Raw genomic sequence first — 55,124 nt, 5'->3', positions numbered from 1 at the left:
GGCAAAGGGGAGGGAGGGGAAGGAAGGGGAGAAGGGGGTAGGATTGATGGTGGAATAGTTAGCATCATTACCCAAAGTACATGTATGAAGACAAATGGTGTGAAAATACTTTGTGTACAATCAATAACTTGAAAAATTGTGCTCTATGTGTGTAATATGAAATGAATTGCATTCTGCCATCGTGTATAATTAATTATAATAAATAAATAATTTAATTTAAAAATAGAATAAAATACAAAAAGAAAATAAGTGAACACAACCTTCTCTGGTTCCATCCGAGTCCTAAAGACTTTCCAAGAGTAAGTAAACTATGAAGCGAGATTACACTTAGGGACTGCAAATTGGTGCCACCAATATGGAAAGTATGGAGATTCCTTGGAAAACTTACTTCCATTCATCCAGCTCAGCATAGTTATTTTAAGTTTCCACCAAAAGTCATGAAGACAATGATTTGTTCAATCATTTCTGGGGGAATAAAGTTAAAATTTGTGTCATAGAATAAATTATAGGGCTAGGGCTGCAGCTCATTGGTAAAGCATTTGCCTAGCATGCGTGAGGCACTGGGTTCTGTCCTTAGCATCACATAAAAATAAACAAATCAAATAAAGGTATTCTGTCCATCTTGACACACCACGGGGACTCACCTGAAAACCCCCACCTCACCTCCCAGGCTTTCAGAAGCGCTGAGTGGTGTTGCTCAGTCACATTGTGTGTCATGAGGCAGACCGCGGGCTGCAGCCCTGTCTGCGTCTCTTTCCTTCCTGTCTGTCCCCACCTCTTTCCCTTGGTAGCCAGCACTGGAGATTTCAGTCCTGCTGGATTCCACCATTCATGGGACACGCTCCTTTAACAAATGAATTTCTAGTTTTCAAGTGTCAGGAAGTCAGTCTATCTCCTCACTGAAGTTGAAGCAAAAAAAGGGCCTTAGCCAAAACAGGGCTTCGAAGTTTGAAGTTTGAAGTTTGAAGCCATCAAATTGTTGACTTATTGGAATTTCTTCATAGTTGCTATGTAGTTGCTATCGGGAGCTTCTGGAACTAGATAGGACTGTAAGAACAGGGTGGTTCTGCCCGGGATGTCAGTGTGGGGGCCAATTACCAAGGGCCACCAATCAACATAACCTCCAGGGAGCTGGATTCCAAAGGGCAGGAGCCCTCCTGCTAAATAAAGGAGGAGAAAGGTCCCTCTAGTGAACAGAGAGAGTTCCTGGAGTCAGGCTTGGTGGCACAAACCTGTGATCCCAGCCCCCAGGACTCTGAGGCAGAAGATTCAAAGCCAGCCTCAGCAACTTAGTGAGGCCCTAAGTAACTCAGTTAGATCCTATCTCTAAATAAAATATTAAAAGGGTTGTGAATGTGGCTCAGCGGTGAAGCACCTCTGGGTTTAATATCTGAAACAAGGCAAAAAAAAAAAAAAAAAAAAACGTTCCTGGGCTGGGATGCAGCTCTGAGGAGGAGCAGACGCCCAGCATGTGTGGGTCCTAGGCTTGGCCCACAGTCCAGGGTGAGGGTCCCTTTGCTGCACATTTTAGCTTGCGTGGCAGGGGCTGCAGGGCCAGCAGCTACAGCACAGCAGTACTGGAGGACAGTCGGCAGGTGCAGGCCTCCTAACAAAGACTGAAGCATGCAGAAGCAGTGACCCCAAAATTTATTCCAAGGTTATTTATAACCAGATGAATGAGGCTTGCAAGAGAATATTTATGATATTGTTTTTAATAATGAAAGGTTTGTTAGCATAGGATTAAGTCAATTATGATAAATCCATTGTAGTAGACAGTGTCTTTCTTTTAAAAAGCGGATCTTCATGTGTTGACATGGATGGGGCCTACTAGGCAGCAGACAGCAAGATGTTAGTTACCTCCATGGGACAAATATGAGAATATGTCCATCTTCTCTGTGTTAAGCTAGGTCTTTAAAAAAAAAAAGCCATGGATTGGGCTGGGGCTGGGGCTCAGTGATGGAGCACTTGCCTAGCCTGTGTGAGGCACTGGGTTCAATTCTCAGCACCACATATAAATAAACAAAATAAAGGTCCATTGGGGGGGGGGAAATATATATATATATATATATTTTTTTTTTTTTTAAACCATGGATTATGAGGAAGGCAATAATGATGTTTTTAGTCTGGAAAAAAAATCCTCCACATTTTTAACTTGCTTCCATCAGTGCCACAGGAAACAGCAGGACCCTGGGCTGAAGAGATCTATGCTGTTGCAGGATGCAGATGAGAAGTCACTACATCTCTCTAAGAGATCTATGCTGTTGCAGGATGCAGATGAGAAGTCACTACATGACTCCACATCTAGTGGCAGCTCCTTTGTCCAAAGTCTGAGGGCAAGAACTGTGATACAAAGTAATTTATATGTTTCCAGGGAAATAATGTAACAGTCTGTGTCAATATTAAAAGCATTCTAGAAGTTGCCAGAATCATGTCATAAATTCAGAAAGTCATACAACATGAAAAACATGTAATGCAACAGAGTCCTAAGTTGAATTTCTGAGCTCACAGAATTATCATATGCAGTACGGTCACAATTTAAGAACACGTTTGTTGACTTATTGGAATTTTGATGGACTTAGGAAATTATTTGTATGCATCAAGTAACGTGTACACTTGTCTATCATAATTTTAAAAGATACCTTCTTTTTATTGATTTTATGTAGCAAATAGACACATTTTTAAATATTCCATTAATACCAAGCTAGAAACAAACCTGGGACCCCATAAATGCTAGGCATATGCTCCATCACTGAGCTATGCTGCCAGCTGTTTTGTTCACTAATTTTATTTTGAGACAGGGTCTAACTAAAGTCCTGAAGTTGGCCTTGAACTTGGAATCCTCCTGCCTGAGCCTCCCCGGTAGCTGGGATGAGAGGTGTGCACACTGCACCTGGCTCTTGCCATCATCTTTCATTCCTATCTCCCCTTTCTCAATCTCTCCTTTCTGAGAGAAATCTCTGGATTAATAGCTCATTTATGGTTACTGAAAAGACTGTTCAAACTTGGCCTTGAGTTATATTTTCCAATCTTATCTTCATTAACAAGCTCTGTTCACAGTAAAATATCTCTAACCTCATTGGGATTTGTATATGTATCTTTCTCCGGGATTTTACAGAACTTCCTCCTTATCTGTGGTTTTACTCTCTGAGGTTTAAGTTACCTGAAGTCAAAAAGAAGGGCAAGTGCATCACAGTAAAATATTTTGAAAGTGAAGAGAGCAGGGTGGAAGGGGTGGGTGAGAGAGAGGGAGAGAGAAGCTACATGAACATAACTTTGATTACTGTATGTTGTAGTACTAATTCTATTTTATTGTTAGTTATATTTGTTAATCTCTTACTGTGCCCAATTTATAAGCTAAACTTTTATCACAGGTATGTATGCACAGAGAAAAAACATACAGTGGTCATAGGTTTAGGTGCTACCCCATTATGAAGATATTCTTTTGTTTTGCCCTAAAGATTATGGTTTTGGTTTTTCAGTCTAGGTCTCTGATACATTTCAAATTATTTCTTAGGTAAGAATGATGCACACATCAAAGTTCTTTTTTTTTCCTTTATAAACATTCAAGTCATTCTAGTACCATTTATGAAAGCTTTTCTTTTCCTCATTAGAGAGCTTTTTTAAAAAAATATTTTTAGTTGTAGGTGGACACAATAATTTTATTAGTCTATTCTTTTTTCATGTGGTGCTGAAGATGGAACCCAGTGTCTCATATGTGCTAAGCAAGCACTCTACCACTGAGCTACAGCCCAATGTCTCATTGGAGAGTTGTGATCAAAAATTAAATGACTCAGCCAGACATGGTGGAGCAGGCCTGTAATTCCAGCAACCTGGGAGGCTGAGGTAGGAGGACTGTAAGTTCAAAGCCAGCTTTACCAACTTGGTGAGGCTCTGTCTCAAAATAAAAAATAAAAAGGGATGGAGATGTGGTTCAGTGGTTAAGCACCTTTGGGTTCAGTCCATAGTAGTCCCCCCCAAAATCAAATGACTGAGCTGGAGATACAGCTCAGTGGCAGGGTTTGCCTGGCCCATAGGAGGTCCTGGGATCTGTCCTCAGCACCACAAATATAGAAATCAAAACCAACTGACCAAATGTCTGTGTGATTCTAGGCTCTCTGTCTGTTGAACCAATTCATCTACTGTTCTACCAGTGCCCTACTCATGACGACAGCATGATAGTGCTCTTTAAGTCATTATTATAACAGCTTATGTTTTGTTCTTTTTCAAGATACCTTTGGATATTCTAGATGCTTTCATTTCATATAAATTTTAGAATCAGTCCTTATGCACCAGGCCCCAGGTTTGATTCCCTACAACCTACAAACACTCAGTACAGGAACCAAAGTTGCATTATTTCAAGTTACAAAGACTAACAAATAGAATAAGTAAAACTAAATTAGCTATAAAAATCAAGGGTAATCATGTGGTTTACATTGTCATCTTTTTGAGCAAGTCGTTGTTAGATGGTATCTATTTAGTCTAAAAGTAGTGGTACAATTCACAACAGCCAAACTATGGAACCAGCCTAGGTTTCCTTCCACAAATGAACGGACAAAGAAAAGTGGTAGAGATACACAATGGAGTTTTATTTCGCCATAAAGAAAATTGAAATTATGTCATTTGTAGGAAAAAGGAAGGAACTGGGGAACATTATTTTAAGTGAAATAAGCCAAAATCAGAAGGTCAGGGGTTGTATGTTTTCTCTCAAATGTGGAAGCTAGCGAGGGAAAAAGGAAAAGAAGGGTGATCTCATGAAAAATCCAAGGGAGATGAGTAGAGGAAAGGAGTGGTGTAGGGGAGAATGCTGGGGAGCGCACTGGCCCAGTGGTGTGGTTAGATTGTGTGCATGTGTGTTTGTATAACAGCAAACCCCACCATGATGTACAACTACAAGGCACCAACCAAAATGGGGACAAAGGAAAGTAGTGCCACCTAACTGCGTCTGTGGAATCATGGAGGATCCGCAGGAGTGAAGCACAGGAGAAGGCCGGCCTCAGGGAGCAGGCCTGGGGGTGGGGGAGGCAGCCTAAGTGGGCTTTCGTCATCCCAAGTCTGCTCTGTTCAGAGTGTTTAAAAAGAAAGTCACATGTATCATAGTGCTAAAAATTAGTTGAAATGAGAAAAAAATTAAATGGAGGCGTATCTTGCATTATGCCATCAAAAATAGACCAAGCAGCTGTTTCCAATGCTTGCAATTTTGGGCTACAAAAGACCCAGTTTATTTTTATAAAATTTCTCTTTTGTTTCTAAATGAAGAGATGGGAAAAATTTCAACCACTCTTCATTGCCTTTGTTCAGAAATCACACATTGTTAGTAGAGGTCTTCCATCAGTGAAAAACCAGACTGATTGTTTAAAATTCTGTTTTCTCTTCAATTATTCGTTTTTAGAGAACCAATGACAGTTTGATGTGCTGTGTGAGAATCGTGATCACAGGGTATGGATCTAGAGAAAAATGTCTTGACAGGAATTTAAAACATGATTTTTTAAACTTCTCCTTGTTAACTCTTACAAAGTAACTACCTAATTGAACCACATCTTCCTTATTCTTCTTCCTTTTTTAACTTCAATAAAATACACGTAGCCTAGAATTTGCCCTTTTTTTTGGGTGGGGGCAAGGAGCCAGTACCAGGGCTTGAACCCAGGGGCACTTAACCACCAAGCTACATCCCCTTTTTTTACATTTTATTTAGAGACAGGGTCTCTCCGAGTTGCTTAGGTCCTCACTAAGTTGCTGAGGATGGCTTTGAACTCACCATCCTCCTGACTCAGCCTCCTGAGCTGCTGGGACTACAGGCCTGGGCCCCCTTCCTGGCAGGCAGGCTTCTCAGGCCCTGCCTCCGCCATCTTGGTGTCCCTGGACTCCTACTTAAGGGAATGAGGGCTGGGGTGTGGCTCAGTAGTAGAGCATTCCCTAGCATGTGTCAGGCCCTGGGTTCCATCACTAGCACTGAAGAACAAACAAGTTGGAAACAGACATAACAGCCAAATTTAGAGTAGGAACATTGCTAGAGATGATGAGGGATATTCCATTATGGTAGAGGGCAATGGTAAAAGGGTAGGGAAATACAAGTTAAAAATCATGCCATACATTTGAAAGTGGGAACCCCCAAAATAATGCAAAAATTGCAAGAAATCAAAACAAACTTGAAATATTGGCTATATGTAGAAAACGCCACCCAGAATAGCAAAATATGCACCCTTTCTTAAAAAAGGAAAGAAAAAAAGTTATTTTTTTTTTTTTTTTTGGCACCAGGGATTGAACCCAGGAGCACTGGACCACTGAGCCACATCCCTAGCCCTGTTGTGTGTTTTATTTAGAGGCAGGGTCTCCCTAAGTTGCTGAGGCTGGCTCCAGAGGCCGTTTGAGCCCCTGGGCCTCTGACCTGCACCCACCCCGGGGGTGGAAGGGTGCTGGCCCAGTCTTTTTGTGTCTCCATGAGGCCTTGGGGATCAGCCCCGTGCCCACAGACAGGTTTGCCACCCCTTGTGTGTCTACACCATGCTTTGCTAAGGTGTGTATTTGCCCTTGGACATTTTGGATATTTCTACCTTTTGACTATTGTGAATAACACTGCTGTGAACATTGGTATAGATATATTTAAATATTTGTTTGAGTCCTTGCTTTTGACTTTTGGGGAAAGGGCCAGAAGTAGAACTGCTGGTTCATTATGATTAGTCTATGTTTTTTAATGTTTTTTTTTTTTTTAATGATAAGTCTAGTTTTTTCAGTGTTCCAATTTGCCACACCCTCACCAATGCTTATAATTTTGTTATTCTGTAATAAACATCCTGATTAGTGTGACATGGTGCCTCATTGTGGCTTTGATTTGCACTTCCTTGGTGATGAGTGATGCTGAACATCTCCCTAGGCTGTTTTGAATCTTTTTTGGAGGAGTACCTCCTGTGTGAGCCCTGTGCCCTTCCCTCACTGGGGGGCTTGCTCTTGCATGTGGTAGGACTGCAGGCCTTCTCATGTACTCTGGAGGCTCAACTTTTAGCAGATAATTGACTTGCAAATATTTTCTCTCATTCCATTCCCTCTGCTTCCCCACCTTGAGCAGTAGTTTTATATGCAGCAAATTAGACTGAATGTATGAGGGTTAAAGAACGAAAACTGCTCAGTGTGCCAGCCCCCTGCCATACAGTGTGGGTCTGGACTGGTCCCCAACAGCCACTTGTCAGAGGCCCACAGTGTCACTGGGAGGTGGTGGAGCTCTCACAAGGTGGGACCTAGCAGGAGGTGTCCAGGTCACTGGGGGGCATGCCCTCGAAGGTGACAGAGAAACCTGGCCCCTTCCTTCTCCTTCCTGGTCATGAGGTGAGAGGCTCTGCCCCACCCCATGCTCCACCGTGACATGCTGCCCCACCAGAGGTCCAAAGCAAGGGGCCAACATAGCATGACATCAAGGCCTGAGGCCTCCGGAACCATGAGCCAGAATAAGCCTTTTCTCTCTCTCTCTCTCCCTCTTCTTTCTCTCAATGAAAGGATTAGATTGATTTTTGGAAAAATAATTCTGGTAATTCATTTAAGGAAGGATGGGTATGGGTTGAGATTAGATTTGAAATGCACATTAAACACATTTCAACTCACTTTCCCCCTTAGCTTTCTCTCTTTCTAAGTTGATTATTACAGGTATTATGTAATAGTAACAGAAAGCTAATACCACCCAACTAGCCAGTTGCATCTGCTGAGTGATAAATTCCCTAGTGACTAACACATGAGCTGATTCATCTCATCTGATCCTTGAATAACCTTTTAGTGGCTTGTAAACAATCTGTTTAAGGCTGAAAATTTAAAGAAGTAATTGCTGCATTATTTTTTTTTTAAATCGAAGTAAAAACATTGACCTCTTTTAGCCATCAGTTGAGAAGAGCTGCCCTGCTCCAATACACCTGATCTATGGGGACTGGGGATGTAGCTTGGTGATAGAGCACTTGCCTAGCATCCACGAAGCTTCGGGTTCACCCCCAACACCACACACACACACACACACACACACACCCCAACCCCTGATTTATGAGGCCATTGCTTTGAACCTATTCCAGGACTCACCAGGAGATGCTGCTTCCAGGAGTGGGAAACGTGGAGCCCCTGCTCCCCCAGGCCTCCCTCCAACCTTTCTGGATGAGACTCACAGTGGGTTGTCACCCCACACTGGGAGCAGGAATGGAGATCCAGTTGTACAGTTTTTAAAAGACCTGGACTTGTATTTATGAAACCTTCTCCACGCTGACTTTAGGATGAGCCCAGTTCCCCTCGGTCTCTGCTGGAAGGTCCCCCGACGAGGCCGGGCAGCGCGTTTTCCCTGGGGGTGAGGAGAGCAGAGTCAGCCGGGCAGATGCCCCCGGAGGAGCTGAAACTACTGAAGACACGCCTGCTTGGCTCGGTGCCTGCAGTCCTGCCCAGGCCCTCACCTGTCGTCCATTTTTATACATCTATAAGAGCCAGTTCAGGGTGGAGGGTGAGGTCAGTGTCAAAGCACTTGCCTGGGTTTGATCCCTAGCCCCACCCATAACCCACTAATTCACTACTAAGGAGATTTGGTTTCATTCTTAGGGGGAAAATTACCAGTTGATATGACATTTGAGGTTGTTTGAAAGCTCTGTGAAAGAAAAGCCCCACTGTGATCTGGAGGCAATTAATTTAGAGAAGCGTGATTTCCAAAGGTGAGTATTATATTTCAAGAGCTGATGAATGACATTTGAAACAAAGTTTTGCCCCTCCTTTTGCAAAGACTGCTTTGACATGACTGCTTCTGGGAATTTTGTGGCAGCACATATAAAAGCATTGAACTGGATGAAGTTGACATGCAAAACGTTTGAAGTTTGTCTTTGATTCTTAAAAAAAAAAAAAGAGTTAAAGAAATAAAAGGGGAAGGAGATTTAACATCACTAAAACATTCTGAAAGTTTTCTAGGCTCATGCTACAGCACTATGGAAACCAAAAACAAATAGAAACATTTTCAAAAGGATGGAATTTGGGGACTTCCCCCAACTTTCCCTGACCTCCCCTCCACAGCAGGGCAGAGGCTGAGGCAGAGGCTGATCCCCCAGGATTAGGCTGGTGAATAGCAAGGGGGCTTCCAAAAGGCAGTGCGTGGACAAGGTAGGGCAAGCCCAGGGGAGTGGCCAGTGGGTCCCCTGCCTGCCCAGAGCAGCCCTCATTTCCTGCTCCCTGACCTAATCAGCGGCAGGAGAGAAGGGAGGGCCAGCAGCAGCCTGCTAACGTTGAAGATGCACAGTGTGTGCCTGGAAGAATCGGTGTTCCCCGTGAGCTGACAGGGAATGCTCTAGAATATTAAGGGGAAAGCAAGTCACAGAAAAATAAGTTAGTAGGATTCCACTCGTGCTTTTTATAAGGGTGTGCATGTGTACCTGACCTGGAGGACAAATGCAGCCAAGTCCCCCACAAGAGGCAAGCCCGTCTTAAGAGCCCATCTTAAGGCAGGCCAGGCCCTCTCACTGTTCCTGCTTGGGGACATGCTCCTCACTGTGAGGTCTCCCTGTTGCCCCGAGGTGTGGTGGAGCTGCCTGTGCAGCCTGCAGTGGCCTCCTTCCCTCTGTACCATGCCAGCCCAGTGGGCCCCCCAAGCCCACCCAAGAACCAAACAAAGGCTTAGATCACCTGACCCTCCAAAGATAGCAAGCCCCTAAAGACAGAGGCTGCTGCCTGTGAGAACGCTACCTGTGGGTGCCCCAGCTTTGCCTGGTGGCTTCACCTGCCCCCTCTCCCTCTTGCAGCCCAGCCATACTCCCTGCCCCTGCCCACTCTGAGCGCTTCTGTCTTCCAGGCTCCATGGCCTGGGCTTTCCTCTCCTTTTCCAGAGGGATCTATGGAACCCCTTTGCTTTGCAAAATGGCATCGCTTTCTGCTCTTGAAAATGCTCCAACAGGGGCTGGGGCTTGGTGGTGGAGTGCTTGTCTAGCACGTGTGAGGCTCTGGGTTTGATCCTCAGCACTGCATAAAAATGAAAGGATAAATATAAAGGTATTATGTCCATCTACAACTAAAAAAAATTAAAAATGCCCCCAAACAGAGTCTGTAATGGGGATTGAGGCGGGGAGGGGCAGCAGTTTTGCTAGCTGTGCTGGGTGGAGCAGAGCAAGGGGGGGTCTATCCGTCCACGGAACCATGCGTCTGATCTCCTGAGGGGAACCTGGAAGGGGAGCAGGAGGGAATGGTTGGAAGGGCTGCCCTGTTCGGCTCCACACACTTCCTTCCCTATTGCTGCCGTTGTCTCAGTGAGCATGAATTCGTGGTTCACTGTCAGTATAAAAAGGAAACAGAGGTGACTCTATTTGGATCTACATGTCCCTGGAGGCCCATGAGGTAGAGACTGGGTGACCAGCCTGTGGTGCTACTGGGAGGTGCTGGGGCCTAGGAGCCAGGCCTGATAGGAGGAGCTGGGTCCTGGGCGTGTCTGCAGGGGTACTGGGACCCTAGCTCCTTCCCGTCTCTTTCCTTGCCTTCCACGCGCCATGAGGTGGACAGGGCTTACTAATCATACGTTCTCGCCCTACCGTGCTGTGCTTCCAGAGGCCCAAACCAATGGCGTCATGTGACCATGGGCTGGAACCTCTGCTACATGAGCCCAACAAGCCTTTCTTCCTCCTAAATAGGCTTTTCAGGTATTCTGTCACAGTGACAGGAAGCCAGCTACCACAGCTGGCTCACACCAGATGGAGTTGTGCATGTGTTGGTCCATGTGCCTTCTGCTTTTCAGGGGCCAGGGACAGTCTCTGAAGTGAAGCCACCAGAAGAAGCCATGCCAAGCAATAGAAAAGGAGCTGCGATTGACACATGGCCTTTTAAACCTGGTGTTGGTGCTCTGGATGGCCCTGGCGCGACAGCTCCGCTTCCCACCACCAGTGTATACATATGAAGGGAGAGTCCCAGGCCAACTTGCTCTAACACCGTGACTTGCTCCAAAGCTCTGTAGGTAACACTTGGAAAGTACCCTGAGGGATAGGCTGCTTCAAACACCTGTCTTTGCTTTGCCACATCTGAAAGAGCATCGTGCAGGTAACAGGGCACTTCAGCTGTAACCTGCTCGAGGCACTTTTCACAGATGAGTGAATCTGCAGTAACTCTAATAGAGTTCTCAGAAAGTTGGGAGTGGCAGACCTGGAGGAAAAACAGGCCTGGCGGGTCAGTCGGGTCATGGGCGTTTAGATGTGGGGTGGAGGTCTCTTTCCTTCCCTCTGTCTCCTTTCTACCTATCTTTACTCTATCACACCTCAATAAAAGGGAGAGCAGAACAGCCAGGGCTGAGCAGAGGTGACCGGGCCGAGGATGAGAGAGGAACAGTGTGCTGTGAAGACAGGAGGGACCAAGCCCTGGCTGCCCGCGAGCGGCAAGCTGGGAAAGGTGGGGGTGATTCCCTCCTCGGAACTCCAGAGGAGCTGAGCTCTCTGATCTGACCCAGATGGAACTGAATCCAGGCTTCTGACATCCAGCCTGCAAGAGATCAAGCTCGTGCTATTTTTGACTGCCAGGTCAGTGGAGGTGATTTGTTATAGCAGCAACAGGAAGCCCATACATCAGTTGAAGCCTAGCATATTTCAGCAACTGGCCCAATGCCAGAAACACTTATTCATAAACTATTTTAAAAAATGCATTGCTAAAAAAATCAGAGACACTACAGCAACTTTTGGCTGAGCATATGGATATCAAAGGCCATTTGCCCTTCGGAGAGACATATTTGAAGCCCACTCTTACTGGTGGTCTACCACTTTGCTTTTTTTCCTAAAGGAAAAGCCAGTGAGACAAGAAAAGTGCCCTTCAAGTGCCCTTCAAGGAAAGTGCTTGTTCAGTGGTGCACCCAGGAAGCTCTGCTTTGTGTCTGGCTTGGCTCCAACTCGCCAAGGAAGAACAGAAGATGGTGTCCCCAAGCGACATCTGCTGCTGTCCTTGCTGGCCGCTGGCACTGCACTCCAGGTTCCTCTCTGGTTTTCTTCCCTAATTCTTGGAAAAATGTAACTGATTCGTCATAAGGAATTTGGTTTTGTTTTCATTATACCAACACAGTTTTCAGGGGAAAGGTGGGATAAAGCAAAAATTTGCAGTGTGTGAGTAATTAAGTGTGCGTTTAACAAATGAGAATGTTTACTATTTAATATTTTCATTTTGGAACATTCCAGACATATCCAAAAGTAGAACAGGAACCCCCAGGTCCTCATTGCCCAGCTGTGGCAACAGTCACTACCTGGCTGACCCCAGCCTGGAGAACTTGAAAACAAGTCCCAGACACTGTATCATTTCATAAGAAAATACGTGATTATTTTATTTTAATTTTTATTTAATTTATTATTATTATTTTTTGTGGTGCTGGGGATTGAACCCAATATACATGATTATTTTAAAGAACAGGCAATACAAACAGGAAGCATGAAATTCGAAAGTTGGGAAACAAAGTCAGCAAGAAGTGAGTCACAGGGCTTCACTCTGGGTGCCCAGAGGCAGCGACAATGAGCCTTTCCTAATTAGTTTTTCCAATGGAGTACAACTTTGTTTCTTAAAAAAGAAATTTATCCTAAAAAAATCAGCATCCAAATAGACAGAGCTTTCACTCAGTGTTTGTCATGGATGGTGCCTTTCGTGAGAGTGATCTGATTGGACTATAGACCACTCCTGGGGTAGATCGATTAATATTTGTGGACTGAGTGATTCCAGAGCTACTTAAAGGTGGAAGTTATGCGAAGCTTAGTCTTTAAGGAACCCACTCAGTGCCAGTCTTATCTGGACCATACATATCCAGGCCATACGTATCCATGGACTGCAAGCCCTGGAAGGGACCTTAGCACTGACTTAATCAAGCCAAGGGGTCAGAGAAGTGACGCAGGAGGCTCAGGCTGGCAGCAGAGGCCAGGTCAGACTGAAGTCCCCTGCACCCGGTGCCTCTGCCCACGGTCTGCTGAGTTCCCCCGGAAGCCTTTCCACCCTGAGCACACATGCCACATGGAGGCATTGTCATACCCACAACTGAGGGCAGGGGCTGTGCGTGCCTAAATTGCCTTGGGGGAAGGAATGCTGTGGCCTTTGATGGAGCAGCCGATAGTATGTTTTCCATGCCATAGTCGGCCAGGGAATTCTCCCCAGGACTCAAGACAGCTGAACAGAACCCACAAAATGTTGCCAAGAGCCAACCATGGTCTCTGCTCTGATGTGCCCCTGCCTGCAGGACAGCTTGTGCTCAGAGAAGCTTCTGTGCAGTGTAAGAAGCTCCTCCCCTCCGCGGAGTGTCTGTGACTCCCACTTTACATAGAATGAAATGAGAAACAGATGTCCCAAGAGATTACCCAAGGCCTGCAGTCCATCAGGAGCAAGGCTGGACTCTGGATTCTCTAGCCAGGAGCCCAGAGTTCCTTCTCCACAGCACAGCTGGTCAAGCACAAAGTCAGTGTCAGTCCCTATGTCATGAGAAGATGAGAAGACATGTGCACTGTTTGGAAGGCTGTGAGCATAGTATGTGTTTGGTGCTGATTTTAATGTAGTCACTTGGAAAGGGCATTTCAGGCAGAGGGGACACATGGAGCGTGTGGGACACTGAAGGCAGCTGGGATTTCCAGAGCCTGACATAGGAGTTAAGCCCCGGGGGAGTGAGCTGCAGGCTGGAGCCAGCTTACCACGGGGCTGGGGTTCTGGAGAGTTTGCATTTTTATCTTCTAGTGAGAAGTGAGAGGGCTAGGAGGACTGTCCCTCCTCCCTTGTTCCTTTTCTTCTCCTTCTTCTTTTTTTGAGATGGGGTCTTGCTATGTTGTTGGGGCTGCCCCCAAACTTAGGCTCAAGAGATCTTTCTGCCCAAGCCTCCCAAGCAGCTGGGACTGCAGGCACACACCACCACATCCAGCAGCTGGAGCTTGGCTGAGGTCCACACTGGATGGGGGAGGCCACAGTAGCTGGCCCAAGGACACGCTGGGCAATAGAGCCCAGGATGGCGCCCCCTAGGGGATCCTGCCTGGGGCCTCCTATCCAAGACTGGAGTGATGCTGCTGCAGGTCCTGGCCACAGTGGACACAGGCCTCAGGAGCTTGATGGGACAGGCCAGGGGTCAGTGTCCTCTGAAAGGCCCACACTTCCTGGTGGCGACAAGGTGGTGCCACTGTGGGCCACCTTCTCTCTGAGTCCCATCAGAGTGCTTTTGAGTCTGTTGGTTTTGATCTGGATCACAGATGTGCTGTTTTGAAACGCCTCGGAACACAGAGCTGGGCTTCCTGCTTCCTTCTCGTGGCCTGTTTCATGTTCTTGCGACGGCTCCAGGGTGCTTCTGCTGTTGAAAGGTTGCACTAGTTCACTGCTGCAATTCAGCAGGGGGCTGCTGGAAGGCAGTGCACGTGGCGAAGCCCGGGAGCCAAGGCAGGAGGCCTCCCTTGCAGAGCACGTTTTCAGTACGATGGCAGCAGGCTGGACTTCACTATGTTGACGACAGCTGTTCAGACAGTTGGGTACTTTGCAAGGAAACTACCAAGTTGTGAAGATATGAGAAGTCTTGACTATATTGTCACGTTCCAATGGTTCAGTGTGACAAGGGGGCACATGTGGCTACTTTTGTGTTGGGACAGAGACTAGGAGGACATTGTACCACTTTGGGTTTCAGTTGTGAAAAGCAGAAACTGATGTTGGTCCCCAAAAGGGGGAGTCATCCCAGGCAACACTGGCATATGGTGGAGAAGAGGCAGCTTAGGGGCTCTGCGGCCCAGGAGAGGCGTCTGGTGCAGTCCTTGGCTGGAAGACCTCTCCAAGAAGAGCTGTCCCCAGGCCAGGCTTCAGTAGTCACTGCTCGCAGCAGAAACGACTGAACCCTTCCGAGACAACCAGATTATGAGTGGGTGTCTTCTTCAATCCACTTGTGGGTCCATCATCCCCAGGGGAATCAAGCCTCAGAATGAAACATGGTCTTCTCCTTTCCCCACATTCACTGGCTGTTTGTTTTGCTTTTTATTCAGAAATCAAACGTCAAAGACAGAGTGCAGTGGTGCATGCCTGTAATCCCAGAGGCCTGAGAGGCTGAGGCAGGAGGATCACAAGTTCAAATCCAGCCTCAGCAACTTAGCGAGCCCCTAAGCATCTTAGTGAGCCACTAAGCAACTTAAGGAGACACTATCTCAAAATAAAAAATAAAAAGGGCTGGGGATGTGACTCAGTGGTTAAGCCCTCCTGGGTTTAGTTCCTAGTACCAAAAAATAAAATTAAATTAAATTAAAATAAAAAAATATTGAAGGACAGGAGCAGGAGAGTCTTTGAGAAAGGCCTGGTGTCAGCGGCCGTGTCAGGGAGGCCTGGTTTAGTGACTCCCAGGCAGCAGGAAGGCTTCAGCTCTGCTGCCTGGGTTTATCTTCAGAGTTGCTGAGCACCTGGACTCCTGCATGTCGTTCGTGATCCCTGGTAACTAGGAGAATGTGTCCTTTCAAGAGATCTGATCATTTCTAGAGTCTTGGGGTGTGAACAGACCTGGCCTCTGGCCAGGAGCCACCAGGTAGGCTGTGCTCGGGCCAGTGGAGCTTGTGCTCAGGATGTGCTCTGAGAAAAGGCCCTGGGCAGAAATCTGGAAAGTCCATTCCAAACAACTCATGAAGGAGAGTTGTGATCACTCTCATCCACTAGGTTTGCTTTAACAGTTACCTTATGGTTTAGTCGGCTTTCTCACTGCTATGACGAAATGACACGGCCAGCACAAGTGCAGAGAAGGAAAGGTTTCTATGAGGGCTCGGGGTTTCAGAGGTCTCCGTGCATTCACGGCCAGCTCTGCCATGGGGAAGAGTGTAGGCAGGGCGAAGCAGCTCACGTGGTGATCAGGAAGCAGAAAGCCTCCACTCCAGATACAGAACATATGCCCCGAAGCCATGCCCCATCCCCACCTCCTCCACCACACCCCACCATTTCACTTCATCCCATCAGGGATGATTCACTGGTTAAGACTCTCCAACCCAGTCAGTTCTCCTCTGAACCTCCTTGCCCTGTCTCAAGCGTGAGCTTTCGGGCGACACCTCACATCCACAGCATAACACCATCACCTGAGCATACTCCAGGGCTCCCCTCCCCTTCCTGGGAGCTCTGGGCCCAGCCCAACGCACAGAGCTCCTTATGCAACGCGGCGGCAAGGCCATTCCAAGTCATCAGTGTAATGGAGGCCAGCTCATGGGAGCAGAGCTGTGAAGGGCAGCAGCCTCCCATGGGGCAACAGGTGCAAGCTCTAGGGTAGTGGTTTCAAGTTGAATTAAAATATATTCTTCTTAAAGATTGTTCTTCTGAGTCTTAAAAAAACTGTGGTTTTGGAATTTCGGCTGGTGTTTCCATTGGCTCCGATTAGCACTCCGCTGTAGTACGTTCTCGTGGCTCTATAGTAGGACATCCTCTTCCTGATTCTGCCCCTCGGCCTCTCTCTTTCCCTGCCTGGAGGTAGGTAGTTTTTCATTTTCTTGTGAATCTTCCCAGATACGTCATTTGAAAAACAAGCAAATATGTACATAAATCTGTTTTGTTGTTGTTTAGTTTTTGGTTTTTGGTACTGAACTCAGGGGCACTCAACCACTGAGCCACATCCCCAGCCCTTTTTTGCATTTTACTTAGAGACAGGGTCTCACTGAGTTGCTTAGTGCCTCGCTTTTGCTGAGGCTGGCTCAGCACTTGTGATCCTCCTGCCTCAGCCTTCAGAGCCGCTGGGATTACAGGCCTGTGCCACCACGCCTGGCTCATAAATCTGTTTTTACAAGAGATCGTAGGCTATTACACATCTGCACCTTGATCTTTCCTGTTGATATATTTTAGAGATTATCCATAACAATCCATAGTACAATTGTCCCTTGGTATCTGCAGGGAATTTATTCCAGGACCTCCTTCAGGTATCAAATGCCAGGATGCTCAAGCCCTGGAAGGAAATGGAGTAGACAAAGGAGCGCATATAACCTGCACATGTTCTCCCATGTAGCTCCAATCATCTCTAGATTACTCACACCTCTAAGACAGTGTAAATGGAATATAAATAGTCATTATACTATATTGTTTAGGGAATAATGACAAAAAGAAAGTCTTCACAATATTCAGTACAGTATGATGCAATTTTTTAAATATTTTATTTTTAAATTTGTTTTAGTTGTTGATAGACCTTTATTTATTTATATATAGTGCTGAGAAGCGAACCCAATGCTTCACACATGCCAGGCAAGTATGCTACCACTGAGCCACGGCCCCAGCACCTAAAAAATATTTTGATTTGCAGTTGGTTGAATCCTCAGATGCAAAATCCATGATGCAGGAGCTGTGTGTGCCCTGTAGAAGAACGCCCCAGGTCTGACTGGCTCCCAGCTGGGCATCTGGCCCCTAGTTGTGGTGAACAATGCTGCAGCAGATCCCTTGTACATCCGCCACTTCTCAAGTGTGGCCGCCAGCAAGGCAAAGTCATCTGCCACAACCCCAGTTGTGAATGGAGTCCTTTAAAAAGGCTCTGTATGCAGATGCAGTGGCACACTCCTGTACCCAGGACTCAGGCTGAGGCAGGAGGATCACAAGTTTAAGGCCAACTTAGTGAGGCCCTGTCTTCAAATAAAATGAAAGGACTGTGGGGGCAGCTCAGTGGTAGAAGCAACCCTGGGTTCAGCCTCCAGCATCAAAACTAACAAACAACAACAGGAACAAAAACCAATTGGCATATATGAATGCTGCGGAGGATTTGGCTTGTAGGAGTGCAGACTCGTGACTCCAGTTTAAACCGAGCTGAGAAATGGAGTCAGAGTCAACTTCACCTGCACTGGACTTGGTCTTCCCAAGTGCCCCTGTGGTCCCAGGGCTTCCAACAGATCCCCCTCTACCGTGAGCTTGTCAGCTGCTTGAGAACATAGCCAGCGCCGAACGAGGGCCTGTGAAAGTGACTGTCAGACACTTAACGTTGTCAGATTGCCAGGCTGCTAGATAGAAATGATATTTTGCAAACTGTTCTTAAAAACTGTGCAAGAACTAGGTTTACGACTTTGTAAATTAAAAAAAAATGGAACATTATTATTTTAAACAAATATGTGTTTGATAGTCTTTTCTGCAAACAAAAATGGCCTTCAAGGATGCCAAGTACCTTCACAGCAACCACTGCACGGTCTCGCCCGGTGGTTAAGGCAGCCCCTTGGTCTCCCCAGGCCCCCGGGGGCCGGCAGTCTGCAGGTGCCCAGGCCACAGCATGAGGTGTGTGGGCAGCACCTGAAGGAGGCGCGTTGCACCTGGGCACCTGACAGAGGTGCCGTGACCACAGAGGCTGGCTACTCCTGGGCAGGACCTCTGTGGTCATGATGCTGCTGAGGGGCCCCGGGTCACGGAGAGCTGAGCCCTGCGAGCTGGTCAGTGAGGTGGGGTCCACTGTGGAGGGAGAGGCATCCAGGCTGAGGACGCAGCAGCCCAGCAGGAGTGCAGCTGGATGGTCAGCCAGAGCCCTCAGGTGGGCCTGCAGGATGGGAAGAACACAGACCACGGGAGCTCAGAGGCCTGGGAAGAGGGGGCTGTTGGGACTTCTCTGAGGGCAACAAGAAGCCACTGTTTTAAGTGGGTGAAAAGATCTGCCATCATCTGCCCATCTGTGAGAGCTTGTGCTTCCAGTTGAGACCCTGAGGGTGTCAGGGTGTGCTCAGGGTGGGTAGCAAAAGGGGCAGGTCCTGCGTTAGTCCATCTGGTTGCTGTAACTAAACATCCGAGACTGGGCATTTCGAGAAGGCATTTAGTGGGCTTGTGATTCTGGTTGCTGGAGGGTCCAAGCTTTAGGGTGTGGTGTCCTGGAGACAGAACCCGGGCCCCATCACCACACAGGGAGAAACAGAAGGGGAGCTGGCTGTGTGCAGAGAGGACAGAGGCACGGGCTGTCCACCCTAACAACCCGCTCTCAAAGTACTAACCCAGCCAGAGAGCAGGAGTGCCTGAGCTTCCTATTAATCCACCACTGGGGTGTCTCCTAGGACAGGGTCTCCAGGATGCCTAAAGGGAGGTGCACCTTGACTCAGGCCCTGTGGGTCCTAGACAACATTGCAGAAAGAAACTTAAGGATGGACAAAGCAAGGCACAGACTGATATTCATTATGTACTTATTTTTGTGGCAATGGGGACTGAGCCCAAGGTGCTCTACCTTGCAGCCACACCCCAGCTTTTTTATTTTGAGACAGTCTGGCCTCAAACTTGCTATCCTCCTGCCTCAGCCTCCAGAGTTGCTAGGATGTGTGCCACGGAGCCTGGCATAGATGGAGCACACTCTTGACAGGCCCAGTATGGTGCTGGAGAGGATGCGGTGGCTTCACTGAACAAGGGGTTTGTACGTGTGAAACCTGCAGGACACACTCGCTCTCACAGGGCACTTCTAGTCCTCCTGTGCGCCGGCCGCTTGCGTGTGAGTCATTGCCTATAGGGATTCTTTTCTTCTTTGCTTTTGGTGAAATATCTCTACTACTGTCCCAGATGCCCAGGTTTTATTGTTTTGCTTGGGAATTTAAGGAGTACTGCATTTGTGTCACCAACTTACAGCATGTGACAGGGATAAAATCAGCGCATCCTCAAAATATCAATTACAAAACAATCTGCTCATTGAACAAAAGCATTCTCAGATCTGTTTTTCTTAAGGCCAGGTCAGGAGATGGGTTATTTATGGACCCAAGGATATGACTGATTTTATAGTGTCACCTATGACCAGAGTGTGCGGAGAGTTTCGAATCATGTGCAAGTGGAAGGCTCCTGTTGTCTTCCTTGTGTTCCTTCTACCTGTGCTGAGGCCTTTCATCATGCAGCACCTCAACATGGCCACATGGGGATCATGCTACCAGCACAAGCAGCTCTGGGGACACAGGCAATCCAAGTGCCAATCACAGATGTTCTGCCCCACAGTCTAGGGGCATAGGTGATGGATGAGGAGCAGCAAGACCTCAGAGCTTCGTCCTGCAAAGAAAGATGACAGGGTTGTGGGAGCGGGTGGGAGGAGCCCTGAGGTCAGAGAAGGCCTCTCTGCCAGGTGTTGCAAGAGCTGAGACTGGAATTGGGACAGGAGCCCCAATCTGCAGGACAAGCTGGCCCAGCAGAGCGGGACGGGTGTGGGACAGGAGGCTCGGATATAAATGCCATTCCCAGGTAGCAGCAGGTCCTACTCATTGTTTTCTTTAAATCAAACACATCTGATGCTGAGCCCTATCCGCTCCAGTGCCAGCCAGGAAAAAAGCCTCTATCATCCATCTTGGGATCACAGAGTCCTGGCGCCAGGTCTGAGGGGCCTTGGACAATGAGGGCAGGGCTGCTGCTGGTATTCCTAAGTAGAAACCTCCAGAAAGAGGCAGGTCCAGCCCAGACATGGCCTCCCTGTGAGCTCAGGCAGTGCCAGGCTCTGGCTTAGTGCAGAGATCGCCCGGGGCCTTGGGCATGCTGAGGCTTGGCATGGAGACCCGACATCTTCCGGCTTCTGGACAACACAAGGCAGGCTGCCCGCCATTGCTGACGCCCTGCCAGGTAACGCCAGCTCTCTGAGGCAGAGGAGCTCAAAGGCCTGGCAACTTTCTGGGAGCTGGGGTGGCGGCGGTCATGACCTGCACATGGCCGGGTGGAAAGATCATGATGGCCACAGTGTGGCGCGGCCAGAGGGAGGGCACATGGCACCTTCACCAAATTACCATGCTTTGGTAGTGGCTGCGTCTGTCAGTGGCTCCCTGGAGTCAGCAGCAGAATTCTTTACCCTGACCGTGGGACCGTGCTTTCCAGTCCTCTCTGAGTTGCACAGGCTCCTGGGAACTCCCAGCACTGCTGGGAGAAACAGGAATCTTTTTTTTCTATCTGAACTTTGGGGTTGTTGCTAACTCCACGGGTCAAACCCTGACTTTAAAATAAAAGGAGTGGTGGTGTGGACCGCCATCCCCGATACCCAGGGCTGAGGGGGGAGGGGGGCTTGAGCTCAGGAGTTTGAGGACAGACTGGACAACATAGCAAGACCCCATCTAAAAAAACAACAAACTGCCGGGCTCAGTGGCGCATGCCCATAAGATCAGCAACTCAGGAGGCTGAGGCATGAGGATCCCAAGTTCAAAGTCAACCTCAGCAACTTAGCAAGACTTATCTCAAAATAAAATAAACAGGGCTGAGCTGTGTCTCAGTGGTTGAGTGCCCTGGGTTCCATCATCCTCTGTGCTGGGCTGAAATGTGAAGTGGCTCGTTTTGTCACCCCAGTGCAGCTGTGGTTCCCCTCTACCAGCAGTGCTGCTGTAGGGACTGCCATAGTGACAGCCATCCTCCTCTGTGCCTGTAACCTCGATCATGGGATCACGAGGCCTGCAGACGTGGAGAATGGTGAAGTGCTTATCTTAAGGGTCCCCAGGAAGGAACGAAGCATAGGAAGAGGCAGAGAGCGACTTCAAAGGTCCCTGGTCCCAGCCAGCTCTGTAGAGCCCTCCAGAGGGAAGAGGACACGCTTCACTGACCCTCAGACGTTAACCTCACCAGACAGAAGCGCCTGACTTCTTTTGGCTGAAATTAACAGAGAACGTGCCTCACATTCATTTCAAGTTTTTATTAAAATACTTTTTTGTTTATAGGGACAACCAAAGAAAAGATACCTATTTTACATGTTGTAGATCATCTAGAACATAGTAAACCCACTCTTAGGAGTGCAGCATAGACCTGGAAACCTTCAAAGTGGCTTTCTCAAAACTAACTTTGAAAACATGGCTGAGTTCCCTCGATCTCCACCGAATTCTCGGTTTCTCTCCTTGCATTTGATGCTGCCTGACACCTGTTTTGTGTTCTGATGCTGCTACATGGTGGCCTCCCTTTCAGAGCAGCCTTGTGAACAGACGTGAGATTTTATTTGAACTGTCAACTGATTTGGGGCAACCATTGTGAACTCAGTCACGATAGTCACAACATCACGGGAGGGAGGGCAAAGCTGGCTAGCACATGCCCCTCCACAGGACAGGCGGCTGATGCACACCTCTCACAGGGCCCCCCGGCTTAGATATGGCTATAACACAGGTGACCACTCAATTTTTGATTAAAATAAAAAGAGTTTCTTCTGAGCATCAGCATGGGCGTGAACATTCTGCGTGGTAGAAAGGACCTGTGTTTTGCGAGGCTGCTGGCCTCTCCAGTACTGTGCTTTCACTCTGGAAAAACATTCACATGCAGAACCTAGGGGCCACCAGAGAACTGGAAGTGGGACCCTAAGGTCTTCTTCATCCCTTGGCAAACCAGGAGAGAGAAGCAGGTGAGCACATGGACCACTCCATTGGGGATCCCTTGCAGTGAGAACGGGGTTCCGAGAAACGTAAAGGTGGAAAAAAGTACAGCATTTTACAACTTCATAATGAAAGCTAAAAAATGGTGATCAATGCACTTCAACATGTTTGTCACTGTTAAGAAAATATCAACTGTGTTGCCAACCAATCCAGAAGCATCCCTCCACTCGTAGGCATAAAGCCACCTGGAAAGCAGTGAAGCTGAAATGAGGCAGCGGACTCCTTCCCTGGCCTCGGCCTCGAAGGTGCTGGTGAGAAGGGGTTAAGGAAGGGCGCCAGGAGCCTCCAGGCACAGGGAAGCAGGGGCTCCCATGCTCTCCCTGCAATGTCCTAAGAGCCATAAAGCTCAGCTTCCTAAGAGGCCAAAATACCTAAGTCCCTGTGACCTTCGTTAGTGACCTCAGAGCAGAAATGTGATCCAGCTGTGAACTTTATTGTAATCACAATGTCACAAATGACCCCATAACTAGTGTTCAGATAACGAATAATACAAACTACCCAACAGCATTATCTATGGGCGTACACTAAAACATGAAGACATACAAAGAGGTATTCCTAAAAAGTTACTTGTAATTCAAATATTCACTAGAGAAATTAGAAAGTTTGTAAAATCAAGAGTTTGTATAATAAAAATATTTATGTTTTAGATTCATACTTGAAGTTTGGGATTCTATGAAGGACAGAGTATTTAAGCTTATCTCCATTGAGACATTATATAAAAAGCTGACTAAATAATCCTGCAGTGTATTTGGAGTGTACAGAATCTTGAACAGATATTTTAAAAAATATTTCAGAATTTCAACCTCCCACGATCTGATGCCTATTTAATAAGAACAAGAGATCCAGACACAACCATCCGCATGGGCACGGCCTCGTGTGGCTGTCCTCAGCGCCCTCCCAGCACTTCCATCCCGCCCTGTTCATATCTTGAATTCTCTTCTGATCCTGTGTGGGCTAGGGAACCGGCTCTGTCTCCACAGGGCTGAGGCTAATTGTCACCTCCACGTGGCCTGGCTACCAGCCACCCACCTGCCCAGAGGACAGAATGCTTTTCTGCAGGCTAGGTGGAGTTGGCTCGGCAGTCCTGCTGCGCCCAGTGCTCCTCGCTGGTACCTAAGACGCCAGTTACTTGCCCTGGCAGAGTGCGCCACGCAGTCTCACGATGCACCCTGACACCCAGCTGAGCACTCTGGGTGGGCAGACAAGAGACCTGCCCTAGAGCATTGTCCCTGGTGGGGCAGGGCTTCTAGCGCATCAGGGCTCTCAAATGTAAAATGTAGTGGGCACCTGCTTCCTAGAACCAATACGGACGCTTACTAAGGTGATTTTCATGGTTTTCAAAGATGTCTTTGAACATCCCCTCTGTTCATAAAGCAGAGAGACATAAGGCACAGTGAAGAGTGGCACACAGCTATGGAAATAGGTCCCAGGAGTCGCAGGCACTGAGGGAGCCCTAACTCACTTGAGTGGGTTCTGCAAACACTGGAAAGTGCTTGGAACACGAGAAGGGAGCGGTACCAGGCTTTATGTTGGGCACAAAGGCTTTTGAGGCTTCCTGTGCACCTGCTTCTCCTACACCAGTGCTGTGCATGTATAACAAGGAGAGGTGTGCAGCCAGGGGCGTGGAGAGGAGGGAGTGGTAGTACACATGTGTCTAACCCACCCCAGCACCCAGCACCCTCACATGGCACCTCCTTCCCAGCCCTTGCACTTTTGGAACTTGCTGGCATTCTGATCCAACCAGTGGACTCACTGAGTCATGCTCACACCTTTCTTGTGATTCGAGTGCTTGGGTTCCTGTTTCTCTTCCTTCTTTAGAACATGCAGTTCATACATTTGACAGTCTTACTGCCGTAGTCAATGCACTCGGGGCCGATACACTCGCAGCAGGCATTGTGGAACCAGCGGTATTTGGATGCGCCCATGGACTCGCAGGATATCTTACACTGATGTATGGACATGCAGTCGTCAAAGTACACCACTGTGCACATGTGCTCTGGAAAACAGAATTAAGATTTCAGAGCTGGAGGGTGTTAAAACACGAAGTGCTTTCTATGGAGTTGAATACAATTGACAGTTAATTGTCTCTGTTCCCTTACTGCTGATCTGCACAGGACATAAATGAGGTACAGGAGAAAAGGTCTTTGCCAATCATGCTGAGAATCCTTCCACCACAGATGCAGAAAGCAAAGGGCATCCTTACTTCAGACTTTGACCTGAAGTTACATTACTAGGCTTAAAAACTATTTGCTGCAAGATGCAGTAGTACATGCCTGTAATCCCAGTGTATCAGGAGGCTGAGGCAAGAGGATCACAAGTTTGAGGCTAGATGGGGCAAATTATAAGACCCCATCTCAAAATAAAAAAGCAAGAGGGCTGGGATCTGGCTCAGTGGTACAGTGCTTGTCTGGCAAGCATGAAGTCCTGTGTTCAGTACCACACCAAAGCTCTTTTTAAGTTCATCGCTTCTGATAAGATTTCCTACAGAGAGAATTCTGCAGTCAAAAGTTTGAAAACCCCACTATTCTATTCTAAGATGATACTGAGGATGTAAGTAAAGAACACTTTAGGTGCTTTAGACACGGTGAGTGGCCAGCAGGCCGGCATCCTGCCTGGCGTCTGACTCTCCACAGGACACTGACTCTGGTTCAAGTTTCCCTGGTGATTAAGCCCATATAACTCCTCACCTGGGAGAAAAGGGCCAAGGAGATCCACAGTGGATAACGGGCACCAGGATGAAGAGCATATGATCTAAGGCTGGGCCATTTTTACAGACCCATTTACACAACTGATAATTTGCCAGGGCTCGAGCAGTGAGGGAGGTTTCACAGAGGAACTGGACGTCTTTAGTGTAAGGGTGAAAAGCGAAGCTCACAGGCAGCCAAGAGGACAGCCAAAAGGGGGTGGGTGTGCTGTGCAGGGACGGCACCGCCAAGGACATGAGAGGGGGCCTGGGAGGCAGCACAGCACAGAAGGGCAGTGCAGGCATGCAGGCCTCCAGTGACTGGTCCCACTAAGTTCCCCTGGTCGGTAAGCTCTCACGAACATTCCAGCGGACGGCCACTGGGGACCCCGAGTAATCAGAGGACCTGAGGACAGAGCAGCCAAGGCGGCCCTATACACTAAGGAGAGAATGCAGCCACAAGGGCGGGAGCTCCAAGGACACCGTCCAGGGAACTCCAAGGACACTGCAGGACTAGCTCCCCTCCGTCCCCAGAACCTGAGCAGTCTCTGAGCGAAATCTCTGCGTTCCTATTTTATAGCTCTGATCATCCGCATTTTGATAGTGGGAAAAATAGCAGTAAAACGTCTTATTATCATATTCCACATATTCCTGATGTTTTCCAAAACTCAGAATTTGTTGCATAAAGTATTTTAACCTAAGAGAAAATAAGAATCTTTATTAAATATTTAAGAAATATTAAAATTAACATTTTTATGAAATCTATCCTCTAACAAAAGCCACTCTGCTTTTGCTATCCATGTCCTAAGTCCTTTCTACTTTATACAGGTCAGGGTTGTGATGGAGAACACGCAGGGACGGGGGACCCAAGTCATGCCCTTGTGTCCTGGACACAGCAGCTCCATCACGGTGGCAGAGCCATGTGGTGCCTGGAACTAGAACACGTCAGGGCTTGATAAAACCTAAAGCCCCTCCCACCCATCTTTAGTGTGCTCCTCGGGTTGGCACAGGGAGTTCTCATCTTGCTCCCGTGGGACCAGGAGGGCCAGCTGGCTGGGTCAGAGTGGACCAGGGGACAAGGTGCTTGTGGCAGAGAGGTCTAGTTGTGGTGCCAACACTACCACAGCTGAAACCTCAGCTTTGGGGACATGGGGACAAGCAACGCCCTGCTCGGTGAGGTGTGACGCAAAGGGATACCAGTGTGACTGCCTGCCACGCGGAGCTCTGCAGCATGCGGACGGCTTCTGTCTGGGTTACTAGAGTCTAGAATTTACTCAGGACCACCCACACAGACTCAAAACCACAGGGTGCTCCAGAGGATAACCTGAATGCAGGTGTCACTGGATCAGGGATAGACCAGAGGGTGGAAGGAAGTCCAAGGGCAGTTACCTTTGTCACTGGAGTAAGGCGCATGCACGTTGTTGCTGGGAACAGACACGTTCTGCTGGTGTGGCTGATTCACCGTCTCTAGAAAGGAGACAAGGTTCTCGTGGTGTGAGAGCTCCTCCGCCACAGGGAAGGAGACGATGTTCCAGTTCAACTGGGTGTCCCCCTCGGTGAGGGCCCGGAAGAGCGAGGGGATGGGCTCGTGCAGGTCCTCCACTGTGCTCTTAGAGGTGGGTGGCGTGTCGCTGTAGTTCCGAGGGTTGCACATGCCTGGGGAGAGAGGGGCCTTTACTTTCCTCACTGAGCAGCTCCAGGGAGGGTGCTGGTGGCTGCCCTGCGGGGGGCACTCAGGGGTTCAAGCAGCAGCTTCTAACCTAACCCTGGACACTCTCCCAGTTGTGTCTGCCAGAAGGGCCGAGCAGTGAGGCCACCACGCCACTGTTCTCAGGACCGAGGCCTGCTCTTGTGGAGCTACCTCCTCCAGCCCATGAACCAGGGCTCGTCGAGAGGGTGACTCCAGGGCCCAGCGGCAAAGCACAGCAGGAGACAGGAACATGTTTTTGGGACAAAGGAAGGAAGTGCTCAGTGAGTAGCACTCAGCCACATCCCCAGGGTTCAACCCTCAGGACAAAACAAATAAACAAACCAACCCCAGGATAAATGCACCAGAGAGCTGTGCACAACAAACATAAGCACACCGAGTACTACCGGGTCGGGTCGGGGACCACCACAGCGCCAAGTCTGAGGGAAAAAAACCTTAATGAGGTCAGTTCCATGAAAACAAGACTTTCGGGATGAAAAATACCGAAGCAAAACCAATACAAATGATTGAGGAAAAACTCAGGCGTTGGAGTTATATCCTATATATTTGTCAAAACTCCTAAATAATTAAGGAAAAAAACAGTAGAAAAGTGGATAATATATAAGAATAAACAATTCAAAAATATACAGTCCTTAAACATATGAACAGACACTCTACCTCACTGGAAATAAGATAAATAAAAATTAAAGTCATACCATTTCTTCCTACCAGATTAACAAAAATCCAGAAGTTCATTAGCAACAGCAATGGGCGTTCAGCAGTGTAATTTCTTTTTTTTTTTAAAGGAAGTAAGTCTTTTTTTAATAAGTGTATTTTTAAATTAATTTACTTTTTATGTGATCAAATCCAGTGCCTCACATATGTTAGGCAAGCGCCCTGCCACCAAGCCCCAGCCCCAGCCCAGCAGTGTAATTTTATAGCAATGCTGCAGGGATTGGGTAAGCTGCAGAGTTATAGGGCCCTGGTGAAAGTGCAGAGGACAGAGCCCTTAGGGAAGAGCATGTGGACACCAGCACAGCTGCACAGAAGACCTCTGCACATGGCCACTCGCTGCAGGGCTGTCCGAATGGGGAAAGACAGGAAGCAACCAAAGGCCCATGCACGGTAAGCGAGCACACGCCCCATGGCCAGCAGCATGGTTACAGCTGCACGCAACTAAGTCTGAAAAGAGAAGAGAAGGCAAAGGGCACAGTGGTGTGTGCAGGATGAGTGCTCTGATGACAAACGCAAATGCTTATGGAGTTTTAAGGGATCACAGGTCCAGTTTCTTCAGTGAGTTCAGGCTTGGCTACCATTGTTTCACTTTCCCAGTGACCTTGCTTGAACAATAAATTATAGGGGAGGCAGGAAGTAGAGCAGAGGTGACAAAGATGGACATGAGCCCCTATCTAACCAGTGCTGTGTGTGTTTGGCTTGGTTCTCTTGTACAGGTTTCATATCCTCAAAACGTAAAGCTAGCTGGGCATGGTGGTACACACCTGTAATCCCAGTGACCAGAGAGGCTGAGGCAAGAGGATCACAAACTCAAGGTCAGCCTCAGCAACTCAGCCCGTTTCAAAATAAAAAATAAAAGAAAGGGCTTGCGGGGCTAGAGTTGTAGCTCAGTGGTAGAGTGCTTGCTTTGCATGCATGACGCCCTGGGTTTGATCCTCAGCACCACATAAAAATAAATAAAATAAAGGTATAAAAAAATTTAAAAAAAATATTTTAAAGGGGGTGTGGCCCAGTGGTTAAGCTGCCCTAAATTCAATCCCTGGCATGAGCATGCACATGCACACACACACACCAAAAAAAAAAAAAAAAAAAACCCAAAACATAAAACTAAACCAAAATGGGGCTGAGATTGTGGCTCAGTGGTACTGGGTTCGATCCTCAGCACCACATACAAAATAAATAAATAAAATAAAGTTATTTTAAAAAACCCAAAATCCAAACCAAAAGGAAACAACCCCTAAAAACTGAAAACAAATGAATACAAATAAACCTTACTTTATGTCAACATAGTCCCATAACTGCTTGGGAAATGATTCTAGATGACCTGGGAACACAGTATTTGAGCTCGCATCTTCAGGAAATATTTAAGAATCAGCAACCTTAAATTTTATTTAATCATTTCATTGATTTATTATACATAAAAGCATATATTATTATTTTAAAAGGTCAAAATAACTTTTCTAATAAATTCCTTCACACAGAAAAGGTATAAACAAAAAAACAAAATCAAGCATATACGTAGGAACAAAAAAGTTCAATTTAAAAGAAGTTACAAATATAAATCAAAGAAATAAACAGTCTGTTATCTTTTTTATATTTATTTTTTAGTGGTAGTTGGACACGATATCTTTATTTTATTTATTTTTATGTGGTGCTGAGGATCAAACGTAGGGCCTCACACGTGCTAGGCGAGCGCACTACCACTGAGCCACAATCCTGGCCCAAGACTCTGTTATCTTTTTTTTTTTTTTTAAAGAGAGAGAAAGAGAGAGAGATTTATTTATTTATTTATTTTAGTTTTCGGCGGACACAACATCTTTGTATGTGGTGCTAAGGATTGAACCCGGGCCGCATGCATGCCAGGTAAGCGCACTACCGCTTGAGCCACATCCCCAGCCCCAAGACTTTGTTATCTTAAAACCAAATTAGTAAGAACTCAAAGCAGGTCTTCCCCATGCCTATACCTGCCTATCATGCCTGCCCACTGGAAAGGGTCAGGAGAGGCCCCAGGAGCAGCCACAACACTCCCAATGTCCGGATGGCCATCTCCAACCACCATTCTTCTTGGGGGGGGGGGGGGGGGCAAGGCTCCAGGGGCAATCCCAGGAGTCTGGGAGGTTCTGAAGCCACAGGAACAAGCCACATCCAAAGGACTCTGGGCCTTTGTGAGGATCTGGAAAGACTCCTATTAACTAGAGATGAGGCAATTTGAAGAAAAAGAAAGAGGAGGAAGAGGAGGAGGGACGGCAGCAATCAAATAAAACACTAAATATACATATCCCAAACCCCTTCATCAAAAAAGCAAGCAAAAAGCAAATAAAACGTACTGAACCTCAGTGGAAACTGAGGGCAGAGTCAGTGCTTGGCAAATGCATGAAGAGAAAGGATTTACTGTTTATCTTGCATTTGTCTATACACCTTTATTTCAAGGTAAGCAACGGGCCTCACTGGATCAAGGGAAGCTCCACGCAGAATAGTCCCAGCTGGTGACAACTGCAGGAGTAGTTACGGAGACGGACAGTCACTGCCTCACAACTCCAGTGGGATGCCTGACCCAGCCAGTGGTCATCAGGGCAGGGGGAGACTGCTAGGTGGGAGGCCGACAGGGACCTCCACCTATCACCAAGGATGGCACTGTCACCCACTGACCAAACTAAGCATTGCCAGAAACAGAACCTCTGGTGCTGCCTGCCTGCTAAGGTGCACTCTGTGCCTCCCCACAGCGAGCCTGAACCTCACTTCCAGCTTCTAGGACAGAGTGGACAGAATAACAGGTTCAACGGCCATAGGAAGCCACCACCCAATCCAGAAGAGGTCTCCTTCCCATCAAAACAAATGGGCTCCTTCAAAAAAAGAACAGCAAAAGATGGGGACAAGCAGGAACTGTTCTAGAAAAAAAGAAACTTAAGAAACCTCAACCACCCACCACAGCAAGTGGACTTCACTTCTTGATTTGGGTAAAACAACTGCAGAAGACCTTTAGTCCATCAGTGGACTGACGTGGTGTTAGATGGCATTAAAGAAGGACTGTTCACTGGACATTGTAAGAAAAATTACTCTTTTTTTGAGATACATAACTAAAGTATTTTGGTAGTGTTGTGAAATGATGGATTTCACAATACCCCAGAAAGCAAACAGGATGAGGACGGACAGGGAGAGAGGAGCGAGCAGGTGAGGACAGACAGGGAGAGAGGAGTGAGGACGGACAGGGAGTTAACTGTGCAAAAGGTTGACTGCTTCCTCCTTACAGGCTAGCAACGCTCACAGGGGCCTGCAGTTCGCAGTCCTGCAGGGTGAGCGGGTGCTCCCAGCTCCCTGTGAGGGCTGCTGAGGAGGGGGTGTTTGCACCAGGACCTGAAGGAGCCGCGGGGGTGTCCTGCCCCAGCCACGGTTCAGGTGCTCGGTTTTCCTTCTCAGCACCACCAGCAGCACTCTATCAACACACATGCACACGTTTCACTTAATATATCTTGGAAAATTTTTCTAGATGTTTCTTATAAAACACGGTTCCTAGCAACAAATATCTTCTTACAAAAAATTCAACAGTATAGAAGATTTCAAATGAAAAGCAAAAGTATCACCTCTGGGTCCCTTCCTTCCACACCCCAAGGACATGCACTTTAAATCTCCTCCCCAAACTTTTTCTATAAAAATAAAGCACATAAATGTAAATATGATCCAATACAAGCACATGTAATAGCAATGTTCCAAATGCTTATTATACCTGAGGCAACTCATTCATACACATAAAACACACTTCTGTTCTGTGAAGTCTCTCTCTTTTTCTACCGTGGTGCTGGGGATTAAGCCCAAGGTCACGCACACACCAGGTAAGAGCCTTGCCACTTGGCCACCCCCTGAGTCTCCTAAACGCCGAGCCACCGCCTGGGTGGCAACTTACCCACACAGTCACAGCACTCGTCCCAGAGGGCCCCGAGACACAGCATGCACTCCTTACAGCAGGAGCAGTTCCCCTCGCCGGGCCGGCACTGGCAGAGCTCCTAGAAGGGACAGACATTTAAAGGCAAAGTTTCAAACAACGCTATCTAATGTTATTGCTCTTTAAGAACTAACCCCCAAATCTTTACATTATAATAATTTACTCCTGATGCAACTGTTTCTCCTGGCACTGGGGACTGAACCCAGGGCCTCATGCTCGCTAGGCAGGTGTTCCACCACTTAGCCAGATTCCAGCCCTCTTGGTGTAACTTTTTATCTAACCTAATTCACATTTGCAGGAACATAAGGGCCTACAAAGTCAAGTCAATTTTTTTCTTTTGGACAGATTCAGTGAACAGATATTAGATACTTTTATCTTACTTTGAAACAAAGGAAACAATTTACTTTTATAACTTGTAACTTTAACCTCCAAACCACCTCAAAGTACCATTCAGTACATGAACAGAAAATACTTCTCAGGTATTCGATTTGTTGTTCAGATTAATATAAATGAACAGTCAACTTGTGGTGAGAGCTATAGTTTCTCAATATATAAAATGTGAATAAAGCATCTACTACAAAATGCTACTCTGAGCCCAGCATGGTGGCCTACACCTGTCATCCCAGCAACTTAGGAGGCTGAGGAAGAGGATTGCAAGTTCAAGATCAGCTTCAGCAATTTAACAAGACCCTATCTCAAAAAAATAAAAAGGGCTGGGGTGTGGCTCAGTGGTTAAGCACGCCTGGTCGATCCCCAGTAAAACACCCGCGCGCGCATGCACACACACACAGGATATTTTTAATGACCCATAATACTTTAAAACGGTGTGCTTGCTGTGGTACTTATTTACAAAGAAAGTGGAAATGACCTTCCATCTCTATATCCCCTCTTCACAAGTAGCTTCTCAGGTCCTCTCCTCTGATCAAGGGACATGTCCAGCCCCTCTGGCTTTAGGTGATCCTGAGATTTACTTTGATGGACAAATTCAGTGGAAGTGACCTCACACTAGCTCTGGGCCTCGGCCTGCAGCAGCCTGTAGTGCTAGCTGTTCCTGTGAGAGCTCCCCAGCTGTCCCGTGAAGCTGGGATGAGGACACGTGACAGGTCAGGCCACCGGAAGTCATCCTAGAGCAGCAGCCTCCACCCAGCTGGACGAAGCCCACACTGCCAACCCACAGACACAGGAGCCAAGAAACGCTTTGTTTTGAACCAGGCCCCTCTGGGTGGCTGGTCACTCCACGAGGGCTAACCATGCAGCCTACTTTGTGAAGGAGGCCCCTGACCTGCCTCCCCCTGCCCCCAGACCATCACTCCTGAACTAACTGAGATGGGATTCTGTAGCCTCCCAGCCCTCTTGGTTTCCCTGGCTTAAGAGATACTGGATGTATCTGTACGAAAAACATTAAATTTTACTACTTGGAAAGAAGTAACTTATGATAAAACTGATCTTACCCTCAGGCTCGGAAGGAACTTCAGAGGTAAACTAGACCATCTTTCCATCTAAGACTAGGATCTCTTCTGTAATGTTCCTTTGACAAGTGGTCATTTGAGCCAACAGTTGATGAGGGATTTAACCCAAATAGCCTGTCACAACTTGTAATGCTCCAATAATGTTTTCCATTCTTTTTTTATATTTCTTGGTGGTATTGAGGATTGAGACTAGGGGTGCCTACCACTGAGCTACACTGCATTCCTTTTTACTTTTTCTTTTGAGACAGGGTCTGGCTAACTTGCTGAGAGGCTGGCCTGAGTTGTTGTCCCCCTTCCTCAGGCTTCTGAGTGGCTGGGAGTACAGATGTGTGCCACCACTGGCTCAGTAAGTGTTTCCCTAAGTTGAACTGAAGTCTGATTCCTGGGAGATTGCTCTTTAAGCCCCCGCCACCGGCTGCCCCCAAACATACCTTCTCTCCACAAAGCCCCTCCCGCCTCTCGCCACCTGCACACCGTCTGGATCCCACCCTCCTGGGTTCTCAGAAATCATTTAGACTGTGTGACCTTTCTTCTTCCAGGCTACAAATAATTGGCACTGGTAGAAAGCAGGTGGTCACTGGCAGTCCATTCTCTTCCCAGATTGTGGAAGTGGGACGCAGATGTCTGTCAGTCCCTGAGGAGGTTCGCTGGGGGCTGATGGGAAGCTGAGTGGGGAGGCCACTCGGTCACAAGAAGTGGGGGTGGGGAGGAAAAGGCTGCCCTGCTCCTGGAGATGCACCAGTTCGCGGGTCCAGTCCTTGGAGGGGCCACTGTGCTCTAATCCACCGAAACCGCCCTTGGTCATCAGCTCCAGCTGTCTACAGGGAGAGAGCAGCAGGGAAGTGACACTCACCCCGTGAGATGCTCTCAGCACCCAAGTCACGTCCAGCCAGAGAGCCCCACTGACCCCAGCAAGGCCGTGTTCCCTCCCTGCCCGCTCGTACTAGGTCAGGTCTCCCACAGTGTGACCCTCCCATGATATGACCTTGACTGTGCCACCAGCAAGCACTTTCTTCCTAAGGCCACCATGAAAAAACCACCACCACCACCCATCAGAGCCTAGCACAGCCAGGAGGAGCGGAGCAGCCACTGGCCTGCTGGATTCTGGGCACCGCCTCTCATAACTGAAGTAGCCTAAATTAGAAGGCTTGTTTGGGGTACAAAGATGCTGTTAGTAACTGTGCTGTTTTCAAACCATTTCAACAATATTTTAAAAAACTGAGACTTAGTAAAATACTACTAATAGCACATATTTTAAAAAATTAACTAGTGCCATATAACCCTTATTTCTCTAAGTCAATATGGTGCCTTTAAAATTTAAACATTGGACATAATACTATCCTTATTAATTCATCTCATTATGTTCCAGATCACTGGACTTGAGCCTGTAATTCTAACATAACATTGTTTTGCAACACTGATTTTAACTCCTTTTTTCATCTCTAGAAATCCCCTAGCTACACACAGCATTTTCAGAAATCAACACCTGCACTATTTTCTAACTAATTTGTTAGTACCACGTCAGCATTTGTGACTTATTACATACAAAGGACAACAAGTTCCCACTGTAGGTCGGGCTGCATTCCCGCACTGCAGAGGCAAGGGAACTCTGCTGGGCTATCAGGAAGTCTCAGGGCTGGGGGGCAGCTAGTGGCAGAATGCATGCTGCAAATATGTGAGGACCCGGGTTCTAGACTCAGCACCCCAAAACCCCAAGCTCCCAATGAACACCTCCCCCAATATACAGATAAATATGAAAGTAAATAAGAAAAAGAGGGCAAAAGGGTTGGGACTCACTGAGAAGCACAGCTGTATGTCTGCACCCACCCAGCATGGGAGAAGCCCTGGCTTTGATTTCTGGCACAACAAAGCAAAGCAACACAAAACTACAAGCTTGAAGTTACTTGAAAATGTGTGACTGGTTTCTCCATGAAACCTGCCTGTTTTATCACTGGAAGGACAACATTTTTGGGGGAACATTTTTTTAAAAACACCATTAGTTAAGGATGCTGATGCTTTTTGTTTTTATAAAGGCTGCCACTTAATCGCAAGAAATAAAGCTTCCTTTAAAATTTAATGTACATTACACATAGAAATATGGCTTTACTTTTTTAACATGAGGGCAGTCTATGCCCTGCTCTGAGTGACTCCATGGTGTATAGAACAAGAGTCCTCAGGCTGTGCTTGCCCCGAGTGACCCCACAGTGTACAGAATAGCGGTATTCAGGCTGTGCCTACCCTGAGTGACCCCCTTGGTGTGTAGAACAGCAGTTCTCAAGCTCTGCCTACCCCGAGTGACCCCACAGTGTGTAAAACAGCAGACCTCAGGCTATGCCTGCCCTGAGTGACCCTGTGGTGTACAGAACAGCAGTTCTCAAGCTCTGCCTGCCCTGAGTGACCCCTTGGTGTATAGAACAGCAGTTCTCAGGCTGTGCCTGCCCTGAGTGACCCCTTGGTGTAAGGAACAGCAGTCCTCAGGCTGTGCCTGCAACCCCTTGGTATGTAGAACAGCAATTGTCAGGCTGTGCCTGATCTTGAGTGATTCCATCTAGTAAAGCACTAGTTTGCCATGAGCTGCTCAGTTTTGAGTAAAAGTGTCAAGGCAGAACGACTCCACACCTTGTTGGTACGAGTAAATAGCCACCATCTGCCACCATAAGGCACAAATTGATAAATGTGCCAACTTACCAAACTCAGGAGCACCTGGACACGTAAACCTCCCAAATCACATAAACCTCACCAGATGTGAACCCCTCACTCAAGGCCCATAAAGAAGAAGCCCAAGATTAGACAGCAACACTTTCACCCCGTCCCCGTCCCCAAGATTAGACACAGCAACACTTTCACCCCGTCCCCTGATCACTAGTCACAAGCCTTGCTCAGGAAAATTGATACAGTAAACAACCTCTGATTTCCTACCCTCCTAGGACTTCAGCAAAGTGCGGTTTCTCCTGCCCGTGATCACCACGTATGGCCCACTCCAAGCTGACACCTCCACCAGACACCGAACCTGCAGTCAGGACCCTTGCCTAGAGCACATCCTGGGCTTTCTGTGCCCTGAAGATGTCCATTGGCTGGTTCCTGGTCTTATCTGACACCTACATAGCTGCTCTCGGGCCTTCTAACCCCACGTGGTTACCCTAACCCTTTCTTAGCCTTTCTGTAATCTAGTACACGATTGTGTGAAGTGTGACGTGTGACTTGAGTGTTACAGATATTAGAAACTGAGATTGGAATAAAAGAACCTGATTGGTGGCTTGTGATCACCAGGTGACCCATGCCTATTGAGTGAACTGCCACTGGTGAGAGAGGCGTAACCATGAATCTGCTGTTAGGTGATGTCTACATGTGGACAGACACCAACGTGTTTGGTCTGTTAATGACACAGCACTCTCATAACACTTGACTAATATTTCTCCTTCTTTCTGCCTTACTGTAGGTAAGCTTAAAAAAAATCTTTGTCTTAATAAAACAAATTAATCAGATAAAATTTAGCAATGTGAGTGAATAAGCCCCAAACATGAGCAGCACCTCACAGCTCCTGGCAATGTGCACTTCAGATCTGGACATGGGAACAAGCCCCCAGCCCAACCTCCTGGTGAGCATCTGAGCCTTTTCCACTCTCAAAAGCACTTCTCACTTTGCAGGGGAAAACATAAACAAGTTCACAGACGGCTTCTTGATCTCAAAAATCTCTCTGCAAATCAAGAAAGCAAAAGTAGACTGTGATCATTTGCTTTCCAAAATTCTGTTTTTAAAGCAGGAAACACACTGAAACCCTGAATTTGCACAGGTAAGTAATTATGGGGCAGCATGAGTAGCGCACCACACGATTCCCTCCTCCACCCCTGCATGCCTCGGAACATAGCTTGACTGACTAATAACTGGTCATAAACACACTTGGAAACACACACTGCAAGTGTTTTCACAGCAAGCAAACTGTGGCTAGGAGGAATGTTCCTAAATAGAGAAAATATTTGTAAAGTGTTTTGAACTCAAGTATTGGAAATACAAACATCAACAACAAAAATACTAAACAAACAAAAAAAAGACCCCAATAATAAACTTGAAATGTAACTGCTGAATCAAGGATTATGGAAAAGTACAAAAGTACTCCATTTAAGACATGTGCCAAGGACATGCCACCTCTAGCTGCTCCAGTTAGGAGGACAAGTGATCTTCTATGAGCAGCAAGGTGGATAGAACAGGAAGCAAGCCTGGGGGCTGGCGGTGCCTTCCAGCTCCCTGCCAGGCTGAGGCAGGGTCATTTGAGCCCAGGAGTTGGGGTAGCCTGGGCAACATGATGAGACTCCCTCTCAAAACAAGACACCCCCAAAACAAAAACAAAAAAAACAAACAAACAAAAACTAAAGCTTTTTTTTTTTTTTTTTGGTGGTGCTGGGGATTGAACCCAAAGCCTTGTGCTATATCCCCAGCCAAAAACTAAGGCTTTGCAAAATTAAAAAAAAAAATTTTTTTTTGAAATTATAAGATGTTGAGAAATATGTACAAGGGTAGAAGATGGGAACAAAACAATCAGATGCATCCCATGCTGATGAAGTCTCAGGACTTTCCAACAAAATAATGATTACACATATCCTGATCTAAGAAAAATAAGCATCTCACTATCATGAAAATTTGTCAACATAACTTAAGAGCTGTGCAACCCACTGTGCCAAAAATTCAGGAATAGTCCTTAAATTGTGAATCCCTCCCACGTCTGGCCATCTTCTTCTTTAGGACACTCTCTAACACTCTGCCAGCTTCCATTTCATCCTTACTGTCTTTCAAAGTCTCTACTTAACAGAAAATACAGTAGAGCTGAGACTAGGAAATGTATTTATACATTTATCCAGCTCCACTATGGCTCACCTTGGGTCCCGCTCAGTTGAATGGAACATCTGATCAAACCAAACACCAAGTTCACAGAAGTCCAAAATAAAGACTGATTCAGAGCTTCCAATATTGACACCCACCACTGCCCCCAGGCTCTGGAGGGATTCCACTTACCACTTACAGACACATGCTCAGAGTTGACATGCACTATTTTGAACCTCATAAAGCTCAAATTAAGGTAGTTATTATTTTCATTTTTCAAATGTAAATGACAACATTTATAAATCACCATTCCATTACTAAGTGGCTGGGACCGATCCCAGTGATGGTTAGATCTCCCTGTTTCTTTAAGAAGAATAAAGCTCACTCCTCATTAACATTTCAGTAACTCCTGCTGTCACTCTTTCCTGGAGATCAGGAGCCCAGTGACTGCCTCAGTTTGTCCTGCAGGCTGTGTAATCAGGCCCTTTTTCAGGACCAGCCCTGCAAACACCTGGAGGGCTGCTGCCCAAATCCAGGAGAGGGTGAGGCTGGCTGACCTGCAAGGCCAGGTACTTGGAACGCAGTGCTCGACGCCCCTGACGCCCCTTCACTCCTCTCAGCTAATGAAGCAGCATCTGCTTCCCCAGTGGCTTGGGGCTCCAAGGCCACACTACCTCAGTTGGTCGGCCGTGACACTGGCTCTTCCTCCCACGCTGCTCTTGCATGTCAGAGCTGGGGTGCCATGGGAAGCGTTATGCTAGATGCTCTTAAGGTTGGCGACCATGTAAAGAATTTCATTCTGAATGCCACAAGATAGAAATTTTATGTAACAATCCAATTGACTTTGGAGAGGAATCTTATTCCATATACAAATTACATTCTAGGGAGATATCTATGCAAAACACATTTTCTGGGGAGATTGATTTAAGACTAGATTATAAGAATGTTTACTGTACGAACTTCCAAATTTCTAGGTGAGACAGGGAAGCTAATAACCTGAGGAAGGATCTTGTTTATTCTGAGGCTCGGTTTTGGTAAACACTGCACTCTCTAACTGTTGCCAAGACCTGATGTGTTCTTCACAACAGAGAAACACTGGAAGCAAAAGAGCAAATGACCTGGATGTCCAGGGTGGGGTTTCAAGTCCTAGCCCAGAGTGGCAGCGTGTGACACTGACTCTCAGCTGCTCAGGCAGGAAAGGACTGGTATTGCTGGACTCTCCCTCAAAGATGTTGGCATCCAAATGAGATAAAGAATACCAAATGCTCTGGTGACCCAGCAGTCTCACACCCGGGTATCTACCTGGCGAGAACAACCTACAGGCCCACACAAAGACTGAATAGGAAAGCAAGAACCAGCTTCACTCTCTCATGACCACCAGCGGCCTGGCTGCTGCAGCAATCCCAGTTCATCTGATGGTAAATGAATGAACGATGAGACACACCCCACCAACGGGGCACATGCACCAACAAAAAGGAAAGCACTCCCTGATACAGCGGCCACACAGAAGAACCCGAAAGCATTCTCCAAATGAAAGAAGCCAGACAGAATCCACAGGATTCCAAAAAATACATAAAATTCTGGAAACAAACAAATACATAAAATTCTGGGAAAAAAAAAAAAACTGTTGGGACAAATGTCAGATCTGTGGTTGCCAGGGCAGAGGCTGGGAGAGGAAGGAGGGTACAACTACAAAGGGGTGCAGGGCTGAGCACAGTGGTGTATACCTGTACTCCCAGCTACTGGGAGGCTGAGGCAAGAGGATGACAAGTTGGAGGCTAGCCTTAGAGAGACTTTCTCCAAATAAAAAATAAAGGCTGAGGATGTGGTTCAGTGGTGGAACACCCCTGGGTTAGGGTTCCAGTACTGCAAAAAGGAGGGAGCCATGAGAACCTTTTATAGGGCTGAAAATCTTGTCTATCTTGACCTTGGTAGCATTTATATGAGTATATGTTTGTCAAAAATCACAGAACTATACCCCTAAAGAGGGAATTGTACAGCATGTGGATTATACCACAAAAAACATGACCGAAAAAGGGAAAAAAACAGTGCTCTGGGAGATCAGGGAATACCTTGTTTCATTCTGAAAGTCCAGTAACAGTACACTGTAGTTTAGCCATTAGTTTTTTGTTTTTGTTTTTGTTTTTAATAAACCTGAACTGTAAAGCACAGAACTTACCTAAATTCAAAACTTATCTAAACTCTTCTGTTGGTACAACAGAAAACAATGCAGAAAGCAGGTCTCTGAACTCAGAGCTTTTAAAAATCTACACAAATACTATTTTTAAAACAAAGAAACACAAAACAATCCAGATGAAAAACACTAGTGGCAAAGGTTGTGTATACACTACAACTGTTAGTCACCTCAACAGAATCCAAGTCTGGGTTTGGAGAACAGGACTACGAATGGCTACTTTTTCCGTGTTTTCTGAATTTTTGAGTAGCAATTATTTTACAAGGGCAAACATTTAATTTGCTTGTATCGTATATGACTTCTTAAGATAGCAAGGTACACAAGAACACAGACTGCGATCCTCATTTGTGAGACGAGGCAAACTCCCAGTGTTCGCAGTATCTCGACCTCAGTCAACAGGAAGGTGGTCAGTGGGTGAGCATGCTGGTCACATCTGCACTGCGGCTGCTGCACACTTTCACAGGCCCAACAGGCATGTAACAAAGCATCCTTCCAGAATTAGCCCTCACTCAAGAACCAACAGCTGCCACCAGGCTCTAACACATCTGCTTGCCATTCTAAGACTCTGAGGAAGACATCAAGCAAACCTTCAACCTGGGGCAGAAAACCAACCAACCTCCATCGCATTGTTCTTCAAAATCCTCTCTGTAAACTCTGCCCTGAAAATAACCAGCACTTAAGTGAACCATCTGGGAAAAGAATCCATCCTCCTGGCTAAATGCAGGCGCACAGGAGCTTACACAAGCAGGTCGAAGACCTGACTATATCGACTGGCACCATTTCTTGCACAAACCTAGCAAAAGAAACTGAAGGTGAAAGTGAAGTGCCCCATGCATTTCTCTAAAATTACCCAGTGCATAAGGTGGGGCAGGTCCAGATGGGATGGATCGATCACATGTAGATCACTGCCCAAGCTCGGGGTGGAAATCAGCTACTTACAGTCTTCCCTCTTGTGTAAGTGTGAACATTTCCACATGCACCAGTGAATCCTAGTCTTTAACACATCAATCCAACAGGTGAAGTGGTCGGTGAAAATGTACCTTGACCACTACTTGTACACCTTAGCAGGTATTCCAGCTGGTGAAATAAGAGGGGGAAGCAGTGATGCATTCCTCCTTGAATTTCACGAGGCTGGACACTGACTGCTTTTGTGTGTTCCAAGACTTCCACGAAGGTCACCTGAAGCACAGCAGGGCAACGGGGCTCGAGGCATGGCTTTCACAGGCAGAAACATGCGATTGGGAACAGCACAGGCAACTAACACCATGCATATAGTAGGAAGGCACTTCCTACTATGAGCCAAAAGTATTAGTGGTCAGTGACAAGTCAAGCAACTGCCATGGAGTAATGTGGAGTATAATCTGCATTAAGGAGAAAGGAAGAGAAGGGAATATGGAAGAGAGAGTCAACTTTTTAGTTCATTGTAATTAAGAAAACTTTAAAGATTCCTGAACTATTTAAAATTTTAACCTAAGGAAAAATATACTTTTTAAAAAATATTTGCATTCTTTTATTTATGTATTCATTCATTCATTCATTCCAATCAGTTATACATGACAGCAGAATGCTCTTCAATTCACTGTATACAAAAAAGCACAATATTTGATGGAAAATACATTTTTAAAACTAGAATCATTAAAAAGAAATAAAGCATTCTGAAATTCTAACATTCTTTAGAAAACTTAAGATTCAATAACTAATTTTAGAATGAGAAGGCCGGTGTCAACGTAGCACTGGGGAGTGCTGCGCACATCTTCAGAGGACCAGCACGTGCTGAGGTGGTGCCCTGGGGCCTGGAAACCAGGCTGAATGTTCCCATGAGATGAGCATAAATATTAGCCAAAAGCACTTAAAACTCAACTTGGGCTTTTCCACACTTAAAATAAAATGGGCCTGAAGATTACCAGGGGCTTATGGCTTGGGTATGGAATGTCCCCCAAAGCCATCATGGTCCCTACCTTGGCAGTATGGGAAGGTGGGAGACCTCTGGCAGGGCAGTGGGAGGAAGCTGGGTCACTGGAGGCATGCCTGCAAAGGGGTCACTGAGACTCTGGCCTTCCCTCTCTCTTTGCTTCCAGGCCAATAGGAGGTGAGCAGGCCTCCTCTGCCTGTGAAGTGCTGTGTTGTCCTAAGGCCAAGCAATCACCAATCGAAACCTCGTACCATGAGTCAAACGAACCATTCTTCCTTTTAAGTTGATCATCTCAGGCATTTTGACACAAGAATGGAAAGCTGGCACACTACAGTAGAGCATAATACCAATCCAAACTTTAAAGTTCTTTTTATAAAAGCACCAAAATAGCAAAGATCTTGTTAGAAGAAAAATCCTGCATCACCAATTATTTTTCTGAAACAAGATTAGCTAAATCACTCATTATGTGAGCAAGGGGTACACCAAGACAACAGTTTTATTTTCTTGATATTTAAAGTTTCCCATCAGAAGCACAAAATAAATATTTACATAGGGACCACCCTTATGCATAGCAACCTGAAGGAGGGGCAGGAATGACTACTGCCCTGCAACTGTGTTGGTCACAAATATTTACACAACTATGAGCTTCCAGGGAAACTTTCTGCTTATTTCATGAGTGTAGAAAGGTCAACACACACACATGTTCTACTGTATCCTCACAGAACATCCTTTCATCACTACAGAGGCTGTAAACCAAACCAGTAAAAAGAGACTCTAAATTCTCTAAGAGGCAAGTTTCCTTTAAGCTGCTCATGTGTTGCTTCTTTGTCTTTAGTGCTTCATCTCCCCACTTATGTCTGTCCTTTCTGTCCATAATTAAAGCAAGCTTAAGGGAAAGCTATTATCATCTGAAACGCCTTGTGAAAGGTGGATTTTAACAAGGACCCCAGTGTGGCAGTGAGAGCAAGGCTGCACCAATTCCTAACCTCTTCAGGGCCTCTGACCACTCTGGAAACCCCCTGAAGGCTACAGACCTTCTCCCAGGACACTGCACATACGCAACCTGAATGTAATTCCCAGGAATCCCCTGAAGCCACCAAGAGGTCCAAAGACAAACCCCAGTTAATAACTGTTGGCATATGAAATAAAAATACCTAATCTGCTCTTTAACTGAAGAGACCAGGGCTAGAAGAGGGTGTTAAAGTTGGTTTCCATTAGACCAGTCAGGCTGCCCCCATGCTAAAGCAAAAAGATGGGAACCAGGCACCTGTGGGCCATCTACCTGCCACCAAGCACAACAAGGAAAGCAGCCAATCAACACAAGCAAGCAAATCAAACTACCAGCGCATTCTCCAGGGAAACAACCAGCCTCAGAGAGGGGGGACACACTCCTGGATTAGGGGCTTCCCCACCCAGGTGAGCCCTCCTGCCTGTAAAGCCCTGCAAACATACAGACTTCCCATTTACAAACAAAGATCTGAACAGGGTGCGGGGATAATACACTTAGGAAAGATGGTTCTGGGACACTGGATATTCATATACAAAAGACGGGAGTTGGAACCACCTCACAGCACATATCTGACTGAGCCCACACTAACTAGACCACAGCCCTGAATGCACAAGCTGTGGCAATAAAGCTCTTGGAAGAAAAAAATGTATATGAACAAACCTTTATGACCCTGGATGAGGCACAGCTTCTTATATATAACATCAAAAGCACAAGCAACGACAACAACAAAATGTTAGATATGTTAGACTTCATCAAAATTAAAAACTTAGCTGGACAAAGTGGTTCATGCCTGTTATCCCAGGCACTTGGCAGGCTGAGGCAGGAGAATGTTAAGTTCGAGGCCAGCCTGGGCAATTAATGAAACCCTGTCTCAAAATAAAAATTTAAAAGGCACCTGAGAGTGCGCTTGCCTAGCATGTGTGTGACCCTCGGTTCAATTCCCAGCACCACAAAAGGAAAAACAAAACAAAACAAAAACAACTAAACTAAAACTTCTGTGCTACAAATGATACCAAAGGAAGGTAAAAATACAACCCGTAAAATGAGAGAAAATATTTGAAAATTCTGTCTGATAAGGTACTTGTAGTCAGAACTCTTACAACTCAACAACAAAAAAAGACAATCTAATTAAAAATTGGCAGAGATACTGAATAGCTATTTCTCTGAAGAAGATAAACAAATGGCCAATCAGCATGTGAAACAATGCTCAGCTCCCTGGCAGGAAGGACGCACAGATCACAACATCACAGACTGAGCCGGTGACCCTCAAAGATAAGGTGACCCTCAAAGATAAGCGTAGGTAAGGCTGAGGGTCGGATCCTCACCCAGAGTAGCTACTTTGAAAACCCTCATTTCGGGGGTGGGGGGGGGCTAGGGTTATAGCTCAGCGGTAGAGCGCTCGCCTAGCACATGCAAGGCCCTGGGTTTGATCCTCAGCACCACATATAAATAAATAAATAAATAAATACAGATATTGTGTTCAACTAAAAAATAAATATTACAAAAAAAAGAAAACCCTCATTTCCTCAAACTGTCACCACGGGATGCAGCAACTCCACTCCTAGGTACACACTCAAGAGAAAGAAGACGGTACACGGAGGACTAGGGATGTAGCTCAGTGGTGGAAGGCATGGCTAGCAATCCCCAATACTGGAAAAAAGAGATATCCATTCAAAAATTCATACATGATTGCTCACAGCAACATTATCCCAAACCAAAAAGGAGAAACAACCCAACTCTCCATAGCACCTGACGATGATAAACGAAGCACTGCAATATGCTACATTGTGGGTGGACCCCCCAACAGGATGATCAGAGACAGGAACCAGGCGCAGCAACACTCTTGGACTCGAGTGTATTCAACACCCCAAAGAGTCTTGTATGGGGGGTGGGGGGACAGGAAATGACAGGTGTGATGTGCTGTGTGTGGGATGTCTTTCTAAGGTAATGACAATGTTCTAAAATTAGATCGTGGTGATGGCTGCACAACTCTGCGCACACCAAAAACCACTGGATCAGATGTGTGCACAGGGGGATTTTATAGTGTGAATTACATCTCAACAAAATTGTCTTAAAAAGATCTGACCCAGATGGATCCTTCCATCTTCAACACACACCAGTCAGCCTTCCAGAAGAAAAAGCATGCACACACGCGCACTTGACAGTCTTCAGCTCAACTGAGCCCCATGAGGCTGGCCAGGATTCTGTAGGGTGCGTCTCACCGTGTCAAGGGCAGAGAGGTGGCGGGGAGGCTCCCAGGAGAAATAACCAACCAAGTCCCACACAGAGAGCAGGAAACAAGCTGGACTGACCTTTCACCAGCAACGTGGGATGCCAGCAGGACAGACACTCAGGCAGACCCTCCCCGTGTGTGACCCAAGAGGAAACTCCACTCCCAGCTGGCAGGACCACCCAATGGACTTCCCACACAGCCCGCTGAGCAAGCCACCTGAAGGAACCTCACGACAAGATGAGGGCAAACATTTTAAAAAGGACAAGATACGGAATCTAAAACAGAGAGACCAACTGGGGAGAACAACGGGAAAGTCAGAGCCCCCCAGAGTCCAGAAACATCAAGACTGAGACTCCACGTGGGAGGAAGATGGATCATGAGTTTAAAACACCCAAGGAATCATCGGCTGATGATGCAAGACAAAGAAGGACAGTTAGCAACTGGAGACAGAGCTCCTCAAGTGAAAGCGAGCAGCAGCCAGCAGTCCAGGCTCCCGCGATCTTCAGACCGCAGAGCGCTAACTGCGGAACACACCTGAACAAAACTGGGAAGACACAAACACAGCCACAGAACCAAGCACAAGGGTAGTTACTGCCACAGGAGCACCCAAGTGCCGGGCACAGCCCAGTGACCACACGGGCAGGCCTGGCTGCTCCTGCTGCTTGGCAGGTGAGGAAACAGAGACACTGAGACGGACTGACTTGCCCTGGGCACAGGGCCAGCAAGTGCAGCGCTGCCTTCACCATCACAGCAGGCTGTCTCCAGAGCAGAGATCTAGCAACTCCACAACAGGAGTGAAGTCGGGAAATAACCCAGTACCCTCGGCTTACGCTGCTCTCCAGAGGTCAGGCCAGGAGTAAAAACACTGAGGGCAGCATTCGCATATACGAGGAAATCGCAATTCTTGGCTTTCTATGAAATGATGTGTGGCCAGGATTGCCTGAGACTGTAGCCCTGATAAACCCTCCTTTCTCTATGCTCCCTGGAGGGGAAAGTACTGGGCATTGACGCCAGGGGTGCTCTACTTCTGAGCCAAATCCCCAGCCCTTGTTTTTTATTTTGGGACAGGGTTTTATTGAATTGCCCAGGCTGGCCTCAACCTGGCCATCTTCCTGCCTCAGCCTCCTGGGTAGGTGGGATCACAGGTGTGTGCCACTGTGCCTGGCTGCACTGTTCTTAAAAATTGTACTATATCTTGTTGCTAAAAATTAGAATTTTTAAAGGGAAGAATGGGACTATTAATCTCCTCTTATATCAGAAATCAGAACAGAGCAGAAAGGCTTAAATACATTGTAGAAATTAAAAAGGAAACCAGAGATAAACTTGAAACAGTGAGGAAACCATCGAGGGCAGGGGTGGGGGTGGGTGAGTGAGATACACCCTCATCTATTATAGCAGAAAAGCAGTTTTAGACACACAATCCCTAGAATTGAAAAATCAAGAAATGGTAGTAAAAGTTTAGTATTTCATCACCTCGGTAAAAATCACAAACAGAAATGAAAATAGAAGTAGCTAAAACATTAAAAGTGGATCTCCCTTTGTAACAGGAGGAGGAGTAGGGAGAACTGGATCCAGAGATTTTTTGCTGTGTATTCTTCTGAAAATTTAACAATTTACTACTACAATTTAAAAAACAAATATCTGACATACAGTAGTTGGTTTTTTCTTTAGAGCTGCATGGAACCAGGAGAACACCAAGCCATCCAGCCCACCCCTTTCCCAGGTGAGTGGCTAATGGGCTGTCTTTTCCACAGGTGGCCACAGGATTGTGTCCTGTCCTCATGCTTCCTGACAAAGTGACACTGTTGCTCCTCCATGGAAAGGCAGAGGCCCAGGGCTGGGGATATAGCTCAGTTGGTGGAGTGGTGGCCTTGTGTGCACAAGGCCTCGGGTTCAATCCCCAACACCACAGGTGAGGCCCACATCCTCTCTACCTATAGCATTTGTGATCCAGGATGTGAGGCATCGCGCTGCTTCAGTGGAGAGCACATGCAGAAGGCCCAGGCAGGGAGGGAGCGAGGGAGTCTGGGGTGTGGAGGAATGCCCAAAGGATATTTCTAGCTCAGGTGTCAGATTTTGTGAGCACTCAGATTTTGGATGTCCAGTACAGTGAACAGCCGTTAGTCACACGTAGGTATTTTAATTAAATTGGGTAAAATTTAAAACTTGGTGTTCCAATCATACTAGTGACACTTCATTTGCCACATGCACCTAGCTCCCACCAACTCGACAAGGCAGGCCTGGTGGGTAATGCTGCCTCAACTCCAGTAAAGGACCTCACAAGAGGCCAGCTCTCCCCCTGCCCTGCTCAGAAAGAAATGCCTCCGCAAAATAAATGCTGAGCTCAGTCACTGGTTCTTGGGGTGATCTATCACACAGCCATAGTGAAAGGAACACAAGGGAACTGGGGGTCCAATCGTGAGGACATCTGCCAGAGCTCCGAAGTGCAGTGAAAGCATGTCCCAGGTCAGTGCTCAGAGTGCGACTGAACAGAGGAAGAGCAGAGGAAGTCCCCGCCCCACACAATCTGCAACCCCAAGCACCCGCCAAGCACCAGAAGGCCTGGGTCTGCTACTCCAGAAAAAGAGTCACCACTTCCTGCCTGAAGAGCAGCCGCAGCCTCAGAATATCAGCCCCGTGCATCAGACAAAACTCCAATCCTAGCTTCTTTCACAAGGTGGAGTCTTATTTACTAGTCCAGTTTTTATACTTGCATAAAATTCTTTACTTTTTGAAATATTTTGTAAATCTTAAAACTTTCAAGCTAAAAAAGTTTTTTTAAACAAACAAACAAAAGCCTTACAGAGTATTTATCAACATTAACCCAAAGCTTTCTCTTTTAAACTTTCCTTACAAAGAAAAGTATTTTAAAGTACCATTTTTAATTACTGGAACTAATGGAAACTTGGAGTGCCAAAAAACGAAAACAACCTGAGGTTCAAGTGAATCGCCCCTAACCCCCAGACACAGTAATGGTTCCAAGACCTTATTTTCAACGATGAATGACAAAGGTATGCTGAATGACCTGGAAGGGGCAGAGCCCATCTGACCGCAGCACAAAGCCAGTTGCTGTGCAGATGACAGAACCTGCCACCTCAGAAGCTCCAGCTGCATTCTGGTCTCACAGCTGGGTGTCAGAGAGTCTGACCTGCCAGAGACACGCAGCAGAATCACACACCAATAAAAGAAGGGCAGCCCACAGCCAGGATGCGCTGACTGCTGACGGCTGCCTCCTCACGTCTCCTCTGTCCACACTTGAACATGTCCACAGGAAAAAGTTAAAGCCAGACAACAAGCAAATTCTTCCAGGTAAACATTCTAATTTGAAACACGAAGAAGGGTTATCATGGTATGAGAAGACTCAAAACACCAGAAAGAAGCACGCAGTGCCTCTGATCTATAACTACCACCCCAGTAAGGACCACCACGCTGCAGAGCTGGCTGAACCACACTTCACAAGGAATGCTAATAAAGGTACAGCATCCTGAACATGAACTGCTCCAAATTGTGAAACTGGCTGAGTACCAGAATGATGCCACAAGTGACACTTCACCTGCCTCAGGTGCTGGGTCACAGTCAAAATGCAGGTGCTCTAAAAAAAGCACATAAAGTTACCTTCAGACTCTGTGTATAAGTAAGGTTTACATGAAACAAATGCACTTCATGCTTAGATTTGGGTCCCATTTCAAGATACCATTAGGTATATGAAAATATTCTAAACTCTGTAACAAAGTCTGAAATCTGAACCAGTTCTGGCATTTTAGATAAGTCTACTCAACCTACAAGCACGGTTACTAAATTTCTTAGCCCACAATCAATAACAAGAAGGGAGACTAATAAAGACATACTCAAGGGCTGGAGATGTGGCTCAAGCGGTAGCGCGCTCGCCTTTGAGAGAGAGAGAGAGAGAGAGAGAGAGAGAGAATTTTTTAATATTTATTTTTTAGTTCTCGGCGGACACAACATCTTTGTTTGTATGTGGTGCTGAGGATCGAACCCGGGCCGCACGCACGCCAGGCGAGTGCGCTACCGCTTGAGCCACATCTCCAGCCCATCACTCTCTCTTTAAAAAATAAAAAAAAATTAAAAAATAAAGACATACTCAAAATGAAAAGGCTATTGTTAGTCTAATGGGAGAGGGAACAAGAGACAAGCCAGAACGTTCAGTGGAAGGCTGCAGACTTGGAGTCAAGCCAGATCAGGTCCCTCAAGTATTTACTCCCTATATGAACCCTGCCAAGTTATGGAGCCTCTTTTCTCCTCAGAGAGAGAGAGAGAGCAGTACCTAGGGTAGTGGGCTTGGCTTGATGACCAGAAGAGTCCATGTTAAAGTATCCTGGATGCGGAGTCTCTAATCCCAGCCAACACTTGCCTGCAACCCATGAGATACACTGAGGCAGAACTACCAAGCTGAACTGCTCCCAGGGTTCCAGTCTCAGAAATTTCAAGAGAGAATGAGTATTTACTCCACTAAGCTACTATGTTTTGAAGTACTTTGTTATACTGCAATACAAAATGATATATTACACTTAGGGAACAATGTTTCTATTAGTTGAGCTGCTAAATTTTTTTTCTAAACATAGTCTTTGAGTCTCTTTGCAATTAAATATTAGATTACATAAGGGAATCCTGAAATTCACCTGAAAAAGATGCTCATCACCTTATAACAGCCTGTTTACAAAGCAGGATATCAGGGGCTGGGGTTGTGGCTCAGAGGTAGAGTGCTCTCCTAGCATGCACGAGGCACTGGGTTTGATCCTCAGTACCACATAAATGTAAAATAAAGATATTGTGTCCACCTAAAACTTAAGAATAAATATTTTTTAAAAAAGCAGGATATGAGACTCAGTATTGAATTTAATTATATTTTACAGTACTGGGGATTGAACCCAGTTTTACCATTGATCTACATCCCAAACCCCTTTGCTTATTTGTTTTATTTTGAGACAGGGTCTCACTAAGTTGCCTAGGCTGGCCTAGAACATGCAAACCTCCTCAGCCTCCCAAGTAATTGGATTATAGGTGTGCACCACTGCACCTGGTAGTACTGAACTTCTTAAATTCTACAGTGCTTGTGTGCAACATATGACAGAGGTAAAAATCCAGAGTGCACCATAGTTTAGCACCTCAGGCCCAATGCCACATCATATACACACTATCTGTCTACTGTTTTTCAGCTTTCTTTGTGTTTTTGTTGTTGTTTTAGTTTTTGGTGGACACAACATCTTTATTTTATTTTTATGTCGTGCTGAGAATCGAACCCAGCGCCCTGTGCATGCCAGGCGAGCGAACTACCACTTGAGCCACATCCCCAGCCCCTTTATTATGTGTTTTAACATTAACAGAGGACTCTTGGTCCTACCTGAATGAGGCATTTGCTGACGTCACTAGCACACAGTGCTTTGTTGCAGCTCAGTGACCCAGGGAGCCACATCAGGAGTGTCAGGAAGGCTAGCATAAGCACAGCAGCATGGTGTGACTTCATGATGCTTCAGTGAGATGAAGGCGGATCAGTACTCCCAGGAAGCTACACAGACAGACAAGCAGTTGATTCAAAGGTGAATGGCAGGGTAAAAGACAAGTACTGAAACGGAAATCAAAATGAACCAAAACTGGTTGTTTGTGTCAAAATACTTTGAATGATCATTTCAAAATCATCCCAATGAAAGATTAGACATTCAAAAATTAAACTATATATTTTTAAATATATCTTTATTTTATTTTTAAATTTTTTATGTGGTACTGAGGATCAAACCCAGTGTATCACGAATGAAAGGCAAGTGCTCAACCACTGTGCTACAACCCCAGCTCTAAACTATATCTTAATAATGTCTTGATAGCCATCTTCAAAAACCTATCATACAGAACCTACCCAGAAATGGTGACCTCGAAAGTGACCAAGTCTAAATTCTTAGTAACCAGAAAGTTCAACACTCAATCAATGAGTTTCAGTACTATGCTGCTATTATTCAACTTTGATTTCAGGTCCATTATTCAACTTCAAACCCACATAAAAATTACTAATGTTATAATATAATTTTAAAAACACTGAACAAGATTTTTTTTTTGGTGGGGGGGGTGAACCCAAAGCCTCTTGCATACAGGGCAAGCACTCTATGTCTGAGCTACATCCCCAGCCCCAATTTTAAAATGTTTAGAATCAAAACAAACTTGTAGGTGGAAATTATTCTAATGATTATTTATGACCATCTTGCTTTATCTCTCTTATTTTTGTGTGTGTGTTTGCTTGACTTTTTTTTATTAGAGCTTTATAGTTATACATAATTAAAGGGTTTCACTTTATCTCTTAAGAGAATAAAGAAGCTCAATGAAAGGAGTCCAGTCCGAAGTCATTCCTTAAATAATTGAACCAATAACAAAGGGGGCAGTAAATTATTAATTGCATTAAGAATGCTGAGTAATCCCAGCAGCTCGGGAGGCTGAGACAGGATGACTGCATGTTCAAAACCAGCCTCATCAATTCAGCAAGACCCTGTCTCAAAATGAAACATAAAAAGGGCTGGGGAGGGGCTAGAGTTGTGGCTCAGTGGTAGAACACTTGCCTTGCACATGTGAGACACTGGGTCCAATCCTCGGCACCACATATAAATAAATAAAGGTATTGTGTCCATCTACAACTAAAAAAAAGGAGGGGGGGGGGCTGGAGATGTGGCTCAGTGGTTAAGCACCCCAGAGTTCAATCCCATACCAAAATAATAATAATAAATAAAATAAAAAATTTATTTTGTGGGCTGGGGTTGTGGCTCAGAGGTAGAGAGCGCTGGCCTAGCGTGTGCAAGGCCCTGGGTTCGATCCTCAGAACCACATAAAAATAAATAAAAATACTGGGGAAACACGCCTTAATGTCATTCCTATTCTATTTTATCTATAAGATGGAGATTAAATAAATAAATAAATAAATAGTATTATGTTCAAAAAATCTATTTTGTTAGAACCATGGATTCTTAACTTATTAAGAAGACACTACAGGGGCCTGGGGCTGTAGCTCAGTGGCAGAGCGCTTGCCTTGGATGTGGGAGGCACTGGGTTCGATCCTCAGCACCACATAAAAAATACACAAATAAAATATAGGCATGCTGTCCATCTACAACTACAAAAAAAAGAAAGAAAAAGAAAAAAAAAACTAAGACACTACAGTACAAAAAGAAAGGATAAAAAAGACACGCACAAACAGCTTAAGGAAGAGAAAATGTACTTTCTTGAGGTTAAAAACATCTCCAAGGGGCTGGGACTCAGTGGAAGAGCCCTGGGTTCGATCCTCAGCATCGCATAAGAATAAATAAAATAAAAGATCCGTGGACAACTAAAAAAAAAAATCTCCAAACTATAACGAATCAAGTAACTACTGAGGCAGGAGAGGTAGCCGGTGGGTGGGGAGCACACTCCTGGGCATCAGGGACACCCGCGGAGACGCTCCGTGACCGGGGGTCAGGGCCGCGCAGGGTGGGTCAGGGCCGCGCAGGGCGGGCCGCGCTCCGCAGGCCCGGTCCGGCCCCTCCGCGCCCAGCGGGCCCCCGCGCAGCGCAGCGCCGGCCCCACTTCCGGGCCCTCGGCGCGGCCGAGCAGGCCCCCGACAAGCTGTGCCCAGGGTCTCACCTGCGACCACCAGCCCTCCCGCGCCCGTCACTCGCTCCTCTCACCGCGGGCCTCGCTGCGGACCGCCCGAACCCGTGCCGAGGGCTGCGGCCTGTCCACGGAGCCGCAGAGCGACGCAGCGGGCCCGTCCCCACGCCGCGACGTTCTCCGATGTCGGCCCGGTGGCCCAGGTCCCCGAGGCGCCGCTGACAGCAGCGGGGCGCAGCGGCAGCTTTTGTCTGCGCGGGCGGGCGCGCGGGGCCCGGGGACGCGCAGGGGGTGGACGGGGGCGTGTGGGGCCCGGGGGCGCGCAGGGGACGGTCCGCGGCCCCGCCCCGCCCCGCACGCACCTGCCCGGCCCAGCTCGGCGTCGCCCCCCCCCCCCCCCCCCCCCCCCGGCTCACCGTGCGCAGTTGGCCCTCGTTCCCCGCGGGCGCGCCGCGGCGGCCGTGCGAGTGAGGCCGGGTCGCGCCTCCAGCCGCCCCTCCGCGCAGCACCCGGAAGCTTCCGCGCGCCTCAGCCCCGAAGACTGGGGCCCGGGGCCGCCTCCTCTCGGCCCTTGCTCCCGGCTCCGCCCACCTCGGCCGGCCCCACCCACCAGGTGGCCACGCCCCACCCACCAGGTGGCCACGCCCCTCCAGAAGCCACGCCCCAGGCTCGCCCACTCGCGCGCGCCCCTGCAGGGAACGCAGCGTGGGCGAGCGCCGCCCTGGTGCGCCTTCTCTCCGTGGTCTTCCCCGCTGCTCCTGCAACGCCTGGGTGGGCCCTCCTCAGGCTCCTGCAGACCTGCGGCCAGACCCGAGGTCCTGGGGTTGAGGTGTTGCAGTGGGCAGTCGACAGCCGCTGGGATCAAAGGCCGACCTGTGCCGGGAGCCGGCGAATGCCCGCCGCAGCCCTGGGGGCATCAGTTTTGCGGGAGATGCACCGCGGCCTCCGCGGAGCCGCCTATCCCGTACCGACGGGCGGACGCTGGCCCTGGTTGACGTCAGCAGCAGCGCGCATTTCCAATGCAGGCTTCTGGACTGGCCTGGGGCCCACTGAGTCAGAACCTTCCAGACTTCTTCAGGGTTGGTGGAGATCCTTCGTGTCAGCCGAGCTGTTATCCCAGCGGCTACGGAGGCTGGACCTGAAGATCAGGATGATCGCGAGTTCAAGACCAGCACTCAGCAACTTAGGGAGACCCTGTTTCAGAAAAGGAAAAGGGCTGGGGACGTGGCTCAGCGGTTAAACGCCCCTGGGTTCAGTCCCCCGTAGCACAAAACAAAACAAAAAAACTCCTTTGTGTCGCATCATTCCAGGTGTGGCACACTCATAAATACTTAAATATAGTATATTGTAATTACATAACAATAATATGGTAATTATAATGTTAATACACCTGGAAGCTCTAGATTATCATTTCCAACTGATTTTAAAGCACCTGTGTCAATTGTTTTTGAAATATTCTCAGAATTGAAAATTTAGGATTTAATGGATTTGTAATCTGCTGAGTCCTTGGAGTGTCCATCCGGATTTAGCTCAGCGATGGAAATGAAGAGAAGGCTGCGTGGATCCTGGCTGGGAAAGCCCCAGGCCCTGGGAAAGGAACTAACATGAAGTCCAGCACAGAGGGCAGCGGAGCCCATCTCACTTGGGCATCATTTCAGCCTGTATTTTAGGAAAAGGAAGCTCGTCCCAGCAATAGTTAGCGTGTAGGTAGCTGCACTCATCCCCCCTCCCCACCAGGAATTTGCTTTTAAACAAGATTCGAGGGTGTTTAGGTTAGAGCCCATGGAAGTAGATAGTCCACAAGGTCCTTTCCCCTTGGGAACGACCACCTAATGTGAAACCCTTATGCTAGGAGGAGTCTCCATGCCTTTCACTCCCCTTGGTGTATTGTAGGGAAATAACCAAGTGGCTGAGGGGCAGATTGCATTGTCCATACTAGTTCATTTGAAACTCACCCCTGAAAAAATAAAATAATACATTAAAAAATAAAAACAAGAAAATTCACCTCTGAAAATTATTCTAAGAGGATAATTAAGGGTATACACAAATTTATCTTGATCTTATTCGCAGGGTTACTTACTGGTTAAAGGAGTTATGATACTTCAGATCAATGGAATCAGTCAGCCATTTTAAAAAATGTTGTAGTTAATCAGAGATTCTTAAGCTATTTGGTCTCAGGATCCCTTTACATTTTTTTTTCCAAAATTATAGAGGTTCCAAAGAGGATGTATAGCTGCATCTGTCAAAGCTTTTGAAACTAAAAGAGAAATTTAAAATACTCACTATTTCATTTAAAAATAACAATAAATTCATTATATGGTAGCATAAATAATATTTTATGAAAACTAAGTATATATTCCCAAACTAATAAAACAGTAGAAAGAATGGTATGCTTTAAGATTTTTGTTATTCTGTTTAGCATCAAACAATAGAAGCAGCTTTACTTTTATATCTGTTTCTATATTCATACTGCTATAAATCATTTAGCCTCTAGGAAGGTTAAGTGTATGCTTGGGATAGAACAAGAGCAGACAGTTCACAGTAGCTACGCTGTGGAACCAGCCTCGGTGCCCTTCAACAGATAAATGGATAAAGAAAATGTAGTACATATACATAATGGAT

At 46.8% G+C, this 55,124-nt stretch overlaps 1 protein-coding gene across 3 annotated transcripts; it reads right to left on the bottom strand.

The window, feature by feature from the left end:
* Positions 1-21,499: 21,499 nt before the first annotated feature.
* Twsg1 (twisted gastrulation BMP signaling modulator 1) lies at positions 21,500-53,049 on the bottom strand. Of its 3 annotated transcripts, none has more exons than XM_046421431.2 (5): positions 52,919-53,049; positions 50,281-50,445; positions 31,245-31,344; positions 26,311-26,577; positions 21,500-24,234 (listed from the first exon to the last, which is right to left on the bottom strand). In XM_046421431.2, exons 2-5 carry the CDS (start codon positions 50,401-50,403, stop codon positions 24,053-24,055), a joined length of 672 nt encoding a protein of 223 aa, XP_046277387.1. In that variant the 5' UTR covers positions 50,404-50,445; positions 52,919-53,049; the 3' UTR covers positions 21,500-24,052. The 3 variants fall into 3 exon arrangements, with proteins under 3 accessions (XP_046277387.1, XP_046277388.1, XP_046277389.1); XM_046421432.2 differs by lacking the exon at positions 52,919-53,049 and adding an exon at positions 52,536-52,739; XM_046421433.2 differs by lacking the exon at positions 52,919-53,049 and adding an exon at positions 52,580-52,738.
* Between the last annotated feature and the right edge of the window lie 2,075 nt (positions 53,050-55,124).

The sequence above is a fragment of the Marmota monax genome, unplaced genomic scaffold (assembly GCF_021218885.2).
Source record: "Marmota monax isolate L192 unplaced genomic scaffold, Marmota_monax_Labrador192_F-V1.1 WCK01_AAM20220418_F8-fsc00254, whole genome shotgun sequence".
Lineage (NCBI taxonomy): Eukaryota > Metazoa > Chordata > Mammalia > Rodentia > Sciuridae > Marmota > Marmota monax.
Note: the sequence above shows the minus strand (reverse complement) of the source record. Positions and strands in the feature narration are given on the sequence as shown.

What these genes read in the sequence shown, in the direction of transcription:
- Twsg1 (XM_046421431.2), bottom strand. Translation starts at nt 50,403, where the DNA reads ATGAAGTCACACCATGCTGCTGTGCTTATGCTAGCCTTCCTGACACTC. An exon ending in TCAGCAAATGCCTCATTCAG is followed by an intron (nt 31,345 to 50,280) that starts GTAGGACCAAGA and finishes TGTCCCTTCTAG; the next exon opens with GAGCTCTGCCAGTGCCGGCC. An exon ending in GCCTTACTCCAGTGACAAAG is followed by an intron (nt 24,235 to 26,310) that starts GTAACTGCCCTT and finishes TCTGTTTTCCAG; the next exon opens with AGCACATGTGCACAGTGGTG.